We start from the raw sequence: 72,089 nt of genomic DNA, 5'->3' as shown, positions 1-72,089 counted from the left end.
TACCCTGAGGGTTTGAACCTTACGATTGAAAACACATCAAACCATTAAATCTGAGAAGGTTTAATGTTGTCCCTCTCATATCTTTCTCGGGTTGTCATCAGCCGTTTAATGATGGCTTGCGGGGCTACCTGCACAGGATTAAAGGTATGGTATGACGTAGCATAGCAGGAGATTTGCTTGCCCTTTCGGGCTGGTATTTAGTTCTTTTTTCATGTTGTCGTCAGTTACTTAGTTTACTGGAAGCATAGGTTCCGATCATGATAATGGATAGCATTGGGTTTTATGAGTTTTATTATAGCAGTGGGCAATTGTACAAGGTTATTTTCGGCTATTTTATATGAAAGTGTACTGTCTCTTTAAGAAACTTAACTTTAGAATTGGGGGTTGACAATCGTAGTATAGCATTGTCAGGACACTCTGGTAAGGTTCCCAGGGTGTTTTTAAACATTTATGGGGTTTATAATCGCAGTGGGCAAGGGTACAAGGTTATTTTCGGCCATTTTATATGAAAGTGTACTGTCTCTTTAAGAAATCCAACTTTTGAATTGGGGGCTGGAAACTGCAGTATAGCATTGTCAGGACACTCTGGTAAGGTTCCCAGGGTGTTTTTAAATATTTATGGGGTTTATAATCGTAGTGGGTAATTGTACAGGGTTATTTTCGGCCATTTTATATGAAAGTGCACTGTCTCTTTAAGAAATTCAACTTTTGAATTGGGGGCTGGAAACTGCAGTATAACACTGTCAAGACACCCCAAGAAGGTCCCCAGGATGATTTTAATAATTTTTAATAGTTGGTAATAAATATATTTAAAAAAAAAAAAAAAAAAAAAAAAAAAAAAAACTTATTTATTTTTTTACAAATAGGAAGTTTTTACTAAGAATTGTGATTTTAAGAATCCATGTAGGGATTTTTTAGTGCACAATGCTGTTTCCAGGGGAAATAAGAGGTTAATTGGTTAAGAATGTATTATATGTAGTTTTTCAATGAAAGGGTTAATTGATTACAACACGTGGTCTAAATTTTGTAAAATACCAGCCCTTTATAAAGCTGTCATTGTAACATTCCCCGTTACCCCACCTGATGAAGACGGCTTAGACCGTTGAAACGCGTTGTGGCAGTGGTATTGGAGGAAGAATAAAAGTCGGTTGACATCTACTAAATTGTCCAGTATTCCTTTGGCGCTCCCTGAGACCGCTGCACCATTGTTTACTTGTGAGATATCTCCATGCGGAGCTAAAGCGGCAGGAGCGGCCTGGTCTATTTGGATGTTTGAGGACCTGCGGTATCCAACCACCGGGTTAAACTATTGAGGACCTGCGGTGACGTGGTATCTGGTCCAGCAGGATCGTGTGACCACTTGAGGAGCACGGAGTTGCGAGGCAAACACCGACAGGACGGTACTACAAATAGAGGTGACCCGGAGCCTCATTAATTACACGCTTAATCTTGGTTGTGTAGACGTACACAACCTTCACAGGTGAGTGTACTGGCACTTTTTAAATTCAGCAAATAGCCCTGTGAGTCTACACATGCGCCCTTTTTTTTCTTTTTACATTATGGTCAGAACCTTCTGCGTCTGGTCCTGGATCCGACTCATAAAGATTCTGGGCATCAGTGCAGATCATTTCCTCGTCTGGATTCACAGAAGCGCTGGAGTCGACCTCTGATTCCCAGGCTATAGTATGAGTAAACAGCTCTGCAGACTCAACCATCTGTTCTACCTCATACTCAGACGGGCAGCTGGAGATTTGGGAGCTGTGAAGAAGCAAGTGCGATTGGGGTGACACCTTTGAGGACTGGAGTATTTGTGATGTTGAAGTTGATGTGGAGGAGAGCCCACTTAAAGGAGCACTTGATATCCGTTGAAGCACCTGCTGTTTTTGTGCCTCATCTGGAATTTGTAGCGATTGGCGTGGCCATAAGAAAGGGATCTTATCACATTGTCCGCTAAAAGAAGTAGACATTTTAGTTTGGCTGGAAGATGGTCTTTCTTCTGCAGATGGTACTGTTGCTTTAACACCTACCCCACGGACACAACCTTTTTTCCCCTTCCCAACACGCCTATTCCCCTTTCCACCAGCAGCAGGCCTTTTTCCACTCATTTTGGTGGTTAACTAATTCACAACTCTGGAGTTGTTTGCACAAAAAAACAATGGATGGGAACCGAGCAGAGCTGAGTGGCCAAACTGTGGTATTAGGCCAAAACTATTGGCTGGGTTAGATGGAGAAAAAAATTATATTCGATTTGCAACCTGATGGAGGTCAGTATAGATGGACTAATAGAACAAGTCCCACACACAGCTAGAAGCCCAAATATTTTTTCAGAGGTAGATGCAGAAAAAAAATATATTCAGTTTGCAACCTGATGGAGGTCAGTATGGATGGACTAATAGAGAAAGTCCCACACACTGCTAGAAGGCCAAATATTTTTTCAGAGCTAGATGCAGACAAAAAATTATTTTGAATTTGCAACCTGATGGAGGTCAGTATAGGTGGACTAATAGAACAAGTCCCACACACTGCTAGAAGGCCAAATATTTTTTCAGAGCTAGATGCAGAAAAAAATTATATTCAGTTTGCAACCTGATGGAGGTCAGTATAGATGGACTAATAGAACAAGTCCCACAAACAGCTAGAAGCCCAAATATTTTTTCAGAGGTAGATGCAGAAAAAAATTATATTCAGTTTGCAACCTGATGGAGGTCTGTATAGATGGATTAATAGAACAAGTCCCACACACAGCTAGAAGCCCAATATTTTTTCAGAGGTAGATGCAGAAAAAAAATTATTTTTAATTTGCAACCTGATGGAGGTCAGTATAGATGGACTAATAGAGAAAGTCCCACACACTGCTAGAAGGCCAAATATTTTTTCAGAGCTAGATGCAGAAAAAAATTTATTCAGTTTGCAACCTGATGGAGGTCAGTATAGATGGACTAATAGAACAAGTCCCACACACAGCTAGAAGCCCAAACATTTTTTCAGAGGTAGATGCAGATAAAAATTATTTTTAATTTGCAACCTGATGGAGGTCAGTATAGATGGACTAATAGAGAAAGTCCCACACACTGCTAGAAGGCCAAATATTTTTTCAGAGCTAGATGCAGATAAAAATTATTTTTAATTTGCAACCTGATGGAGGTCAGTATAGATGGACTAATAGAGAAAGTCCCTCACACTGCTAGAAGGCCAACTATTTTTTCAGAGCTAGATGCAGAAAAAAATTATATTCAGTTTGCAACCTGATGGAGGTCTGTATAGATGGATTAATAGAACAAGTCCCACACACAGCTAGAAGCCCAATATTTTTTCAGAGGTAGATGCAGAAAAAAAATATATTCAGTTTGCAACCTGATGGAGGTCTGTATAGATGGATTAATAGAACAAGTCCCACACACAGCTAGAAGCCCAATATTTTTTCAGAGGTAGATGCAGAAAAAAAATATATTCAGTTTGCAACCTGATGGAGGTCAGTATAGATGGACTAATAGAGAAAGTCCCACACACTGCTAGAAGGCCAAATATTTTTTCAGAGCTAGATGCAGAAAAAAATTATATTCAGTTTGCAACCTGATGGAGGTCAGTATAGATGGACTAATAGAACAAGTCCCACACACTGCTAGAAGCCCAAATATTTTTTCAGAGCTAGATGCAGAAAAAAATTATATTCAATTTGCAACCTGATGGAGGTCAGTATAGATGGACTAATAGAATGATGCTATGCCCAAAAGATTTTACTTCACTAGGTGCAGTAAAAAAATTGGTATTCTATACACAGGTGGTATATCTTGCAACACAGATAGGCTACTCCACTGACTAACACACTCTGCAATAGGCCAAAAAGGATTAGCTTTGCTAGATTCAGCCAAATGCTGTGAAAAAAACTTGCACAGCACTGGCACAGACCTGCCTGGCAAAAACTGATAGGAACTGATGTAACCTAGTCCTGAAAAGGACTGCAATTACAATTAGTCTTTACTCCCACAATCTATCTATTTAAGAGCACAGACCTGCCTGATAAAAGTCGTAGGAAATGCTGTAACCTAGTCCTTAAAAGGACTGCAATCACAACTATTCCCTACTCCCAAGCTATCTGTAGATTTGTGCGAAAATTGGCTTGAAATTAACAAGGTATAGCGCACACAGCAACAGCGGTGCCGTCTAACACGCAGCTGCAGCAGTGAGAAAATGGTGGCGACGGGGAAAATGGCTTGGTCTTATAGGGCAAGGACATGTGACATACACTGCCAATGACACATGCCCTTGCTTGTGTGAAAAACAGCAGTTCGCTCCGTGTGTGCGCTGCTGATAGGCTGACAGACTGCACCTCCCCACTGCAAATGCGGGAAAGAGAAAAAAAAATGGAGATCTTCATTATTCCTGCAGAGATCCATCCCCTGCCCCTCCCCCCACCCCGGTGTACACTCAAACTGCGTATTAACATTAATTTTCATCATTACTGAGAAAAAATCCAGTTATGATTTTGGTGCACGAACAGTTATCGAACATAACCTCGAACAGCCGAATTTTTCTCAAATCGTTCGTGTTCTCCGAACGGCTCGAACACCGCCCAAAACAGCTCGAATTTGAGATTGGCGAACAGTTCGAGTAGAACAACGCTCATCTCTAATTATCACTTGTTCTTCACCATTCACTTTCTGAGATAAGACAGCACCTAATCCGACATCTGACGTATCCGTCTGGACCACAAACTCCTTGGAAAAGTCTGGAGCCACTAACACTGGCTGTTTACACAAGGCTAGAGTTTCTACAGTTCCTGGAACACTGTCTCAGCTTCTGGAAACCACTTGGCCATAGCCGACTTCATACCCTTAAGGAGGTCCGTCAGAGGTGTTGCTATCATGGTGAAGTTATGGATGAACCGACGTCAGTAGCCTACAATGCCCAGAAATGCACTGACCTGCTTCTTTGAGAGCAGTTGTGGCCAATTCTGGATTGCATCAACCTTATTCACTTGGGGTTTGATCCCGCCTTTGCCTACGACATAGCCCACGTACTTGGCTTCCTCCATTCCCATGGCACATTTCTTCAGGTTGATGGAAAAGACCATCTTCTTTAAAGCATCAAATATCACTTGGACTTTGCCTAGATGGTGTCCCCAATCCTGGCTGAAGATCATGATGTCATCCAGGTAGTACGCTGTGTACTTCTTGTGGTGAAGTAGGATTTGGTTCATGACTCTCTGGAAGGTGGCTGGAGCTCCTTGCAACCCAAATGGCATCCTGACATACCGGAAACAATCATCTGGCTTTGAAAAGGCTGCCTTTTACTTGATATCTTTGGATAGAGGAAGCTGCTAATACCCTTTTGTGAGGTCCAGAGTTGTATTATACCTGGCTGGCCCTAGCCGATCAATGAGCTCGTCGACACGTGGCATTTCATATGTGTCAAATTCCGAGACTTCATTCAGCTTCCGTTTGTCATTGTCATTGCAGAACCGCCATTCTCCATCTGGTTTAGGCACCAAGACTATGGGACTGGACCAGCCACTCTTGAACTCTTCAATGACTCCTAGGTTTAACATCCATTATGACCTCAAATTCACCGAGACATGAGGCTCTGTTAGGACTTCATGTTCACGACCTGAATACAACCAGGCAACTCTCAGCACTGCTGCCTCTTGGACCGTGACAAATCTCTTCCACCTTTACACCATTCACACCATCTTTGAACTTAGACACCAAACATGGAGCTTCTACGGGCTCCCTATCTCGCTATGGCTTGATCAGATTGATGTGGTACACCTGGTAGGGCTTCCTTCTCCACGGTTGGTGGACTTTATAGTTGACCTCGCTAATCTTTTCGACCACTTAGTAGGGACCTTGCCATTTGGCCAGAAATGTACTCTCCACTGTGGGTACCATTACTAGTAGCAGAACTGTCTTACCCTTGCTGATTGGCTTTACACCCTTGACTATGTCTCTTGTGCATTGAGGAGGTGTTACCTCACAATGGGCGTCACTTCCACAATCCTTTCTTGCATTTGGGCAACATGCTTGATCACACTCATGTAGGGTGTAGTCTCTGCTTCCCAGGTCTCCTTCGCTATATTCAGAAGGCCACGAGGGTGTTGGCCATACAAAGTCTCAAAAGGATAAAACCACAGATATGCCTGGGGAACTTCTCTCATGGAAAAAAGCAGATACAGCAGTAGACAGTCCCAATCTCGGCCGTCCTTCTCTACAATCTTCTTTAGTATGTCCTTCAAGGTTTCATTAAACCTTTCCATGAGACTGTCCATCAGTGGGTGATACATCAAGGTGCAGAACTGTGTGATCTGCAGAGCTTTGCACAACTCTCATTACTTTTGATTTGAACAGAGTCCCTTGGTCCATTAGGATTTCTTTTGGCAGTCTCGTTCTGGAAAAGATATGGAAAGCTCTCGGGCTATAATCTTAGCAGAGGAGTTCCTTAACGGTACCTCCTCTGGGTACCGTGTAGCATAATTGAGTACTACCAGGATATACTGGTATCCCCCAGGCAGACTTCATCAGGGGATTCCACTAAATCCATTGATATGCAATCAAATGGGACCTGAATGATAAGTAGCTGCACTAAGGGACTACAGAAGTGAGCATCTGAGGAGGTTAGTTGGCAGGTGGAACAGAACCAACAGTAATTCACAATCTCTCTGTAACAGCGGGGCCAGTAGGAGCTCTGAAGGATCTGTTTTGTCTTTTGTCTATCCCCAAATGACCACCTAAGACATAAATATGGGCCATGTCTCACACCCTGCATCTGTAGGGTCCTGGTACTAACAACTGCTCGATCACCTCACCCCTCTGCTAGGTAACACAATCATCACAGGCTGTATTAGGTCCTTGACTATAAAAAAAAACTCATGGGACTCTGTGCCACAGTTTGTGCCAATGACCACTTGGGCCACAGGGTAGTCTTTAGCGTCCCCGTGGATATAGCGGAATCCCACCATCTTTCCAGGAATCAGCCAATGAGGAAGTGTGGCCCTCACTAGGGTTGCCAAGCTTCCAACAGACTAGTCACTGGCACTCCGTTCACTGATATGGGACAAACATGCGGCCCTTTACCTGATTGAGGGTCAACACTGCAAGAAGGATAGGCATAATACGAGCAATGCCAACGGATGCTGCAATCCGTCAGCTCGATGGTCCTGGGGCAAAGGGTGGCTATGTTACCCAGGATGTGACACCTCCAACAAATTACGTTATTAGATGGGATGTGGATGCGGCTTTAGACCTCTTCTTTTGGGTGTCAGCCCTCCTTTGAGAACCCAAGTATGCAGATGTTAAGACCCCTTGCTTCCCCTAAGAACTCTCGACCGCTAGGTACCTTTCCATAAATAATGTAATAATGTAATAAGGCGAACATTTGGGACCGGGGAGGTTTGTCACCGTGATGGGCTCAGTGGTGCACCCGTTGTGCCCTAACAGTCAGAGTTACTCCTAAGCTTGCCAGGATCTCTTTTTTTAACTTGGCATACTCTTTTGCATCCTGCAGGCCAATCCATAATCGACCTTCTGCAGTTCCCCCGTTATATATAGTGCCAGAACCACCTCCCACTGCTCAAGAGGCAATTTCTCCCTTTCTGACACCAATTCGAAAACCGTCAGAAACGCCTCAACGTCATCAGCCGGTGTCATGTTTTGCAAGGCTCTCCTTACCGTCTTCCTCACGTGTGAATCATCACCTTGACTTGGGGTTGGAGCAGTTGCCCTGCCACGGATAGCCACAGCTAGGTGTTACATTTGCTGCCTGTGCTGCTTCTGCCACTGCTGTTGCTGCTGAAGATTAGCCTTCATCAGTTGCTTTGTCAGCTCCTCCATTTTGTCTGCTTTCGTTTCTGCAGTCGCTTTTACTCAAGACATGTGGTTTCAAGAAGGTAATCTCCTCTGGGATTTCTACCCTCATTCTCCACCTATTGTAAGGGATAGTCTCTCAGGTAGATGCTGGTGCATACACAAGGATCCAGTTCTTTGGTTCAAAACAAACTTGAGGCTTATTAAATGACCATAAACTGTCCAGCTTAACAAAACAAAACAGCCTCTTCTGGGTATAACAGGTATAACAGAACCAAAGTGAAAAATAAACAGTCCATATATAGCATGAGCTTACCCTTGAAAATGTCAGGCCTTCACTCAGCCTCTGGCAGACACTGAGCCACACAAGCAAGTCCTTTTCACTGTGCACACACCACACTAATGATACAGCTGGACTTCCTTATATCTGCCATATCACACCTCAGGGTTGGGGATATGTGAGCAGCCAGTCCCACCCAACCCTCTGACTGCTTGTAAACCCAGCCCTGGATTATTGCCTTATTAACTCTCTCAGCACTATATGTGTTGGAACATGTTTTTTTTCAGGTTTACATTACTGAGACTACCAACCTCTATGATACACTTCTCCCCTCGAGGACCTATCCGGTGGCAATCTTAATAAATATATACAGTACAGACCAAAAGTTTGGACACAACTTCTCATTTAAAGATTTTTCTGTATTTTTATGACTTTGAAAATTGTACATTTACACTGAAGGCATCAAAACTATGAATTAACACATGTGGAATTATATACTTAACAAAAAAGTGTGAAACAACTGAAAATATGTCGTATATTCTAGGTTCTTCAAAGTAGCCACCTTTTGCTTTGATGACTGCTTTGCACACTCTTGGCATTCTCTTGATGAGCTTCAAGAGGTAGTCACTGGAAATGGTCTTCCAACAATCTTGAAGGAGTTCCCAGAGATGCTTAGCACTTGTTGGCCCTTTTGCCTTCACTCTGCGGTCCAGCTCACCCCAAACCATCTCGATTGGGTTCAGGTCTGGTGACTGTGGAGGCCAGGTCATCTGGCGTAGCACCCCATCACTCTCCTTCTTGGTCAAATAGCCCTTACACAGCCTGGAGGTGTGTTTGGGGTCATTTTCCTGTTGAAAAATAAATGATCGTCCAACTAAACGCAAACCGGATGGAATAGCATGCCACTGCAAGATGCTGTGGTAGCCATGCTGGTTCAGTATGCCTTCAATTTTGAATAAATCCCCATCAGTGTCACCAGCAAAGCACCCCCACACCATCACAACTCCTCCTCCATGCTTCATGGTGGGAACCAGGCATGTAGAGTTCATCCGTTCACCTTTTCTGCGTTGCACAAAGACACGGTGATTGGAACCAAAGATCTCAAATTTGGACTCATTAGACCAAAGCACAGATTTCCACTGGTCTAATGTCCATTCCTTGTGTTCTTTAGCCCAAACTTGTCTCTTCTGCTTGTTGCCTGTCCTTAGCAGTGGTTTCCTAGCAGCTATTTTACCATGAAGGCCGGCTCCACAAAGTCTCCTCTTAACAGTTGTTGTAGAGATGTGTCTGCTGCTAGAACTCTGTCTGGCATTGACCTGGTCTCTAATCTGAGCTGCTGTTAACCTGCGATTTCTGAGGCTGGTAACTCGGATAAACTTATCCTCAGAAGCAGAGGTGACTCTTGGTTTTCTTTTCCTGGGGCGGTCCTCATGTGAGCCAGTTTCTTTGTAGTGCTTGATGGTTTTTGCAACTGCACTTGGGGACACATTCAAAGTTTGCCCAATTTTTCGGACTGACTGACCTTCATTTCTTAAAGTAATGATGGCCACTCATTTTCCTTTACTTAGCTGCTTTTTTCTTGCCATAATACAAATTCTATCAGTCTATTCAGTAGGACTATCAGCTGTGTATCCACCTGATTTCTGCACAACACAACTGATGGTCCCAACACCATTTATAAGGCAAGAAATCCCACTTATTAAACCTGACAGGGCACACCTGTGAAGTGAAAACCATTTCCTGTGACTACCTCTTGAAGCTCATCAAGAGAATGCCAAGACTGCAAAGCAGTCATCAAAGTAAAAGGTGGCTACTTTGAAGAACCTAGAATATAAGTCATATTTTCTGTTGTTTCACACTTTTTTGTTAAGTTTATAATTCCACATGTGTTAATTCATAGTTTTGATGCCTTCAGTGTGAACGTACAATTTTCAAAGTCATGCAAATACAGAAAGATCTTTAAATGAGAAGGTGTGTCCATACTTTTGGTCTATATATATATATACATATATATATATATATATATATATATTATATACAGTTATATGAAAAAGTTTGGGCACCCCTATTAATCTTAAGCTTAATGTTTTATAAAAATTGGTGTTTTTGCAGCAGATATTTCAGTTTGGTATATGTAATAACTGTTGGACACAGTAATGTTTCTGCCTTGAAATGAGGTTTATTGTACTAACAGAAAATGTGCAATCTGCATTCAAACAAAATTTGACAGGTGCATAAGTATGGGCACCCTTATCATTTTCTTGTTTTAAATACTCCTACCTACCTTTTACTGACTTACTAAAGTACTTTTTTTGGTTTTGTAACCTCATTGAGCTTTGAACTTCATAGCCAGGTGTATGCAATCATGAGAAAATCTACTTAAAGTGGCCACTTGCAAGTTGTTCTCCTGTTTGAATCTCCTCTGAAGAGGGGAATCATGGGCTCCTCAAAACAACTGTCAAATGATCTGAAAACAAAGATTATTCAACATAGTTGTTCAGGGGAAGGATACAAAAAGCTGTCTCAGAAATTTAACCTGTCAGTTTCCACTGTGAGGAACACAGGGACAGTTCTTGTTAAGGCCAGAAGTGGCAGGCCAAGAAAAACATCAGAAAGGCAGAGAAGAAGAATGGTGCGATCAGTCAAGGACAATCCTCAGACCACCTCCAGAGAGCTGCAGCATCAACTTGCTGCAGATGGTGTCACTGTGCATCGGTCAACTATACAACACACTTTGCACAAGGAGAAGCTGTATGGGAGAGTGATGCGAAAGAAGCCGTTTCTGCAAGCACGCCACAAACAGAGTCGGCTGAGGTATGCAAAAGCACATTTGGAGAAGCCAATTTCTTTTTGGAAGAAGGTCCTGTGGACTGATGAAACCAAGATTGAGTTGTTTGGTCATACAAAAAGGTGTTATGCATGGCGGCAAAAAAACACAGCATTCCAAGAAAAACACTTGCTACCCACAGTAAAATTTGGTGGAGGTTCCATCATGCTTTGGGGCTGTGTGGCCAATGCCGGCACCGGGAATCTTGTTAAAGTTGAGGGACGCATGGATTCCACTCAGTATCAGCAGATTCTTGACAATAATGTTCAAGAATCAGTGACAAAGTTGAAGTTATGCAGGGGATGGATCTTTCAGCAAGACAATGATCCAAAACACCGCTCCAAATCTACTCAGGCATTCATGCAGAGGAACAATTACAATGTTCTGGAATGGACATCCCAGTCCCCAGACCTGAATATCATTGAACATCTGTGGGATCATTTGAAGAGGGCTGTCCATGCTCGGAGACCATCAAACTTAACTGAACTGGAATTGTTTTGTAAAGAGGAATGGTCAAAAATACCTTCATCCAGGATCCAGGAAATCATTAAAAGCTACAGGAAGCGACTAGAGGCTGTTATTTTTGCAAAAGGAGGATCTACTAAATATTAATGTCACTTTTCTGGTGAGGTGCCCATACTTATGCACCTGTCAAATTTAGTTTGAATGCAGATTGCACATTTTCTGTTAGTACAATAAACCTCATTTCAAGGCAGAAACATTACTGTGTCCAACAGTTATTACATATACCAAACTGAAAGAGCTGCTGCAAAAACACCAATTTTTATAAAACATTAAGCTTAAGATTAATAGGGGTGCCCAAACTTTTTCATATAACTGTATACATATATAGAATAGCTGTACCCGGAAACGCATTGCTGTGGCTCAGTGTGGTTAAATGGAAAAGAAAGAAAAAAGAAAGCGCACGTTTCTAAAATATTTAATTTCACAATGCTTGTGGGTATACAATATTTTTTGTTGTTCCATTGTCTGTGTAGATATAGAGATTGTCTGGTTTTGCCGTCTCTAGAATACACAACATATAATTGTCCATGTGAGAAGCAATCCGTGTCTAGATTTAAACCGCCCAATTCTAAACATTGGCCCTGAGCTTTGTTGATGGTGATTGCAAATGCCAATCAAATTGAGAATTGCAATCTCTTAAATTGAAATGGCATATCCGTTGGAATCATAGGAATGTGAGGAATGAGGAAGTCTTAACCTTTGAAAGGTCCTGTCAAGATTGTTGCTTCAACGACGTTGCTCATTAATTGTTTTACTGCAAGCCATGTGCCGTCACAAAGCTTTGGCTGGTTGATATTTCGCAACATGATAATTGGAACGCCGATTTTCAATTGCAGTACGTGCGGTGGCATCCCTGGCAGATCAAGTGAATTCAGAAATTCTGTTGGATAATTAACCGTTTCATCTGCTTCCACAACAGTGTCGACGGACTTGTATGTGATTGCCTCGCTTTGAATGTTAGACTGAATAATATTATTAAGTTTGTAGAGGTCTTTGTTCTTGGTTCAAGAATAGCTCGACCACTCAGCCAATCATAATTCTTAGAATTGGTTTGAATATTGGGAAATATTTTTTTCAACCAATTGTTCTTTTGACCTCACTAAATTGCAGAAGTTATGAGGCAATGAAATTCGTCCTGAGGTCAGATCAACTGGCACCTTTCCGTTCCCAATTTCCAGCAATTGATGTGAGAATTTTTCAGCTGATCGATCGTTTTGCAGCTGGACACGCATATTTGTAGTTAATATTAACGTCTTTACATGTCGCCACAAAGTAGAGTATTTCAGGCAAGCACTTATTTTGTCCGCTGGTGTCGATCGAGGAATTACAGGTAATGTTTGCCTGAAATCTCCTGCAAGCAATATTAATGCGTTCCCAAATGGTCTGATGTTTCCATGTAAATCTTGCAATGATCAATCAAGAGCCTCGAGCGATTTTTTGTGCGCCATTGTGTATTCATCCCAAACAATAAGTTTGCATTTCTGTAACACTTTTCCCATGCCAGATACTTTGGAAATGTTGCACGTGGGAATTTCAATGAATTGCATGTTCAATGGCAATTTCAAAGCGGAATGAGCAGTTCTTCCACCTGGTAGCAATGTCGCAGCTATTCCGGATGACGCAAGAGCTAAGGCTATGTCATTTTGGGATTGAATTGCTGCCAGAATCAATCTAATTAGGAACGTTTTACCAGTTCCTCCTGGCACATCTAAGAAGAAGATTTCTCCAACTCCGTTATTGATTGTCTGCATTATTTGATCGTAAATGCCTTTTTGCTCAAGCGTTAGCTTAGGAATATTTGATTGCACATATGACAAAATATCACCCATGTTGTAATTTTGTTCAAGACGCAATTCTACATCTAACGAAGCAGCAGCAGATCGATTCGGTGATGGCATTCCCAATTGATTGTGAACTTTTTTCGCTATTTCTAAGCACAAATCTTCAATCATTATCAACGCTTCGTTGTAGATTTCTGCTGTAAAATCCATGTTCATATTTGAATTTTCTTTTCGTATTCAACGGAAAATATCTTCAGTCATGTGCAATTTATATTTCTCCCATAACTCTATTGGAGATGAAGAAGAGCAGGCGGTCAATATGATTGCAAACAATGCACGAATTTGATTTGGATGTGACGTGTTGCACGCTTCATTAATGCATACTTCCTGGTGTCGGTCGTTCTCCAATTAATTTAGAGCTTGACATGCACTGCGGAAAGTGGCATGTGTAACGCCTTGACAATTCTCAATTGCTGGAAAGATGTTGGACCGGCCACATTTACCAACAGCATTAGAAAAAAGAAGCATTCATCTTGATTGGGATGCACGGTGTACAGTCTACCTATCGTAGTTTCTTTGAATTTGCCAGGTTGTCCGTCGACTCGCTCTCCTCGTTTGCTTCGTTCAAATGATTTTGTACTTGCATTTCATGTGTAAAACTTAGGCTCTTCAGAATACAGTAGTGTTTTCGCAAACGTGTCATTTTGACATAACGTGAAGAAAGCAGTTAACGTTGTAGCCAGTGGATTCAGGGCTATTTGTTGCACATTTGCAGCTGTGAAATACATGCGTTGTCCATTGTCTAGATGTACTACTAAGTGAACAACAGCTGGACTTCGTTCATGTAGGGGAAATGAAAGAATTCCCCATACAGCTTCATTGCTGCTTATGTATCTTCCAGCCTGATACTGTGCGATTTCATCGATATGTATGACCGCATTCCTATCACTTCTTTCTGGTTGCACGCGAAAAACTGCCATGTCGCTGCCTTTATTCACGTATTTACAAATGTATTTGATCGATTTAACGGAGTTACAGCATTCCACGTTTATGTGCGCTTTGTATGTTTTTGATAGCAAAGGCGAACACTGAGATCCATTGACAACATGGAAAGGAGTCTGCTGCTCACTGAGCAGCAGCTCACTGGGGTAGATGTGGGGGAGGGTGGTAGTCGGGAGCTGCAGGACAGTGAGGTCGCTAGTTGGGTGACAGCTAGGAGGGGTGGTAGAGGGAAGAGTGCGAGGGAGGCTAGTCCTGATCTGGCACACCCCAATAAATTTGCAAAGTTGGCAGGTGAGGGGAGTGACGGTACAGGGGTAGCACTACTGCAGCAAGGCATGTCCCCTGAAAGCCGGAGGAGTGTCAGCTCCAGTAAAGAGGGAAATAGGAGAGTAGGGCAGGCCAGGCAGGTGCTGGTAGTAGGGGACTCAATTATTAGGGGAACAGAAAGGGCAATCTGTCACAAAGACAGGGATCGTCGAACAGTGTGCTGCCTACCTGGCGCTCGAGTCCGGCACATCGCTGATCGGGTTGACAGATTACTGGGAGGGGCTGGTGAGGAAGGTAGGTGGAAGGTCCTTAAAGATGATTTCAGGGAATTAAGCTGCAAGCTGAAAGCAAGGACCTCCAAGGTGGTATTCTCTGAAATACTACCGGTACTACGTGCCACGCCAGAGAGGCAATGGGAGATTAGGGAGATAAATAAGTGGCTCAGGAACTGGTGTAGGAAGGAGGAATTTGGGTTCCTGGAGAACTGGGCTGACTTCTCAGTAGTGTTGAGCCACCCCCGTAGTGTTCGAGTTCGGTTCGGTTCGTCGAACACCCGTGTGTTCGCTGAACTGTTTGTCGAACTGTTCGTCGAACACCTTCGAACACCGTTAAAACCAATGGCAGGCAAACAAAAACACATAGAAACACATAGAAAACACCTTCAAAGGTGTCCAAAAGCTGACAAACTGCTCAGAAGACACAACTAACACATGGAAAAGTGACAAGTACATATAGTCATGCGAAAAGAAAAGAGGTGGAGGAGTAAAAGGAGGGGGAGACACAGATATAGGCATGTCATGCCCTTCTAAAATCCAAAAAGTGAGAAGCCGACACGGCCAGTCCGCTCCTGCCCGTGCCACCTCCGTGTCGCCGGGTTTGTGCCAGAGCCGCGGTGAACCCTGACGGCCAGCCCCCCTCTCCCATTACTGGTGCCTGTCCGCTGGTGGGTCGAGAGAGCCCCCCTGTGGTGGAGGCAGCTCTAAGCTTTTTAATTTAAATTGTCCCTCTAATTTGAATGAATACACTTTAAATCCATTTACAAGGATCTATTGGAGGGCAAGTCTCATGCCAGCAGCCGCGTAATTCCAGCTCCAGTAGCGTCCACTAAAGCTGCTGCAGTTAAAAAGCTTTTATAAGGATCGAGCTCGGCTGTCCACCGCAAGGCATCCTAGTGCCAGTCCCAGCCCCTATGCCTTGGGGTGCCTCCTGATGCTCTTCACTGAGTATCCCGTGGTCCCGAAGCATTTCCTTTGAAAAAATTAAGTGTCCAAACTACAGGTGGTGTAGCTTGCTTAACAGCCGGGATAATCCGCTGACTAGCAGACACTGCTACTAGGCACAAAGTATTTCCTGGGCTAGATGCAGTTAAAAATTTGTAAGTAGATACTCTCGTTGGATGCTGAGAAAGCATTCCATAGAGTCTCCTGGCACGCCATATATGATTCTCTTAAAAAGCTTGGGGTAGGGGTCTAGGGGACCCTTTTATAGCCAAAATCACGGCCCTGTATCACAATACGTCACCTAGGCTGAAGATAAATGGAACTGTAGCACCGAGGGCTCGGTTGCTACAGAGGTATTGCACCTCACCCAGAGGTGTGATATCTCACTCTCAGATAAGGATGGAGTGTGGATCAGGACCCGACACCTGCATGCATTACACCACATTGCCGTGGGGCAGGGCGACCAATATGCCCCTGAGATGGGCACGACAGTCCCTGTCCCTGGCTGGAGTGGGGGGAGGGAACACTGAGGAAGGGGAACCCTGCAGTGCAGGAGCAGGGAGGAAGCAGTTCCTGGGTGCATTGAGAAGGGAGTATAAAAGGTGGGCACCATCTTAGTTCAGTGCAGAGAAGTCTGAGCAGAAGTGGCAGGGAGCAGGGGCTCTGCATGAGCTCTGCTCCGGAGGCGGGCCTAGTAACAGAGGCCCAGGCCTGCAAGAGGGAGAAGGAAGGAAGAGGAGCGGAGAAGGCTCCAGGAACGAGGAATGAAGGGATCCCAGGGGTGCGGACGGGCGAGTCGCCACCGCACGCCCGAATCCACCTGCGTGGAGGGGTCAGGCCAAAGGGGGAGACCGGTCCCCGAACTAGTGGAGGCAGGAAACGACCCTCAGCTAGAAACCGGAGGCTCTGACATTTTATGTGGCGCAGCCCCTTGCTCCACCCGCTAGGAAGGCACCACATAGGGTCAGGGAAACTGGCGCCAAGTTTACCAAGAGGAGGCCCGAGGCAGCCGGACAGAAGTGTTGGTAAGAAAGGCCAGACAAAGGACACACAAAGGGGGTCCTGTGAAGCGCTCCAAAGTTATCTGGGAGTTGTCTGAGCCCCTCACCTGGTGAGCACAGTACGACGTGGGCAGCCGTTACCTGCAGACGTGGTCTGGATAATAAGAACTGTGAGTAAAGGCCCTGAACTGCATCACTGACTCCGTGTCGTTACTGCTGCTGCCCTGCACCATCACCCCCATCCTCCGCATACACTGCCCTGAGGCTATACTCCTCCCGTGGGGAGTTATGCTACGCTCTGCTGCACCCACAACACCAGCCTTAGCGGTCTGCCCTGTAGCGGCGGTTCACTCTGACCACAATCCACGGGTGGCGTAGTCGGACATTTAAACATCAAAACCACATAAATAGTTCCGCCACTGGTTTGACCGCCCTGAGCCACGGAACCGGATCGCCGCCTCGAAGACTACAACCACCAGCATCCACCAAAAAGGGTCCGGCTCCGGGTGTCCCAAGGCCCAGGGGGTGCGTCAGAACATTTTCATCACCTTTCACAATCACCAATGGGACAAGGCAGGGATGTCCTCTGTCCCCTCTCTTATACATCCTAGTGACGGAGCACCTGCTCTCATCAATTCGCCATAACCCCAATATTAGGTGGATTGAGGTGGTAGGCACCGAGTATAAGTGCTCTCTATTTGCTGATGATGTCCTAGTATATATCACTCAATCACATATATCCATCCCTGCTGTTATGGCTGAAATAGATCACTTTGTTACATGGTAAAATTTTAAAATCAATGCAGCGAAGTCTGAGGCCCTCGATGTCTCCCTCCCTAAATCCATATAGGATTCCATCCAGTCCAACTTTCCCTTTGCCTGGCCCTCACAGGGTATCAAATACTTAGGAATTCCTATTCATAGAGACCTCTCCCATCTATGTTATCTTAATTTTGGGCCCTTTATTGAACAATTCCATACAGACCACGGTTGGCAAGTTAGAACTGTAAGATTCACTACGTGAACCACTGGTGTTTTGTGGAAAAGCACATGTACACCGCGTTCCAAATTATTATGCAAAAAGTGTTTAGGAGTGATAAGGGAAGAATTTGTTTGTTTGTCAGTTAAACTCATTGATGGTGATGTGTGTCAGGGCTCTTTATATCACTGTAAGCAATTGCAGACACCTGTGCTAATTAGTTTGGCAGGTGTGTCCAATGAAAGGCAAGACTACTTAAGAAGGCTCTCTCACATTATTAAGCAGCCTACATTTTCTGCCAAAATGGGAAAGAAAAAGGATGTGTCGGCTGCTGAGAAGCAACAAATTGTGGAGTGTTTAGGTCAAGGCATGACTACAATCAACATTGTGCGATGATCAGGATGAAGTGTCTTGGCAATCAAGAAGTATGTAGCTGATTCACAGTACACACGTGTGCGTGCTGATAAGGGCAAATTGAGGACTCTTTCCTACAGGCAATTACGTCAGGTTGAAAGAGCAGCGGCAAAAAAGCCTTGTCATAGCAGCAGACAAGTTTTTGAAGCTGCTTGTGCCTCCAACGTCCCCCGAACAACAAGATGCAGGGTCCTTCAGAGGTTTGCAGCTGTGCATACGCCATCCTGTCGACCTCCTCTATCCACTTCACACAAGCAGAAACGGCTCCAGTGGGCCAAACATTACATGAAGACTGATTTCAAAACTGTTTTGTTCACGGATGAGTGCCGTGCAGCGCTCGATGGTCCAGATGAATGGAGTGGAGGATGGCTGGTTGATGGACACCCCACGCAAACACGGCTACAGCGCCAACAAGGAGGAGGTGGAGTAATGTTTTGGGCTGGAATCATGGGGAGAGAGATTGTCGGCCCCTTTAGGATCCCTGAAGGCGCTAAAGATGAACTCCATAATGTATGTGGATTTTCTCAAACAGCACTTCCTGCCATGGTTCAAGAAGAAGAACCGTGTATTTCACAGCAAGATCATTTTTCTGCATGATAATGCACCATCTCATGCTGCACATAAAACATCTGCATCTCTGACTGATATGGGCATAAAAGGGGACAAACTTATGGTGTGACCCCCATGCTCCCCTGACCTCTACCCCATTCAGAACCTTTGGAGCATCATTAAAAGGAGTGTCTATGATGGCGGGAGGCAGTTCACATCTAAGCAACAGCTCTGGGAGGGTATTCTGTCCTCATGCAAAACAATTGAAGCAGAAACCATCCAAAACCTGACAAATTCAATGGACGAGAGAGTTCAGAAGCTCCTTTCGAACAAGGGGTCCTATGTGAAAATGTAACATCACCTAGAATAAAGTTTTGAGTTGAAAACTGTTTGATTTCAGTTTCTAACAACCTGCTAATGCTTATAATTTCAAAAATGACCATTTTTTTGGTCTTTATTAAAATGAAAAGGTTGATCGAAAAGTTTGGGGGATCTAAGAGTGTGGCAACCCAGTAGTCATGATTACTTCGAATTCTGACAATATGAGGGTCATGCTGTAGGTAGTGCAGCAAGAAGGCACTTATGTGTCTTGCGCATCTCGGAGCCCCAAAATTATTTTCCGGGCTAGATGCAGCTAAAAATTATTTTTAATTTTAAATCTGGTGAAGCTTATTATAGATGGCCTAATAGGATCAGTGCTGCACACTGCTACAAAGCCCAAATTATTTTCCAGGCAAGATACAGATAAACATGATTAGTAATTTGAAAGCTTAAAACGGTTGGTAGGGTGATTTTAACCAATCATCAAGCTTTTACTCTCCCCAGGATGACACAGGGGTAGAAAAGTCGTTTCGGATCCATGATTTGTTCATCTTTATGAACGTGAGTCTGTCTACATTATCAGTGGAGAGCCGCGTGCGCTTATCTGTCAGCACACCACCAGCAGCGCTGAACACACGTTCAGACAGAACGCTGGCTGCGGGGCATGACAAGATCTCCAAGGCGTAAGTGGCTAGCTCCGGCCATTTATCCAGATTGGAAGCCCAAAAAGAGCAAGGGTCCAGTAACACAGTCGTGGCTTCAATGTTTACTTGGAGATACTCCTGTACCATCGTCTCTAGGCGTTGACTATGTGTCAGACTTCTTGTCTCCTGTGGCCTTGCAAAGGATGGGCTAAAAAAGTGGTGAAATGATTCCGCAAAATTGATGTTACCAGCAGATACTGTGGTTCTGTTACGGTTTGAGTGCTGAACACTTGACGGTCCCACGGTTGGCAAGTTGGAACTGTGAGATTCACTACGTGCACCACTGGTATTTTGTGGAAAAGCACATGTAAGATTCTGCAACAGTCTCTGCTGATACTCCTGCATGCGTGCATCCCTTTCTATGGCAGGAATAATTTCTGCAAATTTACTTTTGTACCGGGGATCTAACAGTGTGGCAACCAGTAGTCAGGATTATTTCTAATTCTCACAATTCGAGGGTCATGTTGCAGGTAGTGCAGCAAGAAGGCACTCATGTGTGTTGCGCATCCAGGAGCACCAAGTCCCTGTTGTGTTGGTGGCGAGGTAACAATCATGCTTCCTTCCTCTGTCCTCTCCCCCCAACCTCGCACAACAGAAATGTGATCAAGGTCTCCCTCATCTGATGAGTCTTCCATCAGTTCGTCCTCCACTTCTTCCTGGGCTCCTGCACCTTCCTCACTAGTTTGGCTGCTACCATGCGCCCTGGTAAAATCATCTCCCCCACCCTCACATGCCTGCCGCCTTGGTGCTGCCGACCGTCTGGACCTTGCAGATGTTAGCCCTTCCGCATACAACTCCTCCTCCTCTACTTCCTCCACCTCCTCTTGTGCCACCACCTGACTCTGAATTCTGTTTAACATGTGCTCCAGCATGTAAATCACCGGAATAGTCATGCTGATAATGGCATCGTCAGCACTAAACATCTTCGTCGCCATTTCAAAACTGTGCAGAAGGGTGCATAGGTCCCTGATCTGAGACCACTCCTCCAGCGTGATTTGCCCCACCTCTGAATCTCGTTGGCCCAGGCTATACGTCAGAACGTATTGCACCAGGGCTTGTCGGTGCTGCCACAGTCGCTGCAACATGTGCAGAGTTGAATTCCACCGGGTAGGCACATCGCATTTTAGCCGGTGAAGTGGCAGGCCCAACGACTTCTGTAGAGATGTAAGTCGCTGAGCTGCGGGATGCGAACGGCGGAAGTGAGCACACAGCGACCGTGCCCTCTGCAGAAGGCCATCTAGTCTGGGATAGTGGGCTAAAAATTGCTGGACAACCAGGTTCAACACGTGAGCCATACAAGGCACGTGTGTGACATTGCCCCGGCGAAGGGCCGCACCCAGGTTTGCAGCATTGTCGCACACGGCCTTCCCTGGTTTCAGGTCCAGTGGAGACAACCATTCATGAAATTGGTTCTCCAGAGCTGACCACAACTCCTCAGCTGTGTGACTCACATTTCCCAGACATTTCAATGTAAAAACCGCCTGATGACGTTGAGCCCTACTGCCAGCATAGTAAGGAGGTGTGCAGGATCCCTTCTGCGCAGTTAGAAAGCTTGTGGCATGACCAGACAGGCTTTGGGTGCAGGTGGAAGACCGAGAGGAGGTTGAGGAGGCAGAAGCAGTGGAGGAACTTTGACATAAAGAGGATTGACGCACAACTCGTGGGGACGGCAAGACTTGGACAGCAGCCCCTTGTCCTGCTGTCACCATAGTTACCCAGTGCCCAGTCAGCGACATGTAACGCCCCTGTCCATGCCTACTCGTCCAAGTGTCTGTGGTGAAATGCACCCTGTCACACACAGAGTTTCTCAAAGAAGCGGTGATGTTGTGTGCGACATGCTGGTGGAGCGCAGGCACACCTTTCTTTGAGAAGTAGTGCCGACTGGGCATCTGGTACTGGGGCACTGCGACGGACATAAGGTCTCGAAAATCCTCTGTGTCCACCAGGCGGAAAGGCAGCATTTCTGTAGCCAAGAGCTTGCAGATGGTGAAATTCAACCTCTTAGCTTTCTCATGGCTAGGAGGAAATGGTCTTTTACTTGTCCACTTCTGAGGGACCGAGGGCTGGCTATTGTGCTTAGACGGGGTTTATAAGGGTGTCCCCGGCAAACTGCCGGTCTGTGAGGAAGATGCAGGCGGACATGTTAGGTTGCCTTGATCCAAAGGTGGTGCTATCGATGTCGGACAGCGCTCAAGACCAGCTGGTGTTACCACCTCCAAAGAAAATGATGACCTGCCAATCACGCTGGCTGTTGCGGGTAAAGAGGTGGCAGGTCTGCGCCCCAAAACAGGTGTGACTGCTGTCTCCCCAGTCACAGAGGATGAAGAGGCCGCGGATGCACAAGATATGGCAGACGGTGGTTGGCCCGGCCGGCTAGGCCGCATTGTAGCACACTGAGCTTCCCACTGCAACTTATGCTTCATGTCCATGTGCCGGTTCATGCATGAAGTACTCAAACTATGTATTTTTTGGCCTCTACTTAGCTTTTGCTGACAAATGTTACAGATAACACGAGTTGGGTCATCTTTATCGATCTGAAAAAATGCCCAGGCTATGCAAGGCTTAGCACCCATGCGACCTGAAGAGCCACCACGACTTGTGGTGAGAGGCAGAGTTGTGTTTGAGGATGCAGTTGTTGACGTGCTTCCAGTACTACGTCTCTGTCCAGGAAGGCGCAACCTGACCTCGTCGTCACTAGCATCTTCCTCCACCTCCTCTGCTGACCTCATCTCTTGGCTGACTGTGGGTTGACAGTAAGTGGGATCTCCGACCTCATCATCATCACCCTGTGCGTTATCACACCCGTCGTCCTCAGAGCCAACCTGTTCCTGCCCTGACAAAAAACTAAAGTTGTCGCTCCAATCAGGTATTTGAGTCTCATCATCGTCTTCCTCATTGTCTCCACCAACAGGAGTTACAGTTTGGGAATGAGGGTCTACATTATGGTCAGAACCTTCTGCGTCTGGTCCTGGATCCGACTCATAAAGATTCTGGGCATCAGTGCAGATCATTTCCTCGTCTGGATTCACAGAAGCGCTGGAGTCGACCTCTGATTCCCAGGCTATAGTATGAGTAAACAGCTCTGCAGACTCAACCATCTGTTCTACCTCATACTCAGACGGGCAGCTGGAGATTTGGGAGCTGTGAGGAAGCAAGTGCGATTTGGGTGACACCTTTGAGGACTGGAGTATTTGTGATGTTGAAGTTGATGTGGAGGAGAGCCCACTTAAAGGAGCACTTGATATCCGTTGAAGCACCTGCTGTTTTTGTGCCTCATCTGGAATTTGTAGCGATTGGCGTGGCCGTAAGAAAGGGATCTTATTACATTGTCCGCTAAAAGAAGTAGACATTTTAGTTTGGCTGGAAGATGGTCTTTCTTCTGCACCTACCCCACGGACACAACCTTTTTTCCCCTTCCCAACACGCCTATTCCCCTTTCCACCAGCAGCAGGCCTTTTTCCACTCATTTTGGTGGTTAACTAATTCACAACTCTGGAGTTGTTTGCACAAAAAAACAATGGATGGTAACCGAGCAGAGCTGAGTGGCCAAACTGTGGTATTAGGCCAAAACTATTGGCTGGGTTAGATGCAGAAAAAAATTAATTTTAATTTACAACCTGATGGAGGTCAGTATAGATGGACTAATAGACCAAGTCCCACAAACCGCTAGAAGCCCAAATATTTTTTCAGAGCTAGATGCAGAAATTTTTTTTATTCAATTTGCAACCTGATGGAGGTCAGTATAGATGGACTAATAGACCAAGTCCCACACACTGCTAGAAGCCCAAATATTTTTTCAGAGCTAGATGCAGAAAAAAATTATTTTCAATTTGCAACCTGATGGAGGTCAGTATAGATGGACTAATAGACCAAGTCCCACACACCGCTAGAAGCCCAAATATTTTTTCAGAGCTAGATGCAGAAAAAAATTATATTCAATTTGCAACCTGCTGGAGGTCAGTATAGAAGGACTAATAGAACAAGTCCCACACATTGCTAGAAGCCCAAATATTTTTTCAGAGCTAAATGAAGAAAAAAAATATTTTTAATTTGCAACCTGATGGAGGTCAGTATAGATGGACTAATAGACCAAGTCCCACACACTGCTAGAAGCCCAAATATTTTTTCAGAGCTAGATGCAGAAAAAAATTATTTTTAATTTGCAACCTGATGGAGTTCAGTATAGATGGACTAATAGAACAAGTCCCACACGCTGCTAGAAGCCCAAATATTTTTTCAGAGATAAATGAAGAAAAAAATTATTTTTAATTTGCAACCTGATGGAGGTCAGTATAGATGGACTAATAGACCAAGTCCCACACACTGCTAGAAGCCCAAATATTTTTTCAGAGCTAGATGCAGAAAAAAATTATTTTTAATTTGCAACCTGATGGAGGTCAGTATAGATGGACTAATAGACCAAGTCCCACACACCGCTAGAAGCCCAAATATTTTTTCAGAGCTAGATGCAGAAAAAAATTATATTCAATTTGCAACCTGCTGGAGGTCAGTATAGAAGGACTAATAGAACAAGTCCCACACACTGCTAGAAGCCCAAATATTTTTTCAGAGCTAAATGAAGAAAAAAATTATTTTTAATTTGCAACCTGATGGAGGTCAGTATAGATGGACTAATAGACCAAGTCCCACACACTGCTAGAAGCCCAAATATTTTTTCAGAGCTAGATGCAGAAAAAAATTATTTTTAATTTGCAACCTGATGGAGGTCAGTATAGATGGACTAATAGACCAAGTCCCACACACCGCTAGAAGCCCAAATATTTTTTCAGAGCTAGATGCAGAAATTTTTTTTATTCAATTTGCAACCTGATGGAGGTCAGTATAGATGGACTAATAGACCAAGTCCCACACACTGCTAGAAGCCCAAATATTTTTTCAGAGCTAGATGCAGAAAAAAATTATTTTTAATTTGCAACCTGATGGAGGTCAGTATAGATGGACTAATAGAACAAGTCCCACACACTGCTAGAAGCCCAAATATTTTTTCAGAGCTAGATGCAGAAAAAAATTATTTTTAATTTGCAACCTGATGGAGGTCAGTATAGATGGACTAATAGAACAAGTCCCACACGCTGCTAGAAGCCCAAATATTTTTTCAGAGATAAATGAAGAAAAAAAATATTTTTAATTTGCAACCTGATGGAGGTCAGTATAGATGGACTAATAGACCAAGTCCCACACACTGCTAGAAGCCCAAATATTTTTTCAGAGCTAGATGCAGAAAAAAGTTATTTTTAATTTGCAACCTGATGGAGGTCAGTATAGATGGACTAATAGACCAAGTCCCACACACCGCTAGAAGCCCAAATATTTTTTCAGAGCTAGATGCAGAAAAAAAATTATATTCAATTTGCAACCTGCTGGAGGTCAGTATAGAAGGACTAATAGAACAAGTCCCACACACTGCTAGAAGCCCAAATATTTTTTCAGAGCTAAATGAAGAAAAAAAATATTTTTAATTTGCAACCTGATGGAGGTCAGTATAGATGGACTAATAGACCAAGTCCCACACACTGCTAGAAGCCCAAATATTTTTTCAGAGCTAGATGCAGAAAAAAAATATTTTTAATTTGCAACCTGATGGAGGTCAGTATAGATGGACTAATAGAACAAGCCCCACACGCTGCTAGAAGCCCAAATATTTTTTCAGAGATAAATGAAGAAAAAAATTATTTTTAATTTGCAACCTGATGGAGGTCAGTATAGATGGACTAATAGACCAAGTCCCACACACTGCTAGAAGCCCAAATATTTTTTCAGAGCTAGATGCAGAAAAAAATTATTTTTAATTTGCAACCTGATGGAGGTCAGTATAGATGGACTAATAGACCAAGTCCCACACACCGCTAGAAGCCCAAATATTTTTTCAGAGCTAGATGCAGAAAAAAATTATATTCAATTTGCAACCTGCTGGAGGTCAGTATAGAAGGACTAATAGAACAAGTCCCACACACTGCTAGAAGCCCAAATATTTTTTCAGAGCTAAATGAAGAAAAAAATTATTTTTAATTTGCAACCTGATGGAGGTCAGTATAGATGGACTAATAGACCAAGTCCCACACACTGCTAGAAGCCCAAATATTTTTTCAGAGCTAGATGCAGAAAAAAATTATTTTTAATTTGCAACCTGATGGAGGTCAGTATAGATGGACTAATAGACCAAGTCCCACACACCGCTAGAAGCCCAAATATTTTTTCAGAGCTAGATGCAGAAATTTTTTTTATTCAATTTGCAACCTGATGGAGGTCAGTATAGATGGACTAATAGACCAAGTCCCACACACTGCTAGAAGCCCAAATATTTTTTCAGAGCTAGATGCAGAAAAAAATTATTTTTAATTTGCAACCTGATGGAGGTCAGTATAGATGGACTAATAGACCAAGTCCCACACACTGCTTGAAGCCCAAATATTTTTTCAGAGCTAGATGCAGAAAAAAATTATTTTTAATTTGCAACCTGATGGAGGTCAGTATAGATGGACTAATAGAACAAGTCCCACACGCTGCTAGAAGCCCAAATATTTTTTCAGAGATAAATGAAGAAAAAAAATATTTTTAATTTGCAACCTGATGGAGGTCAGTATAGATGGACTAATAGACCAAGTCCCACACACTGCTAGAAGCCCAAATATTTTTTCAGAGCTAGATGCAGAAAAAAATTATTTTTAATTTGCAACCTGATGGAGGTCAGTATAGATGGACTAATAGACCAAGTCCCACACACCGCTAGAAGCCCAAATATTTTTTCAGAGCTAGATGCAGAAAAAAATTATATTCAATTTGCAACCTGCTGGAGGTCAGTATAGAAGGACTAATAGAACAAGTCCCACACACTGCTAGAAGCCCAAATATTTTTTCAGAGCTAAATGAAGAAAAAAATTATTTTTAATTTGCAACCTGATGGAGGTCAGTATAGATGGACTAATAGACCAAGTCCCACACACTGCTAGAAGCCCAAATATTTTTTCAGAGCTAGATGCAGAAAAAAATTATATTCAGTTTGCAACCTGATGGAGGTCAGTATAGATGGACTAATAGAATGATGCTATGCCCAAAAGATTTTACTTCACTAGGTGCAGTAAAAAAATTGGTATTCTATACACAGGTGGTATATCTTGCAACACAGATAGGCTACTCCACTGACTAACACACTCTGCAATAGGCCAAAAAGGATTAGCTTTGCTAGATTCAGCCAAATGCTGTGAAAAAAACTTGCACAGCACTGGCACAGACCTGCCTGGCAAAAACTGATAGGAACTGATGTAACCTAGTCCTGAAAAGGACTCCAATTACAATTAGTCTTTACTCCCACAATCTATCTATTTAAGAGCACAGACCTGCTTGATAAAAGTCGTAGGAAATGCTGTAACCTAGTCCTTAAAAGGACTGCAATCACAACTATTCCCTACTCCCAAGCTATCTGTATATTTGTGCGAAAATTGGCTTGAAATTAACAAGGTATAGCGCACACAGCAACAGCGGTGCCGTCTAACACGCAGCTGCAGCAGTGAGAAAATGGTGGCGACGGGGAAAATGGCTTGGTCTTATAGGGCAAGGACATGTGACATACACTGCCAATCACACATGCCCTTGCTTGTGTGAAAAAAAGCACTTCGCTCCGTGTGTGCGCTGCTGATAGGCTGACAGATTGCACCTCCCCACTGCAAATGCGGGAAAGAGAAAAAAAAATGGAGATCTTCATTGTTCCTGCAGAGATCCATCCCCTGCCCCTCCCCCCGCCCCGCTGTACACTCAAACTGCGTATTAACATTAATTTTCATCATTACTGAGAAAAAATCCAGTTATGATTTTGGTGCACGAACAGTTATCGAACATAACCTCGAACAGCCGAATTTTTCTCAAATTGTTCGTGTTCGCCGACCGGCTCGAACACCGCCCAAAACAGCTCGAATTTGAGATTGGCGAACAGTTCGAGTAGAACAACGCTCATCTCTACTTCTCAGTTGGCTACAGACTCTACGCTAGGGACCGGCTGCACCTTAATGGGGAGGGTGCAGCTGTGCTGGGGGAGAAAATGGCTAGAAGGTTGGAGGAGTGTTTAAACTAGGGATTGGGGGGGAGGGTATTCATTTTATAGGTGGGGAAGATAGTGCAGATAGTGACCTGGGCACAAATAAAGAAATTGGGGGTGGGGTTAGAACAGTCAATAAAGTAAGAAGGAATAGAGGTACAGAGAGATACATAAAATGCATGTACACTAATGCCAGAAGCCTCACCAACAAAATGGAGGAATTAGAATTAATTTGTTGGAAAATAATTATGACATGGTAGGGATATCTGAGACGTGGCTGGACGAGACCCATGACTGGGCAGTTAATTTACAGGGCTAGTCTGCTCAGAAATGACCGTACAAACAAGCGAGGGAGGGGTGTTTATATGTAAAATCATCCTTAAAACCTGTCTTGCGGGAGGATATATGTGAATCTAATGAAAATGTAGAGTCCCTGTGGGTGGAGATAAGGGGAGGGGGAAAAATAATAAATTACTGATAGGGGTTTGTTATAAGTCTCCAAAAATAATGGAAGTAGCGGAGAATATCCTTGTAAAGCAAATAGATGAATCAGCGACTCAAGAAGAAGTCATTATTATGGGAGACTTCAACTACCCTGAAATGCATTGGGGGACAGAAACTTGTAGTTCAAGCAAAAGTAATAGGCTTTTGACAACTATGAGAGACAATTACCTTTCACAACTGGTTCAGGACCCAACAAGAAGGGGGCACTGCTAGACCTAATATTAACCAATAGGCCAGACCGCATATCAAATATACGAGTTGGAGGTCACTTGGGTAATAGTGATCACAAAATAATAAGTTTTCATGTATCCTTTAATAAGATGTGTAGTAGAGGGATTACAAGGACACTAAACTTCAGGAAGGCAAATTTCCAACGGTTAAGAGATCATCTTAGTGCAATAAACTGGGACGATATCCTGAGACATAAAGCTACACAAAGCAAATGGGAGACATTTATTAACATCCTGAATAGGACCTGTGCACAATATATACCCTTTGGGAATAACCATGCTAGAAATAGGAGGAAACCGCTATGGCTAAATAGAGCTGTAAGGGGCGCAATAAGTGACAAAAAGAAAGCATTAAGAGAACTAAGGCAAGTAGGTAGTGATGAGGCATTAAATAAATATAGAAAATTAAATAAATTATGTAAAAAACAAATCAAGATTGAGGCAGAGAGAATCATTACCAGAGAAAGTAAAAATAACCCCAAAATATTCTTTAACTTCATAAATAGTAAAAAACTAAAAAATGATAGTGTTGGCCCCCTTAAAAATAGTCTGGGTGAAATGGTGGATGAGGATGAGGAAAAAGCCAATATGCTAAATGATTTTTTTTCAGCAGTATTTACACAAGAAAATCGCATGACAGAAAACATGATTAGTGATAACAAAAATTCTCCATTAAATGTCACTTGCTTAACCCAGCAGGAAGTACGGCGGCGTCTAAAAATCACTAAAGTTGACAAATCCCCGGGCCCGGATGGGATGCACCCGCGAGTACTGCAGGAATTAAGTAATGTCATAGATAGACCATTTTTTTTAATCTTTAAAGATTCCACAATAACAGGGTCTGTACCACAGGACTGGCGTATAGCTAATGTGGTGCCAATATTCAAAAAGGGGACAAAAACTGAACTTGGAAAGTATAGGCCGGTAAGCTTAACCTCTACTGTGGGTAACATCCTGGAGGGTTTCCTAAGAGATGCTATACTAGAGTATCTGAAGAAGAATAACCACATGACCCAATATCAACATGGGTTTACGAGGGACCGTTCCTGTCAAACTAATCTGATCAGTTTTTATGAGGAGGCAAGTTCTGGACTGGACCAAGGAAATGCAGTGGATGTTGTGTATATGGACTTTTCAAAAGCTTTTGATACAGTTCCACACAAAAGGTTGATACATAAAATGAGAACAATGGGGATAGGGGAAAATATATGTATGTGGGTTAAGAACTGGCTCAGTGATAGGAAACAAAGGGTGGTTATTAATGGAAAACACTCAGACTGGGTCTCAGTTAACAGTGGGGTACCACAGGGGTCAGTATTGGGCCCCCTTCTTTTTAACATATTTATTAATGACCTTGTAGGGGGCATACAGAGTATTATTTCAATATTTGCAGATGACACTAAGCTCTGCAGGGTAATCAATACAGAGGAGGACAATTTTATATTACAGGAGGATCTATGTAAACTAGAAGCTTGGGCTGATAAATGGCAAATGAGCTTTAATGGGGATAAATGTAAGGTAATGCACTTGGGCAGAGGAAATAAAATGTATAATTATATGCTTAATTGTAAAACACTGGGCAAAACTGTAACTGAAAAAGACCTGGGTGTATTGGTGGACGACAAGCTCACGTTTAGTAGCCAGTGTCAGGCTGCTGCTACAAAGGCAAATAAATAATGGGATGCATTAAAAGAGGCATAGATGCTCACGAGGAGAACTTAATTTTACCTCTATACAAGTCATTAGTTCGACCACACTTAGAATACTGTGTACAGTTCTGGTCTCCGGTGTATAAGACAGACAAAGCTGAACTAGAGAGGGTGCAGAGAAGAGCGACCAAGGTTATTAGAGGACTGGGGGTCTGCAATACCAAGACAGGTTATTACACTTGGGGTTATTTACTGTGGAAAAAAGAAGGCTTAGGGGTGATCTTATTGCTATGTACAAGTATATGAGGGGACAGTACAAAGACCTTTCTACTGATCTTTTTACTCTGAGGCCTGAGACGGGGACAAGGGGGCATCTTCTACGTCTGGAGGAAAGAAGGTTTAATCATAATCACAGACGGGGATTCTTTACTGTAAGAGCAGTGAGACTATGGAACTCTCTGCCGCATGATGTTGTAATGAGTGATTCACTACTAAAATTTAAGAAGGGCATGGATGCCTTTCTTGAAAAGTATAATATTACAGGTTATAAATACTAGATTCCTTGATAGGGCGTTGATCCAAGGAACTAGTCTGATTGTCGTATGGAGTCGGGAAGGAATTTTTTTCCCCAATGTGGAGCTTAGTGTTTGCCACATGTTTTTTTTTTGCCTTCCTCTGGATCAACATGTTAGACTATGGGTTGAACTAGATGGACTTAGTCTTCCTTCAACCTTAAAAAGCTATGTTACTATGGAACAACCCACCGGTTATTTACTTCAATGTCACCTTTAAGCATTTGTATGGTTGCTAATTTACCGCTATCTTCTGCTGATCGTCTTCTCTATAAAGGATATCCATCGTTTCCTGTAACTGTGTTGGATACTAGTGCTCGAGGATATCGCTTAGAGCATTTTCTGTCTATCATGCATGGTGAATTTGGATTCAGTATAAGCAAGGTCCATGTATCATATTCTTCGTCACAACTTCATGAAAATCATTATCGACGTCGGCATCGGGTATTTCAGCGCATATTACATCGTCGATTTCATTTGAAGTGATTTTGTTATAAAGCCAGATTAGTATATGTGCGTGTGGCAATCCTCTCTTTTGCCATTCCACTGAGTACATCTAGCAGCGCACAGACCCAAACACTTCATGTTTTACCATTAAATCCATGAGCGATTTCAGCTTCTGTCTGAAAACATGTGCTGTGATGTCATGCCTATCCATGAGCGATTGCTACCCCCACGGGGGACAAGAAAGGAGAAGAGCACAGGCAGCGGCTGGGGCGAATGAAGGAGAGGGAGAAGGGTTTATGAATGAGATGTCACTAAGGAGGGGAGAATGCCGGGTGGCCTGGGACTGAGCTCGTAACACCCCCCTCTCGCTGTTGCTTTTACGTCTAACAGCTGGTATATGCAAGCATAATAGGTATATAAAAACATGCGTGTATTCAAATGCAACATTGTGTAAAAATTTCAAAGCAATTGGTGAAGAACTTTTGGAGATTTAAGATTTTGAAGAAACGAACATTTACATTTTTATTTATATATATATATATATATATATATATATATATATACATATATATACATATATATACACAGTACAGACCAAAAGTTTGGACACACCTTCTCATTTAAAGATTTTTCTGTATTTTCATGACTTTGAAAATTTTACATTCACACTGAAGGCATCAAAACTATGAATTAACACATGTGGAATTATATACTTAACAAAAAACTGTGAAACAACTGAAAATATGTCCTATATTCTAGGTTCTTCAAAGTAACCACCTTTTGCTTTGATGACTGCTTTGCACACTCTTGGCATTCTCTTGATGAGCTTCAAGAGGTAGTCACCGGAAATGGTTTTCACTTCACAGGTGTGCCCTGTCAGGTTTAATAAGTGGGATTTCATGCCGTATAAATGGGGTTGGGACCATCAGTTGTGTTGTGCCGAAGTCTGGTGGATACACAGCTGATAGTCCTACTGAATAGACTGTTAGAATTTGTATTATGGCAAGAAAAAAAGCAGATAAGTAAAGAAAAATGAGTGGCTATCATTGCTTTAAGAAATGAAGGTCAATCAGTCTGAAAAATTGGGAAAACTTTGAAAGTGTCCCCAAGTGCAGTTGCAAAAACCATCAAGCGCTACAAAGAAACTGGCTCACATGAGGACCGCCCCAGGAAAGGAAGACCAAGAGTCACCTCTGCTTCTGAGGATAAGTTTATACGAGTCACCAGCCTCAGAAATCGCAGGTTAACAGCAGCTCAGATTAGAGACCAGGTCAATGCCACACAGAGTTCTAGCAGCAGAGACATCTCTACATCAACTGTTAAGAGGAGACTTTGTGCAGCAGGCCTTCATGGTAAAATAGCTGCTAGGAAACCACTGCTAAGGACAGGCAACAAGCAGAAGAGACTTGTTTGGGCTAAAGAACACAAGGAATGGACATTAGACCAGTGGAAATCTGTGCTTTGGTCTGATGAGTCCAAATTTGAGATCTTTGGTTCCAACCACCGTGTCTTTGTGCGACGCAGAAAAGGTGAACGGATGGACTCTACAAGCCTGGTTCCCACCGTGAAGCATGGAGGAGGAGGTGTGATGGTGTGGGGGTGCTTTGCTGGTGACACTGTTGGGGATTTATTCAAAATTGAAGGCATACTGAACCAGCATGGCTACCACAGCATCTTGCAGCGTCATGCTATTCCATCCGGTTTGCGTTTAGTTGGACCATCATTTATTTTTCAACAGGACAATGACCCTAAACACACCTCCAGGCTGTGTAAGGGCTATTTGACCAAGAAAGAGAGTGATGGGGTGCTACGCCAGATGACCTGGCCTCCAAAGTCACCAGACCTGAACCCAATCGAGATGGTTTGGAATGAGCTGGACCGCAGAGTGAGGGCAAAAGGGCCAACAAGTGCTAAGCATCTCTGGGAACTCCTTCAAGATTGTTGGAAGACCATTTCCGGTGACTACCTCTTGAAGCTCATCAAGAGAATGCCAAGAGTGTGCAAAGCAGTCATCAAAGCAAAAGGTGGTTACTTTGAAGAACCTAGAATATAAGACATATTTTCAGTTGTTTCACACTTTTTTGTTAAGTATATAATTCCACATGTGTTAATTCATAGTTTTGATGCCTTCAGTGTGATTGTACAATTTTCATAATGATGAAAATACAGAAAAATCTTTAAATGAGAAGGTGTGTCCAAACTTTTGGTCTGTACTGTATATATAATATTACATAATTTGCTCTGGGTAATTTTTTTTTTTACTATAATGACCTGGTCCTGCAAGATTGCGGTAGCAGGAGCTTTAGCCCTGCGCCATAAATTTATAATAGCTTGAGTTTAAAGCCGAGGATCCAAGCACCATTCATTTTATAAAGCATGTACAGATTGACTTGACCTTGAAAACATCCAACTTTCTATACTGGACAAACCTACTTAGTACAAGTAGGCATTAAAATGTCATTTTTTTAAAGAAAAATTAAAAATAAACTTAGACTACTGAGGCACCTTTGAAGGCTTCAGAAAGAGAATCACACAGTGGTAGCATTTGAGTTTTATATAGATAGGCTAAGTATGGTTCAAACAGCTGCCTATATCATTGATTGGTTTAAGCACAACATTGAACTGTAAAATTATTTAACATTTTTTAAAGGTTATATTATTTCTTCTATAAACTTTTTTAATCTCTTTTTTTAGAAAAGATATTTAAGAAAACATCCCAGAACTTGTTGAAGTAAAAGCATACATTGAGAAGTATAGACATATGTTAACGTGAGAATAAACAGAACATTTTATCTATAATTGTTTCACATGAAAGTGAAACAATGTTTTTTCACGATTGAAACAAATGGAATACAAATTGAGTTAGTGTGAGGCAGTTAGAAAATGTAGCACGCAGCAGCCTTGGCATCTTCTTAAATAATGCATATATTTAGTACAGATGGTCAAATTCAGCACCGTTGTACTATGCAACAACAACACCTGGCACTTTTATAGCCACTTTTTTTGGGATTGATGTAATTTTCTATGTAAATGAAATGAATCATGTGTCTACTTTGCATTAAAGGAACTTAAAGGGACATGTTTGCCAGGGGCGTACATAGGAATCATGGGGCCCTATAGGAGAAGTTCTAATTGGGCCCCCCCCCAACAAAAAAATGTAAATAATTGTTGGGGTCACAGAATACCATATCTCATAACTTTCCAGCCTTTACAAAGTTATTTTCCTCCTGCTGAAGTCCCAGATCCCTCTTTCATTGTCCCATAAAGTATGATGCCAACAAAAGTGCCTGCCAAACACAGTATTATACCCCCATCGTGAATTCCTCCACATGCACAGTATAATGATCCTACTGTACCCCACCTCAACTCCCAAGGCAAAGTATGGTGACCCCAACTATGACCCCCACACAGCCCTCCATGCAGTATAATGGGCCTACATACAATATAATGACCTGCACTAGCCCTCCAAACAGTATAATGGCCCCACACAAACCTTCACACTCCACAGAGTATAATGCACTCCCCATGGTCCTCCACGCAGTATAGTGCACTGTGATGTGGGGCATCCTGATCTGTGTATCTGCAGTGTGAAATCAGTGGCCCAAACTCACTTAACCCTTTCAATAATGCACATTCTTGTGCCAGAGAGAGAGAAAGAGAGAGAAAGATGAAAAGAGAGGGAGAGAAAGAGAGAGAGAGAAAGAAATATATATATATATATATATATATATATATATATATATATACAGTACAGACCAAAAGTTTGGACACACGTCATTTAAAGATTTTTCTGTATTTTCATGACTATGAAAATTGTACATTCACACTGAAGGCATCAGAACTATGAATTAACACATGTGGAAATGTATACTTAACAAAAAAGTGTCAAACAACTGAAAATATGTCTTATATTCTAGGTTCTTCAAAGTAGCCACCTTTTGCTTTGATGACTGCTTTGCACAATCTTGGCATTCCCTTGATGAGCTTCAAGAGGTAGTCACCGGAAATGGTCTTCCAACAATCTTGAGGCTATGTGCCCACAATGCAGAAATGAAGCAGAAAATTTCTGCAGCATTTCTGCATCTCCCTGGCAGAAAAAACGCATGCAGATTGTGCATGCGTTTCTCCTGCAGAATACATGCGGATCCACATGCGGGTTCACATGCGTTTCCGCATGCAGATTGACAAGCGATTTCCAGGCGATAGCATCACTTGGAAAGTGCTTGACAACTAGGTCACACTATATAAATCCATGCAAAAGGCATGGATTTATACAGTGTGAACCGTAAAAATTAAAACAAATAAAGCTATACTCACCCCCGAGGCCCCGGTGTGTGCAGCAGCGCTCGTTCCTGTCTGGTTCCCGGCTGCCGGCATATCGCGAGACAGAGCGGAGAAGGGCCTGCGGTCACATGACTGTGACGTCACCGCAGGTCCTCAAGCGATGCCGGCATTCAGAGAAAATCCTTCGGAAAGGTGAGTATAAACTTTATTTGTTATTTTATTCTTTTTTTACAGGTACAATGGTACCCAGGTCTGGATGAGAGTCTCCTCTCCTCCAGAACTGGGTACCATTCGCACATAGAGACGCATAGAAGCCGCTTGTACAAATGTACAGTCGCGGTTTCTATGCGTTTCAATGCAAGTCAATGGCGGGAGTTCCAATGCGCTTCCGCAAAATTAAATGACATGCTGCGGATTTTTGTACGCAGCATAAACGCTGCGGAAAAATCCGCAGCATGTGCATAGAACATGCGGAATCCCCTTGGGGACCATGGGGTGCGGATTACCTAGCGTTTCACAAGCGTTTATGCTGCGGAAATTCCGCAGCATAAACGCTTGAAAAACGCTACGTGGGCACCCAGCCTGAAGGAGTTCCCAGAGATGCTTAGCACTTGTTGGCCCTTTTGCCTTCACTCTGCGGTCCAGCTCACCCCAAACAATCTCGATTGGGTTCAGGTCTGGTGACTGTGGAGGCCAGGTCATTTGGTGTAGCACCCCATCACTCCCCTTCTTGGTCAAATAGCCCTTACACAGCCTGGAGGTGTGTTTGGGGTCATTGTCCTGTTGAAAAATAAATGATGGTCCAACTAAACGCAAATCGGATGGAATAGCATGCCGCGCCAAGATGCTGTGGTAGCCAAGCTAGTTCAGTATGCCTTCAATTTTGAATAAATCCCCAACAGTGTCACCAGGAAAGCACCCCCACACCATCACACCTCCTCCTCCATGCTTTACGGTGGGAACCAGGCATATAGAGTCCATCCGTTCACCTTTTCTGCATCGCACAAAGACACAATGGTTGGAACCAAAGATCTCAAATTTGGACTCATCAGACCAAAGCACAGATTTCCACTGGTCTAATGTCCATTCCTTGTGTTCTTTAGCCCAAACAAGTCTCTTCTGCTTGTTGCCTGTCCTTAGCAGTGGTTTCCTAGCAGCTATTTTACCATGAAGGCCTGCTGCACAAAGTCTCCTCTTAACAGTTGTTGAAGAGATGTGTCTGCTGCTAGAACTCTGTGTGGCATTGACCTGGTCTCTAATTTGAGCTGCTGTTAACCTGCGATTTCTGAGGCTGGTGACTCGGATAAACTTATCCTCAGAAGCAGAGGTGACTCTTGGTCTTCCTTTCCTGGGGCAGTCCTCATGTGAGCCAGTTTCTTTGTAGCACTTGATGGTTTTTGCAACTGCACTAGGGGACACATTCAAAGTTTTCCCAATTTTTCGGACTGACAGACCTTCATTTCTTAAAGTAATGATGGGCACTCGTTTTTCTTTACTTAGCTGCTTTTTTCTTGCCATAATACAAATTCTATCAGTCTATTCAGTAGGACTATCAGCTGCGTATCCACCTGACTTCTGCACAACACAACTGATGGTCCCAACTAGAGATGAGCGTTGTTCTACTCGAACTGTTCGCCAATCTCAAATTCAAGCTGTTTTGGGCGGTGTTCGAGCCGTTCAGCGAACACGAACAATTTGAGAAAAATTCGGCTGTTCGAGGTTATGTTCGATAACTGTTCGTGCACCAAAATCATAACTGGATTTTTTCTCAGTAATGATGAAAATTAATGTTAATACGCAGTTAGAGTATACAGTGGGGTGGGGGGAGGGGCAGGGGATGGATCTCTGCAGGAACAATGAAGATCTCCATTTTTTTTTCTCTTTCCCGCATTTGCAGTGGGGAGGTGCAATCTGTCAGCCTATCAGCAGCGCACACACGGAGCGAAGTGCTTTTTTTCACACAAGCAAGGGCATGTGTCATTGGCAGTGTATGTCACATGTCCTTGCCCTATAAGACCAAGCCATTTTCCCCGTCGCCACCATTTTCTCACTGCTGCAGCTGCGTGTTAGACGGCACCGCTGTTGCTGTGTGCGCTATACCTTGTTAATTTCAAGCCAATTTTCGCACAAATATACAGATAGCTTGGGAGTAGGGAATAGTTGTGATTGCAGTCCTTTTAAGGACTAGGTTACAGCATTTCCTACGACTTTTATCAGGCAGGTCTGTGCTCTTAAATAGATAGGTTGTGGGAGTAAAGACTAATTGTAATTGGAGTCCTTTTCAGGACTAGGTTACATCAGTTCCTATCAGTTTTTGCCAGGCAGGACTGTGCCAGTGCTGTGCAAGTTTTTTTCACAGCATTTGGCTGAATCTAGCAAAGCTAATCCTTTTTGGCCTATTGCAGAGTGTGTTAGTCAGTGGAGTAGCCTATCTGTGTTGCAAGATATACCACCTGTGTATAGAATACCAATTTTTTTACTGCACCTAGTGAAGTAAAATATTTTGGGCATAGCATCATTCTATTAGTCCATCTATACTGACCTCCATCAGGTTGCAAACTGAATCTAATTTTTTTCTGCATCTAGCTCTGAAAAAATATTTGGCCTTCTAGCAGTGTGTCGGACTTTCTCTATTAGTCCATCTATACTGACCTCCACCAGGTTGCAAACTGAATATATTTTTTTCTGCATCTACCTCTGAAAAATTATTGGGCTTCTAGCTGTGTGTGGGTCTTGTTCTATTAATCCATCTATACAGACCTCCATCAGGTTGCAAACTGAATATAATTTTTTTCTGCATCTAGCTCTGAAAAAATATTTGGCCTTCTAGCAGTGTGTCGGACTTTCTCTATTAGTCCATCTATACTGACCTCCATCAGTTTGCAAATTCAAAATAATTTTTATCTGCATCTACAGTATCTCTGAAAAAATATTTGGGCTTCTAGCTGTGTGTGGGACTTGTTGTATTAGTCCATCTATACTGACCTCCATCAGGTTGCAAACTGAATATATTTTTTTCTGCATCTACCTCTGAAAAAATATTGGGCTTCTAGCTGTGTGTGGGACTTGTTGTATTAGTCCATCTATACTGACCTCCATCAGGTTGCAAACTGAATATATTTTTTTCTGCATCTACCTCTGAAAAAATATTGGGCTTCTAGCTGTGTGTGGGACTTGTTGTATTAGTCCATCTATACTGACCTCCATCAGGTTGCAAACTGAATCTAATTTTTTTCTGCATCTAGCTCTGAAAAAATATTTGGCCTTCTAGCAGTGTGTCGGACTTTCTCTATTAGTCCATCTATACTGACCTCCATCAGGTTGCAAACTGAATATATTTTTTTCTGCATCTACCTCTGAAAAAATATTGGGCTTCTAGCTGTTTGTGGGTCTTGTTCTATTAATCCATCTATACAGACCTCCATCAGGTTGCAAACTGAATATAATTTTTTTCTGCATCTAGCTCTGAAAAAATATTTGGCCTTCTAGCAGTGTGTCGGACTTTCTCTATTAGTCCATCTATACTGACCTCCATCAGGTTGCAAATTCAAAATAGTTTTTATCTGCATCTACAGTACCTCTGAAAAAATATTTGGGCTTCTAGCTGTGTGTGGGACTTGTTGTATTAGTCCATCTATACTGACCTCCATCAGGTTGCAAACTGAATATATTTTTTTCTGCATCTACCTCTGAAAAAAATTGGGCTTCTAGCTGTGTGTGGGACTTGTTGTATTAGTCCATCTATACTGACCTCCATCAGGTTGCAAACTGAATATATTTTTTTCTGCATCTACCTCTGAAAAAATATTGGGCTTCTAGCTGTGTGTGGGACTTGTTGTATTAGTCCATCTATGCTGACCTCCATCAGGTTGCAAACTGAATATAATTTTTTTCTGCATCTAGCTCTGAAAAAATATTTGGCCTTCTAGTAGTGTGTCGGACTTTCTCTATTAGTCCATCTATACTGACCTCCATCAGGTTGCAAATTAAAAATAATTTTTATCTGCATCTACAGTACCTCTGAAAAAATATTTGGCCTTCTAGCAGTGTGTCGGACTTTCTCTATTAGTCCATCTATACTGACCTCCATCAGGTTGCAAATTCAAAATAATTTTTATCTGAATCTACAGTACCTCTGAAAAAATATTTGGGCTTCTAGCTGTGTGTGGGACTTGTTGTATTAGTCCATCTATACTGACCTCCATCAGGTTGCAAACTGAATATATTTTTTTCTGCATCTACCTCTGAAAAAATATTGGGCTTCTAGCTGTGTGTGGGTCTTGTTCTATTAATCCATCTATACAGACCTCCATCAGGTTGCAAACTGAATATAATTTTTTTCTGCATCTAGCTCTGAAAAAATATTTGGCCTTCTAGCAGTGTGTCGGACTTTTTCTATTAGTCCATCTATACTGACCTCCATCAGGTTGCAAATTCAAAATAATTTTTATCTGCATCTACAGTACCTCTGAAAAAATATTTGGGCTTCTAGCTGTGTGTGGGACTTGTTGTATTAGTCCATCTATACTGACCTCCATCAGGTTGCAAACTAAATATATTTTTTTCTGCATCTACCTCTGAAAAAATATTGGGCTTCTAGCTGTGTGTGGGTCTTGTTCTATTAATCCATCTATACAGACCTCCATCAGGTTGCAAACTGAATATAATTTTTTTCTGCATCTAGCTCTGAAAAAATATTTGGCCTTCTAGCAGTGTGTCGGACTTTCTCTATTAGTCCATCTATACTGACCTCCATCAGGTTGCAAATTCAAAATAATTTTTATCTGCATCTACAGTACCTCTGAAAAAATATTTGGGCTTCTAGCTGTGTGTGGGACTTGTTGTATTAGTCCATCTATACTGACCTCCATCAGGTTGCAAACTGAATATATTTTTTTCTGCATCTACCTCTGAAAAAATATTGGGCTTCTAGCTGTGTGTGGGACTTGTTGTATTAGTCCATCTATACTGACCTCCATCAGGTTGCAAACTGAATATATTTTTTTCTGCATCTACCTCTGAAAAAATATTGGGCTTCTAGCTGTGTGTGGGACTTTCTCTATTAGTCCATCTATACTGACCTCCATCAGGTTGCAAATTCAAAATAATTTTTATCTGCATCTACAGTACCTCTGAAAAAATATTTGGGCTTCTAGCTGTGTGTGGGACTTGTTGTATTAGTCCATCTATACTGACCTCCATCAGGTTGCAAACTGAATATATTTTTTTCTGCATCTACCTCTGAAAAAATATTGGGCTTCTAGCTGTGTGTGGGACTTGTTGTATTAGTCCATCTATACTGACCTCCATCAGGTTGCAAACTGAATATATTTTTTTCTGCATCTACCTCTGAAAAAATATTGGGCTTCTAGCTGTGTGTGGGACTTGTTGTATTAGTCCATCTATACTGACCTCCATCAGGTTGCAAATTGAATATAATTTTTTTCTGCATCTAACCCAGCCAATAGTTTTGGCCTAATACCACAGTTTGGCCACTCAGCTCTGCTCGGTTACCATCCATTGTTTTTTTGTGCAAACAACTCCAGAGTTGTGAATTAGTTAACCACCAAAATGAGTGGAAAAAGGCCTGCTGCTGGTGGAAAGGGGAATAGGCGTGTTGGGAAGGGGAAAAAAGGTTGTGTCCGTGGGGTAGGTGTTAAAGCAACAGTAACATCTGCAGAAGAAAGACCATCTTCCAGACAAACTAAAATGTCTACTTCTTTTAGCGGACAATGTGATAAGATCCCTTTCTTACGGCCATGCCAATCGCTACAAATTCCAGATGAGGCACAAAAACAGCAGGTGCTTCAACGGATATCAAGTGCTCCTTTAAGTGGGCTCTCCTCCACATCAACTTCAACATCACAAATACTCCAGGCCTCAAAGGTGTCACCCAAATCGCACTTGCTTCCTCACAGCTCCCAAATCTCCAGCTGCCCGTCTGAGTATGAAGTAGAACAGATGGTTGAGTCTGCAGAGCTGTTTACTCATACTATAGCCTGGGAATCAGAGGTCGACTCCAGCGCTTCTGTGAATCCAGACGAGGAAATGATCTGCACTGATGCCCAGAATCTTTATGAGTCGGATCCAGGACCAGACGCAGAAGGTTCTGACCATAATGTAGACCCTCATTCCCAAACTGTAACTCCTGTTGGTGGAGACAATGAGGAAGACGATGATAAGACTCAAATATCTGATTGGAGCGACAACTTTAGTTTTTTGTCAGGGCAGGAACAGGTTGGCTCTGAGGACGACGGGTGTGATAACACACAGGGTGATGATGATGAGGTTGGAGATCCCACTTACTGTCAACCCACAGTCAGCCAAGAGATGAGGTCAGCAGAGGAGGTGTAGGAAGATGCTAGTGACGACGAGGTCAGGTTGCGCCTTCCTGGACAGAGACGTAGTACTGGAAGCACGTCAACAACTGCATCCTCAAACACAACTCTGCCTCTCACCACAAGTCGTGGTGGCTCTTCAGGTCGCATGGGTGCTAAGCCTTGCATAGCCTGGGCATTTTTTCAGATCGATAAAGATGACCCAACTCGTGTTATCTGTAACATTTGTCAGCAAAAGCTAAGTAGAGGCCAAAAAATACATAGTTTGAGTACTTCATGCATGAACCGGCACATGGACATGAAGCATAAGTTGCAGTGGGAAGCTCAGTGTGCTACAATGCGGCCTAGCCGGCCGGGCCAACCACCGTCTGCCATATCTTGTGCATCCGCGGCCTCTTCATCCTCTGTGACTGGGGGGACAGCAGTCACACCTGTTTTGGGGCGCAGACCTGCCACCTCTTTACCCGCAACAGCCAGCGTGATTGGCAGGTCATCATTGTCTTTGGAGGTGGTAACACCAGCTGGTGTTGAGCGCTGTCCGACATCGATAGCACCACCTTTGGATCAAGGCAACCTAACATGTCCGCCTGCATATTCCTCACAGACCGGCAGTTTGCCGGGGACACCCTTATCAACCCCGTCTAAGCACAATAGCCAGCCCTCGGTCCCTCAGATGTGGACAAGTAAAAGACCATTTCCTCCTAGCCATGAGAAAGCTAAGAGGTTGAATTTCACCATCTGCAAGCTCTTGGCTACAGAAATGCTGCCTTTCCGCCTGGTGGACACAGAGGATTTTCGAGACCTTATGTCCGTCGCAGTGCCCCAGTACCAGATGCCCAGTCGGCACTACTTCTCAAAGAAAGGTGTGCCTGCGCTCCACCAGCATGTCGCACACAACATCACCGCTTCTTTGAGAAACTCTGTGTGTGACAGGGTGCATTTCACCACAGACACTTGGACGAGTAGGCATGGACAGGGGCGTTACATGTCGCTGACTGGGCACTGGGTAACTATGGTGACACCAGGACAAGGGGCTGCTGTCCAAGTCTTGCCGTCCCCACGAGTTGTGCGTCAATCCTCTTTATGTCAAAGTTCCTCCACTGCTTCTACCTCCTCAACCTCCTCTCGGTCTTCCACCTGCACCCAAAGCCTGTCTGGTCATGCCACAAGCTTTCTAACTGCGCAGAAGGGATCCTGCACACCTCCTTACTATGCTGGCAGTAGGGCTCAACGTCATCAGGCGGTTTTTACTTTGAAATGTCTGGGAAATGTGAGTCACACAGCTGAGGAGTTGTGGTCAGCTCTGGAGAACCAATTTCATGAATGGTTGTCTCCACTGGACCTGAAACCAGGGAAGGCCGTGTGCGACAATGCTGCAAACCTGGGTGCGGCCCTTCGCCGGGGCAATGTCACACACGTGCCTTGTATGGCTCACGTGTTGAACCTGGTTGTCCAGCAATTTTTAGCCCACTATCCCAGACTAGATGGCCTTCTGCAGAGGGCACGGTCGCTGTGTGCTCACTTCCGCCGTTCGCATCCCGCAGCTCAGCGACTTACATCTCTACAGAAGTCGTTGGGCCTGCCACTTCACCGGCTAAAATGCGATGTGCCTACCCGGTGGAATTCAACTCTGCACATGTTGCAGCGACTGTGGCAGCACCGACAAGCCCTGGTGCAATACGTTCTGACGTATAGCCTGGGCCAACGAGATTCAGAGGTGGGGTAAATCACGCTGGAGGAGTGGTCTCAGATCAGGGACCTATGCACCCTTCTGCACAGTTTTGAAATGGCGACGAAGATGTTTAGTGCTGACGATGCCATTATCAGCATGACTATTCCGGTGATTTACATGCTGGAGCACATGTTAAACAGAATTCGGAGTCAGGTGGTGGCACAAGAGGAGGTGGAGGAAGTAGAGGAGGAGGAGTTGTATGCGGAAGGGCTAACATCTGCAAGGTCCAGACGGTCGGCAGCACCAAGGCGGCAGGCATGTGAGGGTGGGGGAGATGGTTTTACCAGGGCGCATGGTAGCAGCCAAACTAGTGAGGAAGGTGCAGGAGCCCAGGAAGAAGTGGAGGACGAACTGATGGAAGACTCATCAGATGAGGGAGACCTTGATCACATTTCTGTTGTGCGAGGTTGGGGGGAGAGGACAGAGGAAGGAAGCATGATTGTTACCTCGCCACCAACACAACAGGGACTTGGTGCTCCTGGATGCGCAACACACATGAGTGCCTTCTTGCTGCACTACCTGCAACATGACCCTCGAATTGTGAGAATTAGAAATAATCCTGACTACTGGGTTGCCACACTGTTAGATCCCCGGTACAAAAGTAAATTTGCAGAAATTATTCCTGCCATAGAAAGGGATGCACGCATGCAGGAGTATCAGCAGAGACTGTTGCAGAATCTTACATGTGCTTTTCCACAAAATACCAGTGGTGCACGTAGTGAATCTCACAGTTCCAACTTGCCAACCGTGGGACCGTCAAGTGTTCAGCACTCAAACCGTAACAGAACCACAGTATCTGCTGGTAACATCAATTTTGCGGAATCATTTCACCACTTTTTTAGCCCATCCTTTGCAAGGCCACAGGAGACAAGAAGTCTGACACATAGTCAACGCCTAGAGACGATGGTACAGGAGTATCTCCAAGTAAACATTGAAGCCACGACTGTGTCACTGGACCCTTGGTCTTTTTGGGCTTCCAATCTGGATAAATGGCCGGAGCTAGCCACTTAAGCCTTGGAGATCTTGTCATGCCCCGCAGCCAGCGTTCTGTCTGAACGTGTGTTCAGCGCTGCTGGTGGTGTGCTGACAGATAAGCGCACGCGGCTCTCCACTGATAATGTAGACAGACTCACGTTCATAAAGATGAACAAATCATGGATCCGAAACGACTTTTCTACCCCTGTGTCATCCTGGGGAGAGTAAAAGCTTGATGATTGGTTAAAATCACCCTACCAACCGTTTTAAGCTTTCAAATTACTAATCATGTTTATCTGTATCTTGACTGGAAAATAATTTGGGCTTTGTAGCAGTGTGCAGCACTGATCCTATTAGGCCATCTATAATAAACTCCACCAGATTTAAAATTAAAAATAATTTTTAGCTGCATCTAGCCCGGAAAATAATTTTGGGGCTCCGAGATGCGCAAGACACATAAGTGCCTTCTTGCTGCACTACCTGCAGCATGACCCTCATATTGTCAGAATTCGAAGTAATCATGACTACTGGGTTGCCACACTCTTAGATCCCCCAAACTTTTCGATCAACCTTTTCATTTTAATAAAGACCAAAAAAATGGTCATTTTTGAAATTATAAGCATTAGCAGGTTGTTAGAAACTGAAATCAAACAGTTTTCAACTCAAAACTTTATTGTAGGTGATGTTACATTTTCACATAGGACCCCTTGTTCGAAAGGAGCTTCTGAACTCTCTCGTCCATTGAATTTGTCAGGTTTTGGATGGTTTCTGCTTCAATTGTTTTGCATGAGGACAGAATACCCTCCCAGAGCTGTTGCTTAGATGTGAACTGCCTCCCGCCATCATAGACACTCCTTTTAATGATGCTCCAAAGGTTCTGAATGGGGTAGAGGTCAGGGGAGCATGGGGGTCACACCATAAGTTTGTCCCCTTTTATGCCCATATCAGCCAGAGATGCAGATGTTTTATGTGCAGCATGAGATGGTGCATTATCATGCAGAAAAATGATCTTGCTGTGAAATACACGGTTCTTCTTCTTGAACCATGCCAGGAAGTGCTGTTTGAGAAAATCCACATACATTATGGAGTTCATCTTTAGCGCCTTCAGGGATCCTAAAGGGGCCGACAATCTCTCTCCCCATGATTCCAGCCCAAAACATTACTCCACCTCCTCCTTGTTGGCGCTGTAGCCGTGTTTGCGTGGGGTGTCCATCAACCAGCCATCCTCCACTCCATCCATCTGGACCATCGAGCGCTGCACGGCACTCATCCGTGAACAAAACAGTTTTGAAATCAGTCTTCATGTAATGTTTGGCCCACTGGAGCCGTTTCTGCTTGTGTGAAGTGGATAGAGGAGGTCGACAGGATGGCGTATGCACAGCTGCAAACCTCTGAAGGACCCTGCATCTTGTTGTTCGGGGGACGTTGGAGGCACCAGCAGCTTCAAAAACTTGTCTGCTGCTATGACAAGGCTTTCTTGCCGCTGCTCTTTTAACCTGACGTAATTGCCTGTAGGAAAGAGTCCTCAATTTGCCCTTATCAGCAAGCAAACACGTGTGTACTGTGAATCAGCTACATACTTCTTGATTGCCAAGACACTTCATCCTGATCATCGCACAGTGTTGATTGTAGTCTTGCCTTGACCTAAACACTCCACAATTTGTTGCTTCTCAGCAGCCGACACATCCTTTTTCTTTCCCATTTTGGCAGAAAATGTAGGCTGCTTAATAATGTGAGAGAGCCTTCTTAAGTAGTCTTGCCTTTCATTGGACACACCTGCCAAACTAATTAGCACAGGTGTCTGCAATTGCTTACAGTGATATAAAGAGCCCTGACACACATCACCATCAATGAGTTTAACTGACAAACAAACAAATTCTTCCCTTATCACTCCTAAACACTTTTTGCATAATAATTTGGAACGCAGTGTACATGTGCTTTTCCACAAAACACCAGTGGTTCACGTAGTGAATCTTACAGTTCTAACTTGCCAACCGTGGTCTGTATGGAATTGTTCAATAAAGGGCCCAAAATTAAGATAACATAGATGGGAGAGGTCTCTATGAATAGGAATTCCTAAGTATTTGATACCCTGTAAGGGCCAGGCAAAGGGAAAGTTGGACTGGATGGAATCCTATATGGATTTGGGGAGGGAGACATCGAGGGCCTCAGACTTTGCTGCATTGATTTTAAAATTTTACCATGTAACAAAGTGATCTATTTCAGCCATAACAGCAGGGATGGATATATGTGATTGAGTGATATATACTAGGACATCATCAGCAAATAGAGAGCACTTGTACTCGGTGCCTCCCACCTCAATCCACCTAATATTGGGGTTATGGCGAATTGATGAGAGCAGGTGCTCCGTCACTAGGATGTATAAGAGAGGGGACAGAGGACATCCCTGCCTTGTCCCATTGGTGATTGTGAAAGGTGATGAAAATGTTCTGACGCACCCCCTGGGCCTTGGGACACCCGGAGCCGGACCCTTTTTGGTGGATGCTGGTGGTTGTAGTCTTCGTGGCGGCGACCCGGTTCCGTGGCTCAGGGCGGTCAAACCAGTGGCGGAACTATTTATGTGGTTTTGATGTTTAAATGTCCGACTACGCCACCCGTGGATTGCGGTCAGAGTGAACCGCCGATACAGGGCAGACCGCTGAGGCTGGTGTTGTGGGTGCAGCAGAGCGTAGCATAACTCCCCACGGGAGGAGTATAGCCTCAGGGCAGTGTATGCGGAGGATGGGGTGATGGTGCAGGGCAGCAGCAGTAACGACACGGAGTCAGTGATGCAGTCCAGGGCCTTTACTCACAGTTCTTATTATCCAGACCACGTCTGCAGGTAACGGCTGCCCACGTCGTACTGTGCTCACCAGGTGAGGGGCTCAGACAACTCCCAGATAACTTTGGAGCACTTCACAGGACCCCCTTTGTGTGTCCTTTGTCTGGCCTTTCTTACCAACACTTCTGTCCGGCTGCCTCGGGCCTCCTCTTGGTAAACTTGGCGCCAGTTTCCCTGACCCTATGTGGTGCCTTCCTAGCGGGTGTAGCGAGGGGCTGCGCCACATAAAATGTCAGAGCCTCCGGTTTCTAGCTGAGGGTCGTTTCCTGCCTCCACTAGTTCGGGGACTGGTCTCCCCCTTTGGCCTGACCCCTCCACGCAGGTGGATTCGGGCGTGCGGTGGCGACTCGCCCGTCCGCACCCCTGGGATCCCTTCATTCCTCGTTCCTGGAGCCTTCTCCGCTCCTCTTCCTTCCTTCTCCCTCTTCCAGGCCTGGGCCTCTGTTACTAGGCCCGCCTCCGGAGCAGAGCTCATGCAGAGCCCCTGCTCCCTGCCACTTCTGCTCAGACTTCTCTGCACTGAACTAAGATGGTGCCCACCTTTTATACTCCCTTCTCAATGCACCCAGGAACTGCTTCCTCCCTGCCCCTGCACTACAGGGTTCCCCTTCCTCAGTGTTCCCTCCCCCCACTCCAGTCAGGGACAGGGACTGTCGTGCCCATCTCAGGGGCATATTGGTCGTCCTGCCCCACGGCAATGTGGTGTAATGCATGCAGGTGTCGGGTCCTGATCCACACTCCATCCTTACCTGAGAGTGAGATATCACACCTCTGGGTGAGGTGCAATACGTCTGTAGCAACCGAGCCCTCAGGGTGCTACAGTTCCATTTATCTTCAGCCTAGGTGACGTATTGCGATACAGGGCCGTGATTTTGGCTATAAAAGGGTCCCCTAGACCCCTACCCCAAGCTTTTTAAGAGAATCATATATGGCGTGCCAGGAGACTCTATGGAATGCTTTCTCAGCATCCAACGAGAGTATCTAATTACAAATTTTTAACTGCATCTAGCCCAGGAAATACTTTGTGCCTAGTAGCAGTGTCTGCTAGTCAGCGGATTATCCCGGCTGTTAAGCAAGCTACACCACCTGTAGTTTAGACACTTAATTTTTTCAAAGGAAATGCTTCGGGACCATGGGATACTTAGTGAAGAGCATCAGGAGGCACCCCAAGGCATAGGGGCTGGGACTGGCAGTAGGATGCCTTGCGGTGGACAGCCGAGCTCGATCCTTATAAAAGCTTTTTAACTGCAGCAGCTTTAGTGGACGCTACTGGAGCTGGAATTACCGCGGCTGCTGGCATGAGACTTGCCCTCCAATAGATCCTTGTAAATGGATTTAAAGTGTATTCATTCAAATTAGAGAGACAATTTAAATTAAAAAGCTTAGAGCTGCCTCCACCACAGGGGGGCTCGCTCGACCCACCAGCGGACAGGCACCAGTATTGGGAGAGGGGGGCTGGCCGTCAGGGTTCACCGCGGCTCTGGCACAAACCCGGCGACACGGAGGTGGCACGGGCAGGAGCGGACTGGCCGTGTCGGCTTCTCACTTTTTGGATTTTAGAAGGGCATGACATGCCTATATCTGTGTCTCCCCCTCCTTTTACTCCTCCACCTCTTTTATTTTCGCATGACTATATGTACTTGTCACTTTTCCATGTGTTAGTTATGTCTTCTGAGCAGTTTGTCAGCTTTTGGACACCTTTGAAGGTGTTTTCTATGTGTTTCTATGTGTTTTTGTTTGCCTGCCATTGGTTTTAACGGTGTTTGAAGGTGTTCGACGAACAGTTCGGCGAACACACGGGTGTTCGACGAACCGAACCGAACTCGAACACTACGGGGGTGGCTCAACACTAGTCCCAACCCCATTTATAAGGCAAGAAATCCCACTTATTAAACCTAACAGGGCACACCTGTGAAGTGAAAACCATTTCCGGTGACTACCTCTTGAAGCTCATCAAGAGAATGCCAAGAGTGTGAAAAGCAGTCATCAAAGCAAAAGGTGGCTACTTTGAAGAACCTAGAATATAAGACATATTTTCAGTTATTTCACACTTTTTTGTTAAGTATATAATTCCACAAGTGTTAATTCATAGTTTTGATGCCTTCAGTGTGAATGTACAATTTTCATAGTCATGAAAATACAGAAAAATATTTAAATGAGAATGTGTGTCCAAAGTTTTGGTCTGTATTGTATATATACACACCTTCTCATTTAAAGATTTTTCTGTATTTTCATGACTATGAAAATTGTACATTCACCCTGAAGGAATCAAAACTATGAAGTAACACATGAGGAATTATATACTTAACAAAAAAAGTGTGAAACAACTGAAAATATGTCTTATATTCTAGGTTCTTCAAAGTAGCCACCTTTTCCTTTGATTACGGCTTTGCACACTCTTGGCATTCTCTTCATGAGCTTCAAGAGGTAGTCACCGGAAATGGTCTTCGAACAATCTTGAAGGAGTTCCCAGAGATGCTTAGCACTTGTTGGCTCTTTTGCCTTCACTCTGCGGTCCAGCTCACCCCAAACCATCTCGATTGGGTTCAGGTCTTGTGACTGTGGAGGCAAGGTCATCTGGAGTAGCACCCCATCACTCTCCTTCTTGGTCAAATGGCCCTTACACAGCCTGGAGGTGTGTTTGGGGTCATTGTACTGTTGAAATATAAATGATGGTCCAACTAAACGCAAACCGGATGGAATAGCATGCCGCTGCAAGATGCTGTGGTAGCCATGCTAGTTCAGTATGCCTTCAATTTTGAATAAATCCCCAACAGTGTCACCAGGAAAGCACCCCCACACCATCACACCTCCTCCTCCATGCTTCACGGTGGGAACCAGGCATGTAGAGTCCATCCGTTCACCTTTTCTGCGTCGCACAAAGACACGATGGTTGGAACCAAAGATCTCAAATTTGGACTCATCAGACCAAAGCACAGATTTCCACTGGTCTAATGTCCATTCCTTGTGTTCTTTAGCCCAAACAAGTCTCTTCTGCTTGTTGCCTGTCCTTAGCAGTGGTTTCCTAGCAGCTATTTTACCATGAAGGCCTGCTGCACAAAGTCTCCTCTTAAAAGTTGTTGAAGAGATGTGTCTGCTGCTAGAACTCTGTGTGGCATTGACCTGGTCTCTAATCTGAGCTGCTGTTAACCGGCGATTTCTGAGGCTGGTGACTCGGTTAAACTTATCCTCAGAAGCAGAGGTGACTCTTGGTCTTCCTTTCCTGGAGCGGTCCTCATGTGAGCCAGTTTCTTTGTAGCGCTTAATGGTTTTTGCAACTTCACTTGCGGACACTTTCAAAGTTTTCCCAATTTTTCGGACTGACTGACCTTCATTTCTTAAAATAATGATGGCCACTCATTTTTCTTTACTTAGCTGCTTTTTTCTTGCCATAATACAAATTCTAACAGTCTATTCAGTAGGACTATCAGCTGTGTATATGTAATGCAGGTGCCGGGATGCAACGCACAGAGACACAAGGCGAGAACAGTAAGAGTTGAATATAAACAGTTTATATGTATATATAACAGGTTCGCTGAACAAGGGATTGCAACAAGGGTAATAAACAGTAATTTGAAGTATTAGCAAAATGCGAAGTCTCTCAAGGTAATGTGGTGCCCTTAACTGGGTATATGGCCCTAGCGTGGGTCACCGGTTATTCCCGCTAGGCCGTGAGTCTTTTTCCGGATAAATTCAATTAGATCACGTTGAGCTTCTTTAGCCCTAAGCGTTCCCCTCCCAACCTGAGTACATAAACCCAATTGTCCCCGGTACCGTGAGTGAGCATTAGAAGCGACGGCCCTGTTCACGTATGCAGCTCCTCTGCTTTCGCTGGCGTGACTTTCCTGGGGCAGCCGTCTCTCAAGTCCTCTCTGCTTGGCCGTTGGAGGCAATCTCTTGAGCCTTGGGTAGGGGGGTCCAGACCTCATCTGTCGGCGGGCGATGTTGGGTTCCGCAAACTTACTCAGCACCGCAAGCAGGTTCCGAGTCTCCTCAGCAGGCACAGCACTCGGGTCACATCTGTGAGGGATCCGGAGCTCTTCTACCGGTGCCCGACTGTGGCACCTCACAGGCCTCTGGCTTAGGCCTGTCACGCGGGGCTTCCCAGCACGCAGGGAACACGTCTGCTCCTTTCTGCCTCAGGTTTGGTGCGCTGGCCTCTTATCTCCCGGAACTCCTTCCTGGAAGTCATCTGATCGGGTCCAGCGTCTAAATCTGCTCTCCCTTCAACTTCCCTTGCATATCTTGGTTCCGCTTGACTGTGTCTGGCCAGCAGATGGCAGCCTCTCTCCATCTTTCGAACCTCATGTAGGAGTTCCCTTACAAGCTCTCTCACCTTTGCTACATTCCTCCCTCCTTTTTGCTCGCCAGTCCTCGGACGAGTGGACTTCTCGCAGAATTGATGCCTCTTTCCATGCAGTGCAAGTTCAGACAGGAGTTGGGCACACTCCTGCGTTTTCTGCTGGATTTGAGACCAGATAAACTCTTCTTGAGCATACCGGTTAGTAGGAATTCCGGCATTAGCCCGCTCAGTTCTGCGGGGCTCCTCTTGCGGAGGTGACTCCAGGAGATCCGATGGGGATTGCAAGTCATTTCTCGACTCATTCTGGGTTCCACTCGGGGTTGGCCTCAACGGTTCTGACGGGCCCAACTGCATTGTGGCCCATCCTTCTTCATCCCTCAAGGTTCCTGCATGTGGCACTTCAGCCAAAACGTTTGAAGGCCCAACTTCGTTACAGACTTCTGCTTCAGAGGAGCAAGGTCGCAGCATATTGCGGTGTAACACCCTGGGTGTCGCGGTGTCATACCCTTCGGGCCTAACCTCGTAGACGGGGTTGTCTTGGTGAACCTTCTTCACCACCCGATATGGTATCGCCTCCCAACGATGGTCCAGTTTACTCCCAAATCGTTTGGCCCTTGCCAGTACTCGGTCTCCTGGCTGAAGTGATCCGCCTGCGGTCGGGGGCCGATCTGCATGCTCTACTTCCTGAAACTTCTGAGCAACCAGTCTTCTCACTGTATGGAGCCGACGCTGGTGTTCTCGAATCCAGGTACTTGGGCTACTGCCCGGGCCGGAGTCTTCTGAGTCTAGCTCCAGTTCAGTAATTCCTCGCCCACTTCTTCCAAACCGCAACATGTAAGGGGTGTAGCCGGTAGTCGCATGAACTCGATTATTATACACCCACACCAGCTCGGACACAAATTCGGGCCACTTCATCTTTTTGTCCGCTTCCAGCGTTCGCAACATTTGCAACAGGGTTCAGTTGAAGCGCTCGCATGCGCCGTTCCCTTGAGGGTAGTAGGGCGTTGTTCAGGATCGGTCGATCCCATAGATGCGGTATAGCTCATCCATCACTCGTCCTTGGAAGCTGGCCCCCTGGTCAGAATGTATTCACTTCGGGCACCCATAAATCCGGATGAAATCCTGACAGATGGCCTTAGCTGTGGCTTCTGCTGTCTGGTCTTTAGTAGGCGTCACTACTGCGAACTTGGTGAAGTGATCAGTCATGACTAAACAGTGTCCATAACCATTGTATGAAGTTCCTATCATCAGGTAGTCAATCATCAAGACTTCCAAGGGGGCAGAAGTTCGGATGGCCTGAATGGGAGCTCTTTGTTCCAGGGGCTTGTTCAACTCACACTGATGACATGTTCGGCAGACCCCCTCGACTTCTTGCCGCAGTTGAGGCCAATACACCAGCCGTTGCAACCACCGAAAGGTCTTTTCTACACCAAAGGTACACCTCTTCTATGAGCTTCCTGGGCTAGCTGAGTTACTAGCGCCCCTGGAACTACCACCTGCCAGGTAACATCAAACTCTCGAGGCAGCTGGATTCTTCGGCATAGCAAGCCGTCCTTCAGGAAGAGCCTCTCCCACTGGCCTAGGATTTGTAGGGTAGTTGGAAGTGAAGCGGCTCTGGCTTCCTGCTCGGGTCTTTGCCTAAGGGCGACCCATTCTCTCAGCTTTGCTAACTCTGGGTCGGACTGCTGCAGATGTATCCATTCGTCTCTTGAACGGCCCAGAATTTGAGTGGGCCTCGGCTCCTCTCTAGTCTCCTGGGCGTCGACCACAGCAGCGGCGAACTGGATGAAATCCGGGATCTCGTCGCCTTCGAGCTCCTCATCTCTGTCCCTCTTCGGCCCCGCCTGAGTGACCCGGGACAGGGCATCTGCATGAGTGTTCAGGGCCTCAGACCGATAGGCGATTTTCTATTGGTATTTGGACATCCTTGCGACCCACCGCTGTTCTAACGCGCCCAGTTTGGTGTTCTCCAAGTGGTCTAAAGGGTTGTTATCTGTCCGCACTTGCACTTCTGACCCTGACAAGTACTCAGCAAATTTCTCGGTCATGGCCCACACCAGTGCCAGTAGCTCCAGCTTAAACGAATTGTAGTTGTCCGGATTCTTCTCAGTGTCTCGGAGTGACCTGCTGGCAAACGCGATCACTTGCTCTTTTCCTCCTTGTACTTGAGCAGCACTGCTCCCAGTCCATGCAAGCTTCCATCAGTGTACAACATAAAAGGCTGCGAAAAGTCAGCGTAGGCAAGGATTGGGGCATCCATTAGCGCCATTTTCAATGCTCGGAATGCCTCTTCTTGTCGTGGGCCCCACTGAATGGGCTGCCGCTTGGCTCCCCCAGCCGTTCCTCTCAGCAATTCATTGAGCGGGATCGCAATCTTAACGAAGTCTTTAATGAATCTGCGTTAGTATCCAGCAAGCCCCAGGAACGCCCTCAGTTCCCTTAGATTGGCGGGCGTGGGCCACTTCTGCACGACAGCTACTTTCTCCGCAGTGGGGTGCACCCCTGCACTGGACATAGTGTGCCCCAGATATTCAATTTCTCGTTTGAAGAGACGACACTTACGAGGCTTAATTTTCAGGCCTTGCCTTTGAAGCCGTTCTAACTCTTGTTCCAATCGGCGGAGATGATCTTCAAACGTAGCGGAATAGATAATGATATCGTCCAGATATATTAAAGTGGCTTCAATGTTGAGGTCCCCCAAGCATCTCTCCATCAGCCGTTGGAAGGTTACTGGTGCATTTGTTAGCCCGAACGGAATCCGATTGAACTCAAACAGGCCCATGGGGAGAACAAAAGCTGTCTTTGGACGATCCTTCTCAGCTACTGGGACCTGCCAATAGCCACTGGCCAGGTCGAGGGAAGAGAAAAATTTGGCGCTCCCTAGTGCAGATAGAGACTCTTCAATTCGGGGGAGTGGATAGGAGTCCCATACTGTACAGGCATTCAGCTTTCGATAGTCTACGCAGAATCTCAGGGTACCATCCTTCTTCCCGACCAGCACGATCAGAGCCGCCCAAGGACTCTGACTTTCACGGATCACACCGTTCCGCAACATGTGGGCTAACTGCTCTTTCACCTCCTGGTACATTTGAGGCGGGATCTGCCGATATCTCTCTCTGATGGGAGCAGTATTTCCTGTGGGTATTTCGTGCTGAATGTCCCGAGTGCACCCGAAATCATCTTCATGCTGTGCAAACACTCCCTGATATCGCTGTTGAAGTTGTTCGATCTGCCTTACTTGTCCAGCAGAAAACTCAGTCAGATTAGCCTCCATTTCCTCCAAGAGGTGGCGCCCAGCCAACGGTTCTCTTCCATTCTCTTAGCTATTGAGGGACACCTCCAGGGTCCATGGCTTTCCTTCCACAGGTGCCAGCCCTATAGCGTCAGCTCTAGTAAGGGCTTCTGGCATTATACACACTCGAGCCACCTCTTGTCGGGGAAACAACTGTAAACTTGTGCCACTTAAATTGATGCAACGCACGGGTACTCGACCGTGCCGCACAGTGGCCAGGGTCCGAGCAACCAGGAGCCCAGAGGGCGCTTCCTCTCCCTCCATTGGTTCAATTTGAATGTCCACGCCCTCTAAGGACACATGTGCCAGCACCGGTAGAGTGAGTACAGTCTGTCCCACTGGCAGTGTCATTGTGTCTTCGGGTGGTATCGATACCTTACCAAGGTACTGAGAGGTAGCGGGCAATTTTTGAATTTGACTGACCCGCATGAGATGCTGGAATACTCTCTTGTTAGCTGGGTCTCGAGTGGCACGGGTCCAGTTGTTTTTGTTACAGCCCTCAGCCAGGAACTGTCCGACCTCTTTCAGCACATTCATGCCCAGGGTTACAATGGGCCCATCGCCTCCGGGCCCTGTGGTCAGTACAATCCCTTTCCGACCGAGGTCCTTTCCACATGCTCGAACGGACATCCATACTACTCCCGCTACTGGGATAGGTAGTTGATTATCCGCCACCAGTTTGACAGTGGGTTCCCGGCAGGAACGAGCGACTTCAGGAAAGTGACTTTGGAAATACGTCTCAGGCATAGTGGTCACTTGAGACCCGGTGTCCATTAAACAGCGGATCCGCTGCCCATTGAATTCAGCCCAGATAATGGGCCTCTCGGAGACAATGTCATCAGAGCTCCCTCTTCCACTCTCTGAAGCTCGAGACCCCACGGTATGCTCCACAACCGTGGGGCATTTTAGTTTAACGGCTGTCCCCTCCCCCTCCTTTCTCGGTTGGGACAGTCTTTGGAGATATGCCCCCTACCTCCGCAGGTCCAGCACTCTGGTCCTCGTTCTACCGATAGGTCGGGTACATGCCATGCTGGAGCCAGGTAGGAACGTCTTTCTCGCTCTGGTCTCCATCCGCGTTGGGCAGTACGGTCCGTCGGCAAGGGGGCAGTAGGGGTCTTTCTAATAGCATTCATCTCACCCCGAATGTCTCGAATTTCCTGGCGTATTTCCCGTACCCAATCAGGCTCTTTGTTGGTCAATTCAGGGGTAATTGCCTCATGACTTCTAACTGTGGCTTTGAGAACAGGAACTTCTCTCTCCAGGACTCTAGCTTCAGCCCCTACCTCCAGGAAGCCCATATCAGGGCTCAATTGCAGTCGCTCCTTCAGGATCTGCCTCAGGGAAGGGTCTTTCAAGCCAGCAATCAGTTGGTCACGCAACACCTCATCCAATGGTCCCAGTCCTCGGTTCCCATCTCGAGCTTTCTTGGTGATATGGGCCGTCACTTCCTGTAATGCATTAACATACTGATTTACTGTCTCATTTTCCCCTTGGACCCGCTGAGACAACCGTAAGCACAAGTGTCCCAAATCTGTAGTGTCACCGTGCATGTCCTCTAGAATTTTTGTCACTTTGTCCACGGTGTCACGGTCCCCAGGTGGGCGGTACATCACAGTCTGCCGGGCCTCTCCATCAAGGGTTAGGAGGGCCAGCTCTGCCTGGGCTAGGGGATCGAGGGGATACATACGTAGCATACTTCTCAGTCTTTCTACCCAGTCCCACAGTGACATGCCATCCCTCGTAAACTTGGGTAGATGGCTGAGCATAGCCCCCAAAGGTATATGGCTCCGGCCGGACCCAGTCACAGGCTGCTCCGCCATCTCTGCATCTGAATGTTGCATCCTGCCGACTACGCCAAATGTAATGCAGGTGCCGGGATGCAACGCACAGAGACACAAGGCGAGAACAGTAAGACTTGAATATAAACAGTTTATATGTATATATAACAGGTACGCTGAACAAGGGATTGCAACAAGGGTAATAAGCAGTAATTTTAAGTATTAGAAAAATGCGAAGTCTCTCAAGGTAATGTGGTGCCCTCGATCATGGGAGACACCACGTGAGTTCCTTAACTGTGCATATGGCCCTAGCGGGGTCACCGGTTATTCCCGCTAGGCCGTGAGTCTTTTTCCGGATAAATTCAATTAGATCACGTTGAGCTTCTTTAGCCCCAACCGTTCCCCTCCCAACCTAAGTACCTAAATCCAATTGTCCCCGGTACCGTGAGTGAACAGTAGAAGTGACGGCCCTGTTCACGTATGCAGCTCCTCTGCTTTCGCTGGCGTGACTTTCCTGGGGCAGCCGTCTCTCAAGTCCTCTCTGCTTGGCCGTTGGAGGCAATCTCTCGAGCCTTGGGTAGGGGGGTCCAGACCTAGTCTGTCGGCGGGCGACGTCGGGTTCCGCAAACTTACTCAGCACCGCAAGCAGGTTCCGAGTCTCCTCAGCAGGCACAGCACTCGGGTCACATCTGTGAGGGATCCGGAGCTCTTCTACCGGTGCCCGGCTGTGGCACCTCACAGGCCTCTGGCTTAGGCCTGTCACGCGGGGCTTCCCAGCACGCAGGGAACACGTCTGCTCCTTTCTGCTGCTTGGCGCCAAAGACCCCTCAGGTTTGGCGCGCTGGCCTCTTATCTCCCGGAACTCCTTCCTGGAAGTCTCCTGATTGGGTCCAGCGTCTAAATCTGCTCTCCCTTCAACTTCCCTTGCATATCTTGGTTCCGCTTGACTGTGTCAGGACAGCAGATGGCAGCCTCTCTCCATCTTTGGAACATCATGTAAGAGTTCCCTTACAAGCTCTCTCGCCTTTGCTACATATCCACCAGACTTCTGCAGAACACAACTGATGGTCCCAACCCAATTTATAAGGCAAGAAATCCCACTTATTAAACCTGACAGGGCACACCTGTGAAGTGAAAACTATTTCCGGTGACTACCTCTTGAAGCTCATCAAGAGAATGCCAAGAGTGTGCAAAGCAGTCATCAAAGCAAAAGGTGGCTACTTTGAAGAACCTAGAATATAAGACATATTTTCAGTTGTTTCACAGTTTTTTGTTAAGTATATAATTCCACATGTGTTAATTCATAGTTTTGATGCCTTCAGTGTGAATGTACAATTTGCATAGTCATGAAAATACAGAAAAATCTTTAATTGAGAAGGTGTGTCCAAACTTTTGGTCTGTACTGTATGTATACACACAGGTCCACTATATATTTTTTTTAGAGGGGGATATTCCGGGGATCGCCCCCTGTGAGTGCTGTCAGCAGGTGTGCAATCCTTCCCCCCACCCCAGTATAGAAGCAGTGCAGTGTAGGCAGGGGGTGGGGGGGGCAGTATAAGCTGCCGGGAGTCTGCAGGCAGCAGCGGATGATGCAGTCAGGCAGATGCAGCAGAGTGGAGGCGGCTACAGTGCTAGGACAAGCTCGGCTCTGCTGCCCCCTGTGTCATCCTCCTGATTCTGGAACATGCCGCTTCCGGTCGCTCCTGGTGCTAGATGCTCAGAGCCTTGCTGGGTCCTGTAGTCTGCCGCACTGTCTCACCTGCTGCAGCTCCTTCTCTATCTCCCTGGCTTTCATCACGATGGGTCCCAGCACCGCATACACCAGCGCCCGGACCTGCGGTGACCTGCGTCAGATGCAGAGGAGGAACGATGGGAGAGGCAGTGTCACATGACGCTCCCTCCTCCCATCATTGCTTTCAACTGTATCGGCATCTGCCCGCCGATACAGTTGAATGCGGAGCGGGGGGTTCGACGCTGACTGGCCAGAGAAGGGGAAGGGCAGATGCAGGAGGGGCGGTGGGGGCCCGATGCAGGTGTGGCGGCGTGGCCCCCCCAGCTCACGGGCCCCATAGCAGTCGCGTGGCCTGCTGCCATTGGCGGTATGCCACTGATGTTTGCTTTAACCTGGGCCTTCATAGTTAATTGTGTGTTTAGCGTATCATTTGAAATGATGTTGCCCTCTATGCTAAATAGTCAGGCGATTCTGGATTTAGAGGCTTAATATATACAGGTGGCTAATGATTATTTAAGCACCATAAACTTTAACTTACAGCCCAGCAAGTTTGTCTGCATTTGGGCTCATACACATGACCGCATTTTCTGTCCGAGTGCTGTCTGTGAAAAAACGTGCTCCACTCAGACCTATGTTATTCAATGGGGCAGTGCAGATGAGCGACTTTTTTCACTGACTGAATTTGTGTGTGAAAAAAAATTGCAGCATGTACTAGTTTCTTCCGTAAGTCAGATGAGACTCACCCATTCAAGTCTATGGGTGCGTAAAAAATGTCTGACACCAAACGGAGCTACAGCTTAGCATCCGATTTTTATGGATAAATTGCAATTTTGTAGCATGAATTGTATATGGTCTTGTAAATGATTAATAGCTAACATATTGCACACAGACCACAGATGACAGTGAAATAAAATTGTCCTACTTTTCCGGATGAAACCCTGAATGATTTTTTCATACACTTGTGTGAACCTACCCTTTTTCTGATGCCTAGGCCCTACAATGCATTGGGGTGTGTTTATGAAAACATCGAATTCTGTCTTTCATTTTTAATGAAGGCTATGAGGTAGAAGTAGAGTGCTTGACCTCCTTGCATTAGTTTTCAATATGACCTCCAGTGTTTAGTAAGCACAATTTTGTATCCTACCAATAGATTCAGAATCAATGAAGGTTTGAGCACCCAATCGTTTGAACAAATGGGTTGCTTTACTTATCAAAGCATTATTCCCTTTAGGATCCCTCAGTAGAGATGTGTGGATCAGACAAAATTCAAATTCGCCTGTTTGCACGTTTTTTTAGGAAACTTTTGCAGAGAAGTTATTCTCTGCCAGTTTAATGCCCCACATTATGTTCTGGGGTCTGGAAAGGAGGGAAATAAGTAAAAAATAAAAATTGTTATACTCACCTCTCCGGGAACTTGCGCTACTCACTGCCACTCTTCGGCTCCTCACAGCATCTTCAGATCCACCACCACTCACATTAGAATCTTTGGTCTTCTTGCACTGTATCGGAACTCCCGGGTATCATGGTGCCTGGGAGGGCTCTGTGCTGGCGCGCAGAGTGTCAATGATGTTATGAAGTGCACCATGACATTGCGTGCACTTGCAGAGAACCCTTTCAGGTGCCATGACACCCAGACATCCAGCATAGTGTGGGGAATCACAAGATACGGCAAGGATTGGTTGGATGGCAGTGAGTAGCAGAGAGGCCAAAGATGTGAGGTGAATATAGAGATTTTTTATTTTAACTTTTTAATGGCTCATTATGGATCAGAAAAATGGTGACTGAATCTGTGCGAAAGTAAATTGCAAGCAATCTACATTTTTGCATTCACAAAAAAATTATGGAACTGAGGTGTGTACTTGAACTACTCTCCATTTAGTCTGGGTTCTGCAGAATCTCATGCCCAGCATCGGTAGGGATCCTAGATCTCGGATCTCCAACATTCAAGCAATTATCAGATATGGATAACTTCCATACTTAGTACAAATCCTTTACCTCTTTACAAGACTTTGTCTCTCATCAGGTAAGCTGCCTGTGGAGTACACACTAAGCACCAACAGAACTCCTTTCTTCCAGTGACTAAAAGAGAGCAAGGTTCTGTGCCAAGACTCTTGCAACTACTGTAAGTCTAAATGTCAAATACTATGTATCTTTCAAAGTTTTGAATTATAACAGTTTACAGTTATTTTATGGTCAAAATGGTTTAAATGTGAATTTAACAATAGGCCCTGGTGTTGACATAATGGAGAAGCCCAGCCACAAGTCCAAAAGAGACAGCTTGCTGCATGAATGTAATCTTTTTTTTTGCTTTAGTTTGCATATCCCTTAGAGTATGTGCGCATGATCAGGATTTGAAGCAGAAATTTCCTGAGCGTTTCTGCATCTCCTTGGCATGAAAAACGCTGGGCATTTTTGATGCATTTTTTGAAGCATTTTTGAAGCGTTTTTGTTCATCAATGAATGCTTTTTAGAGCTAAGTAAAGTTATTTGGTGGGACATTGCTTAAACCCTTGGATTACTGTCAGAACTGGGGTGAGTATATTGGTTAATTTAAATGATTAAAGAATGTGTCTGTTGTATTTCAAATAAAGTGTTTGCTCTGTGTCTGTGTGTTTATTTAACTCTTTACTTTACTTTAATTAGTTTTGGTCATGAAAACGTCTGATTGAAACCTTGTCATAACCAAACAAAAGAGCTGGGTGTCAGCTAGTCCCATTCACCCAATCTTCATTAGCATTTCTATTCATGTAATTTATGCAGCTGCTGTGAGCTTGTATTTTTAGCCTGGGATGGTGCCATTTGCAAACATGGTCCCTGGCCATTAAATAACATCTCACAGCTGGTTCTTTAGCCCCTACATCCCCCCGATCAACACTCAGCAGCACTTTGGACGCAGTGCATTTTTGTTGCATCCAAAACGCGGTGTTCTAATGTCGCACTTTTGTTGTCCGTACATGTGAATCCACCGCATGTAATGACACTTCAATCGGTCAAAATCTGCAGCGGAGACTAGCATGTCCGCTACAGAAATTGACATGCTGCGGGTGAGTTTGGGTACGTGGCCACGGTCAGGAGGCTCTGCAGGTTTGATGCTGCTTGTTTATACGACGTCAAACCCACAGCATCCTGATGTTACAGCATAGTGGATGGAATCTCTAGAAATCCCATGTCCACTATGCGTGCATCTGAGGCTGCGGATCACCCGTGGACACTGACATGCATGCGCGCTACCGCAGTGTACCACCAGCGGCCAGGAGGAGGGAATCGCCGCCGGGGCCAAGAGGACACTAGGGGCTGCCGGACAGGTGAGTATAAGTTTTTTTTTTATTTTTACTTTTTTTTTCATTTATTTATTTTTTTACCGCGGGCTGGGCAGAGCAGACTACTGCTCTTCCCATCCACGCCGCTCTTGCTGTTATCAGCGGGAGCAGCATTCGGAGGAGAGGAGTTGTAGTCTTCCTCTCCCGACCCGGGTACCACCTGCACCACGTTTCCACCATGAATTCGCCGCCATTGGCTGTATTTGAAACGCTGTGGTTCAGTGCAAGTCAATGGGCGCGAATTTGCGGCGAGATCGCGCAAGAAATGGCCATGCTGCAGTTTTTACCACAATGCTAATCTGGAGCGGAATTTTCCACATCATGTGCACAGCACATCCAGATTACCATTGCTACAGTTGGCAGACCTATTACAAGCGTTTTCGCAGCGTTTCCGCAGCGGGAAAACCGCCGCGAAAACGCATAAAAAACGCATCGTATGAACTTAGCCTTAGTCTTTATTGATCATATGATTACTCAGTAAATGGAATTATCATGGCAGAATTTTAGGTTCAATTTACAAAGTACATATGTACTTTTTCAGTTTATCTGTACTGTAAAGTGTTTGTTCAGTTTTGTTTAAATTTCTTTGTAGAATTTTGTTATTGTATTTATAAGGGGGTTAAAATTAAAAGCATTGGGTCTGGAATATAATGCAAGAGTGTTTCAATGCCTCTTGTTCAGTCAGTAGTTGCAGCCAGCCAGTGTGTTTGTGCATGGATCACACTCTGTGGATGAATGTGAGTCAGTCTCTGTGTGGATGCAGGGTAAGTGTGGAGATGTTCCTGTAAGGCTGTATGCCCACTATGCGTTTTTTAAGCGTTTCCACAGCGGCAATTCCGCCGCAGAAACGCTTAAAAAATGCTTGGTATAAGGTCTGCTATGTTCCCCAATGATAATCCGCATGTGCTGTGCACATGCTGCGGAAATTTCTGCTGCGGATTATCATTGCGGAAAAATCCGCAGCACTATCAATTATTTTGCGTAATTGCGGCGTTTTCGCCGCCATTGACTTGCATTGAATCGCTTAATATCCGCATGACTACATGTGCACATGCAGATATTTAGCGATTGAATGTACAGATGGTACCCAAGAAGAGGAGACTCTCATCCAGACCCGGGCACCATAGTACCTGTAAAAAAAAAAGAATTTAAAATAAAAAAATACATTATACTCACCTTCTGATGGCCCCCGTTCACCTTAGTGATGCGTCCAGGCTTCCTGGCGGCTCTCGATGATCTAAAAGGACCTTCCATGATGTCATTTAGTCATGTGACAGGTCACGCAACCTCTGACGTCGGCGGTCGAGTGACCTGTCACATGACTAAATGACGTCATGAAAGGTCCTTTTAGACCACCGCGAGCCGCCGAACACACTGGACTCACTGGAGGAGATGGGGGGCCATCGGAAGGTGAGTATAAGGTTTATTTTTCATTTTTTACCATTCTTTTACTATAACTTGGTCACACTATATAAATCCATGCCTGTTGCATGGATTTATATAGTGTGACCAAGTTGTCAACCACTTTCCAAGTGATGCTAAAATCGCTTGGATAGCTTGTCCCTGGCAGGAAAAACGCATGTACAATCCGCATGTACAATCCGCATGTACAATCCTCATGAGTTTTTTCTGCCAGGGAGATGCAGAAACGCTCAGGAAAAATCCAGAGCATTTCTGCATCATGGGCACATAGCCTAAGGGAGTGGAGAAGCTGCCCACACTCCCCCTTGAAGACCCCTTGTTTATATAGTTGCTATTTTTAAATGATGTTTCATTTATTTTCTGCCCAGCAACAGTTAGCTGCAGACAGGGTTAACAACTGGGAGCAGCCTTTGGTGGGAGGAGTTTTGTGGGCACAAACAGAGACAGTTTCCTGTTATTCTTCATATAGAAATGGCCTGGAGTTCACACAAAGTGGTTGTGTGACCTGAGACAGTGGAAGGAAATGTGGCTGGTGGTAGTGAGCTCTGTTGTTGCCTGAGACAGCAAAGGAAACTGTGGCCCACAGCAGGACACCTGAAGAGAGCATGTGCATTTCCAAAACGAATTGTGTACTTTATCTGTGAGAATGCATTCTGGATAGCTGCTAGCTGTCATGATAACATATTACATTTTCATGTTGAGAAATTACAGCCCTTAATGAAATTTGAAAAGAGTTAAGGTGGACATATCTGTAGGTATGGTCCAACTTCGGAGACTTATTCACATATTGCCAGGATAGGGTCCTCTTTTTGATGATTGTACATGGTTTCAGTCTTTAGAATTCATTAGGAAAGTGGCGGCACTTGTGTATGACCCTTTTCATGTATTTGTAGTTACAGCCAATAGACACGGGTCACAAACTTGGGACTTGCACATACCGCAAATACAAGCACTCCATGAATTATCCCTGGTCATTCTCAAGCTAAACTCAGTTGTTGACTCTCTTATTTGCTGACCCTTATGCCAAAACTAAAAAGCAAAGCCACAATAAAAGGAATTTGAATTTCCCCAAAAATTTAAAAATTAACACAGCAATTTTTTTTTATTTTAATACTAAGCAATCGCCCCATCCATGAACTGGTAGTTTGTGAGTGATTGTCTCATCAGTATTTTGCACATGTATTGCCGCCATCTTTATTAAATGGGTTTGTTGCATCCTGATAGTGCATTAGTTCTGAGACATGGGCAGGTAAATACTGCTGCCCTTTTTTGCTGTGTTAATAGACCCTTATGCCAATCATATGCTATTTGTTCACAGTTTAGCCTTTTCAAGTGTGGTACCATTGTGCTATTCTAATACTGATGTCATTAATAGCCATTACTGGTATTCATCATTCCAAACCATAATGCTGTTAGCTATTAGCAAGGCATTTGCTTATTTCTTCTGCTTCATTTACCTGTAAATCCTGTCTGACATTGACAACCCATTCATTGCCTTAGGCTTTATTGTATCCTGGGTGTTTAATATAGTGTGATGAGTTGTCATCTTCTCCAGATTAGCATGTTGACTAAGGTTAAAGTGCTTGTCAAAGGGTGTGATAATTTGTACAAGATAACCAATATACAAACAATAACAAGGAAACAAGTAACAACAGGAATATTAGAAATATTAATAAATACGTTGTACTAGGGACTATTGGCCCTTACTATTATCAGTGCTTCTTTCTGTTGCTCGACTTCTATCTTTCATTAACTATTTAAATATATTCACTGTGCAGGCGTAAAAAGCACCTGAACCTATCCTGGGGTATTCACAGTTGGTTTTGTAAATTGCCATTTTTCTATGCTCTGAAAAGCTTCCAGTCTTGTAAACAAGGAAACATTGCTGTATCTCAGTCTGGCAAAGTACCACCATCCTTTAACAAGCCATTATCTTTGGGAAAGCAGTACTAAAAAGACCTTCTGTCACAGAGCTTCTGATGAAACTTTTCACTCCAGGTTATCATCTCCCACGCCAGAAAAGTAATATATGCATGGCACACAGTGATTAATAAGATTAAAACTGAACGTGTTTTTAATGAAAAATGAACTTATTCTAAATGACATTAAAAAGCTACAAATACAGCCAGGTGGGAGAATGGAAGGCAAAGTTACAGCGAAGGAATAACAACAAGCTCCACTAAGGGTAGTTTTGCAGCAAATGTTATTTCAGCTATTTCTGCGTCTGCCCCATTAATCTAAAGGGGATTTACAGTAATCCCAGTGCTTGCCACCAAAACAATTTCATGAAGATGAATTGAACTGATTTTCAGGCAGAAATTTCTGCCACAAAATACACCAAGATGCTGCAGGAAACATTTACATTTAAACCCTGACTTTTTCACTTTGCTACTAATTTGTATAATCCATATCAAATATGACATTTTTTTTACTTAAGATGTTCAATATAAACTATTTTATATAAAACTATGCAATAATTTTACTTTTTCTTTATGTTAACTCATGAACCTTTAATAGCTCATGATCGTCCCTGCAGCGGTCATTTTGGACTACATTTGATACATGACTTTAGATCTAAAGGTGTATTGACACTAACATATTATCGTGAAATGAGTGTACCTAGCATTGCTCGTTTCACAATAATCTTGAAATGTAAAAAGGCGGCTGATCATGCAATAAACGATTAAAATACTTGTTCACCAGGTGAAATGATCTTTTGTGCTTCATAAAAGATCATTTTTTAGGGCATTACACTATCCTGTGTATTTAAGACCTGCACTGCCGAAAATAATGGCAGCTTATGTGCAAATAAGTTACTGATTAGTGGTTATTTATTGACACTAGTCGTTAGGTGTAAATGCACCTTTAGGCCTCATTCAGGTGTATGAATTACATGTACGTTGTGGTAAAGCGGCTTGCTAGGCTGTACACGGTTTATTGAAAATGTCATAAACCAATCTAGAGTTCATAAAGTAAACAGCCCATTCGGCATAATCGCAAAGCAAAATAAAAAGATACAGCACAGTTTGTATATCAGCCGTGGTCCGGCCACTCAGGGTTAACCACACATGGTTCAGTTTTAGTACAACACATGCAAGCTCCTCTCTGGAACAAGCCTCTCCAGATACTGAACAACAACTGAGTCTCAAGGCTGGCTATTTACAGCCCAGACCACACTCTGGGGTGGAGATATGGTGAATGGCCTCCCACTCGCACTATGGCCATTCACAAAAAACAAGTCTGTTTAAAATGGCTGATTAACCCTCTCAGCACATAACAGGCTGGAGAAGCCTTCCAGGTTTCAATTGACTGCCACAGTGAAACATATCTCCCCTCCAGTATTCTGCAAGTGACTTTGTCACATATCCCCACCCTCTGCCCACAGCCGGGAGTTTTGGCACCTTCACTTGCTAAACATGGAAGTCTGGACTGGGCATTTGCATTGCCATGTAGCTTCCCGGGCCTGAGCTCCACCGAAAAACTAAAGTCCTGGAGCGCTAGAAACCACCTAGTCACCCGGGTATTCTTCCTTATCCTTTCCCTCATCCATCTCAGGGGTGCATGGTCTGACACTAACCTGAACTTCCTGCTTAATAGGTAGTACCTCAGTGTGTCAACTGCCCATTTGATGGCCAAGTACTCTTTTTCCACAATAGCATAGATTTTTTTCATAGGCAGAGAGTTTTCTACTTAGATATAGAATGGGATGTTCCTCCCCGTTTACTTCTTGAGACAACACGGCTCCTACCCCGACCTCACAGGCATCCCTCTGGACTATGAACTCCTTATTGAAGTCAAGTGCAATCTAAACCGGCTGCTTACACAGAGCGAGCTTCAAATGCTGGAACGCCATCTCCGTCTCAGAAGACCATTTGGCCATTGCCATCTTCATACCTTTAAGCAGGTCAGTCAGGGGTGCGGCTATCATGGAGAAATTCAGTATAAATCGCAGATAGTATCCCACAATTCCTAGAAATGCTCGAATCTGTTTCTTGGAGGCTGGTTGCATACAATTTTGGATTGCTTCCACCTTATTCACTTCCGGCTTTATATTCCCATAGCGCACTTCTTCGGGTTTATGGTAAAGCTGGTCTTCCTCAGTGCATCCATTACTGCCTGGACCTTCTGTAGATGACTTTCCCAATATGGGCTGAAGATCACGATGTCGTCTAGGTAAGCGCTGGTGTACTTCTTGTGCGAGGCTAGGAACTGATCCATGGACCTCTGGAAGGTAGCTGAGGCTCCCTACAGACCGACCGGCATCCTGATGTACTAAAAACATCCGTCGGGTGTAGAGAAGGCAGTCTTCTCCTTGGCACTTGGAGACAGGAGAATTTGCCAGTACCCTTTTGTTAGGTGTAGGGTGGTGATGTATCTGGCTGGCCATACCCTTTCAATAAGTTCATCTACCAGGGGCATCGGATATGTGTCAAATTCAGACACTTCATTTAGCTTTCTGTAGTCATTACAGAACTGCCATTCTCTGTCCGGCTTCGGCACAAGAACAATTGGGCTGGACTAGCTGCTCTTTGATTCCTCAATGACATCCAGGTTCAACATTCTCTGCACTTCACTGGAGATCATTTCGCGGTGGGCTTCTGGGATTTGATATGGCCTTTGGTTCACTTATACATGCACTTCAGTCAAGATCTCATGTTCTACAACCTGCGTACATACTACAACTCTGAAAACAGATCTAGGTTTCGCTGAAGCAGTTCTTGGCACTGTTGCTTTTGGGCCGGTGACAGTGTCTCTGCCACTGTGACAGCTTTGACCCTGGCTTCAGGATTGGCTCCCAGACAGGTAGCTTTCACCGGTTCCCTGTCTCGCCACAGTTTAAGCAGGTTGATGTGGTATATCTGGTACGGCTTCCTTCTTCCTGGCTGGTGGACTTTATAATTGACGTCACTCAACTTCTCAACCACCTCGTACAGCCCTTGCCACTTGGCCAGCAATGTACTTTCAACCGTCGATACTAACACCAATACCTGGTCTCCAGGGCTGAATTGTCTCAGCTTTGCGGCCCGATTGTGGACTCTTGCCTGGTCTTTTTGTGCTTGGAGGAGGCTCTCCGTCACAATTGGCATCACCTTCTCAATCCGGTCCTGCATCTGGGCCACATGCTCGATGATACTTCAGTGGGGTGTAACCTCTGCTTCCCAGGTCTCCTTTGCTATATCCAAAAGTCCCCGAGGGTGCCTTCCTTATAGCAGCTCAAATGGTGAGAACCCCGTAGAGCTCTGGGGTACTTCCTTGATGGAGAACAGCAAGTACGACAGTAGGCAATCCCAATCTCGCCAATCCTTCTCCACGACCTTCTTCAGCATAGACTTCAAGGTCTTCTTGAAACTCTCTACTAGGCTGTCCATCTGCGGATGGTATACTAACGTCCAGAGCTGTGTAATCTGGAGAGCTTTACACAACTCCTTCATTACCTTGGGCATAAAAGGAGTTCCCTGGTCCGTCAGGATCTCCTTTGGCAGGCCCATCCGAGAGAAGATATGGACTAGCTCTCTGGCTATACTCCTGGTGGAGGATTTTCTCAGTGGCACCACCTCTGGATACCAAATTGCATAGTCCAGCACTACCAGAATGTGTTGGTGCCCTCTGGCAGGCTTAACCAAGGACCCGACTAGGTCCATGGCAATCCGGTCAAATGGAACCTCGATAATAGGCAATGGCACTAGAGGGCTTCGGAAGTGGGACACTGGAGCAGTTAGCTGACAGGTGGGACAAGACCGGCAGTAATTAACAATCTCTCTGTGACATCCAAGCCAGTAGAACCTCTGCAGGACCCACTCCCGAGTTTTGTCTACTCCCAGATGGCCACCCAAGACATGAGAATGGGCCAGGTCTAATACCTTACGCCTATACGGACCAGTCACCACCAACTGCTGTACCACTTGCCCTCTCGGTTTAGTGACCCGATAAAGGCTTTCCCCATTTACTGTAAAATATGGGAACCTGGTGTCAGCACCGGATCTTGAGCAACCCCATTTATTACAGACACATTATCAAAGGCATTTTTCAATGTGAGATCCTGCATCTGTGCAGTACCAAAGTTCCCCCAGAAACCCTCAATTCAGGAATCTCAGGCTCTGGGGTCACCATCTCATCCTCATCACTTGCAATTGACAGGGGGAATTCATCAGTCTCCAACTGCATTGAGGATTTAACATGGTGGAATTGGCTCCTTCCTGGGTCGCGTGGTACATCTGCTTTCCGCCATAAGTCCCAGAACTACCTAAAGTCTCGCCCTATTATTATTAGGTGTAGCAGATCCTTAACCACCCGATCTCATGGGACTCAGCCCCACAATTAGTTTTTATGGTCACCATGGCCACAAGATAGTTCTTGGCGTACACCCACAGTTTTTCCGGGGATCAACTAGTGGGGAAGTGTGGCCCTTTCCAGAGTCACCAAACTCCCCGAGTCCAAGAGTCCTGCCACCAGTACCCAATTTCTGGTCACGGGACATGACTGTGGCCCAGGGCCGGCTCCAAGTTTTTGTGGGCCCTGAGCGAAAGAGTCTCAGAGGGCCCCTTTAACACATACCACGATTCATGATGCACAGATACCGCAGAGAAATATATATACAGTCATGGCCAAAAGTTTTGAGAATGACACCAAAATTATATTTTCACATGATCTGCTGGCCTCTGGTTTTTATTAGCGTTTGTCTGATGTTTATATCACATACAGAAATATAATTGCAATCATATTATGAGTACCAATAGGTTATATTGACAGAATGAGTTAATGCAGCAAGTCAATATTTGCAGTGTTGCCCCTTCTTCTTCAAGACCTCTGTAATTCTCCCTGGCATGCTCTCAATCAACTTTTGGACCAAATCCTGACTGATAGCAGTCCATTCTTGCATAATCAATGCTTGCATTTTGCCAGAATTTGTTGGTTTTTGTTTGTCCACCCGTCTCTTGATGATTGACCACAAGTTCTCAATGGGATTAAGATCTGGGGAGTTTCCAGGCCATGGACCCAAAATCTCTATGTTTTGTTCCATGATCCATTTTGTTATCACCTTTGCTTTATGGCAAGGTGCTCCATCATGCTGGAAAAGGCATTTTTGGGCGCCAAACTGCTCTTGGACGGTTGGGAGAAGTTACTCTTGGAGGACATTCTGGTACCATTCTTTATTCATGGCTGTGTTTTTAGGCAAGACTGTGAGTGAGCTGATTCCCTTGGCTGAGAAGCAACCCCACACATGAATGGTTTCAGGATGCTTTACAGTTGGCATGAGACAAGACTGGTGGTAGAGCTCACCTCTTCTTCTCCGAATAAGCTGTTTTCCAGATGCCCCAAACAATCGAAAAGGGGATTCATCAGAGAAAATGACTTTGCCCCAGTCCTCAGCAGTCCACTCCCTGTACCTTTTGCAGAATATCAGTCGGTCCCTGATGTTTTTTCTGGAGAGAAGTGGCTTCTTTGCTGCCCTCCTTGAAACCAGCCCTTGCTCAAAGAGTCTCCACCTCACAGTGCGTGCAGAAGCACTCACACCAGCCTGCTGCCATTCCTGAGCAAGCTCGGCACTTCTGGTAGTCCGATCCCGCAGCTGAAACAGTTTTAAGATACGGTCCTGGCGCTTGCTGGTCTTTCTTGGTCGCCCTGGAGCCTTTTTGACAACAATGGAAGCTCTCTCCTTGAAGTTCTTGATGATGCGATAGATTGTTGACTGAGGTGCAATCTTTGTAGCTGCGATACTCTTCCCTGTTAGGCCATTTTTGTGCAGTGCAATGATGGCTGCACGTGTTTCTTTAGAGATAACCATGGTTAACTGAAGAGAAACAATGATGCCAAGAACCAGCCTCCTTTTAAAGTGTCCAGTGATGTCATTCTTACTTAATCATGACTGATTGATCGCCAGCCCTGTCCTCATCAACACCCAGACCTGTGTTAATGGATCAATCACTAAAACGATGTTAGCTGCTCCTTTTAAGGCAGGACTGCAATGATGTTGAAATGTGTTTTGGGGGTTAAAGTTCATTTTCTGGGCAAATATTGACTTTGCAAGTACAGTAATTGCTGTTAAGCTGATCACTCTTTGACATTCAGGAGTATATGCAAATTGCCATTACAAAAAATGAAGCAGTAAACTTTGGAAAAATTACTATTTGTCTCATTCTCAATACTTTTGGCCATGACTGTATAATACAATGCCGAAGATTTCACTTCTTACATTACATGACCGATATCTATTGTAAATTCCACAATAGCTCAGAAACCGGCGAATCGCTGCATACAGAATACTGGCCCCCATAAAATGCTCCATACAAGATACTGGCCCCCATATAACGCTCCATACAGGATACTGGCCCCCTTATAACGCTCCATATAGGATACTGGCCCCCATATAACGCTCCATGCAGGCTGTGCCCCAACATAATGCTCCATGCAGGCTGTTTCCCCCACATAATGCCTCATGCAGGCTGTTCCCCCCATATAATGCCGCATGCAGGATGTCACCCCCTCTTATAATGCCCCTTGCAGTATGTCACCCCCCCTTATAATTCCCCATGCAGAATGTCACCCCCCTTATAATGCCCCATGCATTATGTCACCCCCCTTATAATGCCCCATGCATTATGTCACCCCCTTATAATGCTCCATGCATTATGTCACCTCCCTTATAATGCCCCATGCAGGATGTCACTCCCCCCTATATAATGCCCCATGCAGGATTCCTCTTCCCCCCATATAATGCCCCATACAGGATGCCACTTCCTCCTCTTTTAATGCCCCATGCAGGATGTCACCTCTCTCCCCCCTCCCTTATAATGCCCCATGCAGGATGTCACCCTACCCTTCCTTATAATGCCCCATGCAGGATGTCACTTCCCCCCCTTATAAAGCCCCATGCAGGATGTCACACCACCCCCCCCTTTTAATTTCCCGCTTGCAGGATGTCACCCCCCCTCCCTTATAATGCCCC

Source organism: Phyllobates terribilis, unplaced genomic scaffold (genome assembly GCF_046119375.1).
Source record: "Phyllobates terribilis strain yellow unplaced genomic scaffold, ASM4611937v1 Scaffold_2__4_contigs__length_985480577, whole genome shotgun sequence".
Classification (NCBI taxonomy): Eukaryota; Metazoa; Chordata; class Amphibia; order Anura; family Dendrobatidae; genus Phyllobates; species Phyllobates terribilis.
The sequence above is the reverse complement of the archived record's forward strand: the minus strand, read 5'-3'. Positions refer to the sequence as shown.